The sequence below is a fragment of the Pyrus communis genome, chromosome 13 (assembly GCF_041283825.1).
Source record: "Pyrus communis isolate YQ-2024b chromosome 13, ASM4128382v1, whole genome shotgun sequence".
Taxonomy (NCBI): Eukaryota; Viridiplantae; Streptophyta; class Magnoliopsida; order Rosales; family Rosaceae; genus Pyrus; species Pyrus communis.
Genome location: NC_142577.1, coordinates 4,064,487 through 4,136,575, shown reverse-complemented (window position 1 = coordinate 4,136,575; position 72,089 = coordinate 4,064,487). Strand labels below are relative to the sequence as shown.

At 39.2% G+C, this 72,089-nt stretch overlaps 2 protein-coding genes, 2 non-coding genes and 1 pseudogene across 4 annotated transcripts; 2 read left to right on the top strand and 3 right to left on the bottom strand.

Annotated features, from left to right (window-relative positions):
• Positions 1-3,754: 3,754 nt before the first annotated feature.
• Positions 3,755-5,640, bottom strand: GAE1 (UDP-D-glucuronate 4-epimerase 1). Its single transcript, XM_068476492.2, has one exon. The coding sequence runs from the start codon at positions 5,310-5,312 to the stop codon at positions 4,014-4,016; it is 1,299 nt and encodes a 432-aa protein (XP_068332593.2). The 5' UTR covers positions 5,313-5,640; the 3' UTR covers positions 3,755-4,013.
• A 17,541-nt stretch (positions 5,641-23,181) lies between these two features.
• Positions 23,182-23,595, top strand: LOC148691628 (uncharacterized). Its single transcript, XM_088683364.1, has one exon. It carries the CDS (start codon positions 23,182-23,184, stop codon positions 23,593-23,595), a length of 414 nt encoding a protein of 137 aa, XP_088539490.1.
• Positions 23,596-51,795: 28,200 nt separating this feature from the next.
• LOC137738523 (small nucleolar RNA R71) lies at positions 51,796-51,902 on the bottom strand. The gene has a single exon (XR_011068967.2). It is a non-coding gene; the product is annotated as a small nucleolar RNA R71 (small nucleolar RNA).
• Positions 51,903-54,382: 2,480 nt separating this feature from the next.
• On the top strand, positions 54,383-57,138 carry LOC137720704 (uncharacterized). Its single transcript, XR_015954870.1, has 5 exons — positions 54,383-54,484; positions 54,938-55,079; positions 55,392-55,618; positions 56,214-56,467; positions 56,599-57,138. It is a non-coding gene; the product is annotated as an uncharacterized LOC137720704 (transcript).
• Positions 57,139-67,208: 10,070 nt separating this feature from the next.
• On the bottom strand, positions 67,209-70,531 carry LOC137721205 (receptor-like protein EIX2; annotated as a pseudogene).
• Positions 70,532-72,089: the final 1,558 nt, after the last annotated feature.

Here is a 72,089-nt window from a genome sequence, read left to right as displayed (position 1 = left end):
AAACAAAATTGCATACAATCCTATTCACAATCAAGGTAATAATGTCCTTCTCATTCAGTTCCCATTCCAATCATCTTCCCCGATCGTTGGTCCTGAAGCATGCAAAGTTTATCAAAGAATATGGCAAAGCAAGAAAAAGTTTTAGTAAGTTTGCTGAAAATATCAAATTTAATCTGAATGATAGATGGAATGCAAAGTACGTTATGTAGAACAAGATCATTTGAGAAGTGAATGGTTCCAATGTGAGTCACATCAGCAAGTGCATGATAGGGAAGATGCACTCAATTCGCAATCGGAATTCTTGTGGTCATCAAATGAAGCGAATGATGAGTCAATATTTTACTATATATTTTACCCTAATCTTAGTATTAATTTATTGATTATTTTGGCAAGATTATGATATTTTGAATTATATTTCTAATGTAGGACATTCGACTTCCTCTTGAGCATAAAGTAATCAAATGGACGAATTTTGGAGAATTGAGGATGTTCGTGAGTCTTTCAAGATGATTGTATCAAAGTTTCAAAATTTTCTACTAAGCCATTTGACTTTAGCAATGAAATAAGGCCCATCGCATAGCTTTCCAGATTGACGTGTCTAGACGTTTTGGATATTTTGGAGGTCAATACGACATATTTTGAGGAAGATTCCTTTTGAGGATTTGTTGGGGACAACTTAAGCTTTCAAAAGAGATCTTTTGGGACCAAATCGAAGTTGATTTGGTTGGTCAAAAGTCTGATTTTATGAGAAGTCCAAATTTCAGTTCAAATAGGAAACCTTTTATTTGTTGTTTTATTATTTTATTATGTTTCCTAGTTTTATTCTAAGATGTTTTAGAGTTTTAATTTGTAGTAGTATAAATAAGGATATTTAGCCATTAGGGTTAAAGAGGACAAGGAGGAAGACACTACTTTAGAGAGCTTTTGACTATTGAAGTTTATTTTTTAAGTGTTTTATATCTATGTTCTTAATAATATTTTGTTTTGTGATTGTTCGTAACTAGTTTCTTTTTTTAGAGCGAGACCACAAGCCTTAGCAAGAATATGTAGTTTCTTTTCAATTTACTTATGATATTATGTATGCATATGTTTTGAATTATTAATCACCGTTTTAAACTATCTAAGTGTCTTAATGATTCACGACCATTATGATAGTTAGAAAAGTAATTTGATGCAATTTTGGTTGAAAGGTTCCCTGAAATTGGCGCTGGCTTCTTGTGATTACTAATTGTAATTTCACTTAAGGACAAACACCACGCCTTAAGGGTTGCATGGTTTTTCAAAGGGTTTTTGCAAAACTTAATGAGTCTTTCATGTTCATATTTGATCCGAATGTCCGGACGGGTTGCATATTAAATATATGTTCTATGTTGGAGGTTCCCAGTAGGATATTTATTAGGAAAACCTAACCTTCAAAATATGCATGGGTAATTCATACGTAATTGAGAGAATTACGTAGGATTGTTAAGGTGACGGCGGAACCCTAGTCTTTAAATTGATTTTCTTTAAATTGTTTTCTAGTTGATTTATTTAATTTTTTTATTAAATTCATAAGTCACAAAATCAATATTTTCCAAACTTTGTTTTAAATAATTAATTAAGAGTTGATTTTAAATACAAATTATTCATTCAATCCCTGTGAAACGACCTTGCTTGCTGTTTATACTACAACTACCTTGTTCTCTTGCATTTATTTTTAAGTATTTTTATCCCTACTTTTGCAGGTGGTAAAAATCCTATCAGCAAAAAATGTGGTCTGTGGCCCCAGTGTCGAAGATCCAACTTGTTTCTTCACTGAAAACAGAAGCACATAAAGCTTTACCTGAGAGATCATTCATGCTCGACACAGCATTGATTGATTTGCCATGTGGTTTGACTTGTTCTTTGCAAGGAGAGCAAGAAGATTATGATATTGTTCTGTAGTGAGGCTATACGATGGATGGGGCACTGTTGGACTTATTGGATTTGTGTCAGCATGGTTCGCCTTCGAAGTGAACCCCTTTCAATCTTGGTAGTCAGCTTTGTCGTTGTAGGAACTCACCTTCTTTAGCTTGCTGAATTGGTCAACAAGATAGCCTTTCTACCCATAATAGTCGCATTTGAGATGTGCCCTATGGTGTTGCAGCAGTCACAATTTAGATGAGGAGATGAGGATTCTTAGGTGTGAAGTTCCTACGATAATTCCTTGAATTATCTTGCACTGCAAAGGTTGTTGCATCGGCTATTGAGGCATTGCCAAGTGCAAGAGTTGAAACTACTATTTCCTTCTCATCTTGAATAATAAGTGAGTAGGCTTTGTTAACGGCAGGAAGGGGATCCATAAGCAAGATTTGTCCCCTAACCCCTGCGTAAGCATCATTAAGACCCATGAGGAATTTCATGGCCTGTTGACTTTGCTGAAACTGCAACACTTCCTTCATAGTCCTACTTTTACAGTTGGAATATAGCATAGTGCATCACACTCATCCCAGAGACCTTTCAATTTGGTATAGTAAGCACCAATATTCATGTTGCCTTAAATGCAACCATGTATCTCTTGTTCGATATGATAGAGATGTACGCTATTCACATGTGAAAAGCGCTCCTTCAAATCATTCCAGCAATATCGTTGTAGATCACGCTCGCCCTGATATCATGGGAAATCGAGTTAAAAAGTCATGATTTGACAAGATCATTGCAGCGAGTCCACCGTTGAAGTTCTGCAGTGGAGTACCTCCCTACTTTTTAATGGTCCCGTCAATGAAACCTTCTTTATTTTTAGCAGTAAGAGCCATGAACATGGCACGACTCTTGGTGGGATAGTTTTCTTCATTTAGCTGGCTTTACTTTCCTCAACATGTAGTCTAACTTGCCAAATCTCATATGACAATAATCCGTTTTTATCAATATATCATCATTTAGCTCTGAAAAGGGTGTAGAATTCAAAAGATTGTATTAGGAAAATGAATTATAATGAAAAGGACACTAACACTACTAACACCCAAAGTACTAAAATACCCCTCCAGCTCCGCATCGGCGAACAAAGCTAAAACTTGGCATATTATTATGCTTCAAGGAAAGAGTGACATTTACACAACACGCTTTACAGCTGGATCTATGTGTGTGTTGAATCCAACGGCTGGATCTTCAAAGGTGGGACCCAACATAATCGTTTGTCACGTTGTACCAGTTGTCCCTTTCCTTCTTAGCTGTTTCCTTATCTATCTATTTATTTATTTATATCATATATTTTTTTTCTTCATTGATTCAAGGGATTGATTCGATAATATTGAATGCAAAAGAAATAAAAACAAACAGATAAACAACAAATTAAAATTAGCTTTGAAATTGATTCCTTTCCTCCATCACTTTGCCTGAATGTTCATACTCACGAATTTGGAAAGTAGATTAACCAATTGCCCACTACAGCATGATCATGTTGTACCCCATTCATTCATCATTTTATGCTTTGCTTTCTCCATAAAATATGAGATTCCACTCCGCGCAACTTGAACCTTTCTCTCCTACCCTCTCTTTTCTGCGGAAAATTTTCATGTATACGATACATCACGTTCCATAATATATATGAACATAAAAAAATTCCAAACGAGTCTTAAGATACGAACTCAACTAAGGCATACACGGTATCAATCGAATCGAGCAGCGTCCTTGTCAATTGAGCAGATTTGAGCGTAATCAAGTTAGCTCCCGTATATGTTCAACCTCTAGATTCGAGTTAGAAATAGATTGTCAAAGTGTTCAAGGGAAGCAAGTATTGGATCCTAACAATTACAATATCACTCCAATTAAAAATAAACTCTTGTCAATCAAAAGCGGGTACGAGGCCCAAAACAAACCTCAACCTTTCCTTTACAAACAAAAACACAAAAAGAAAGAGTTACCGAGGAGAAAATGTTAAAAAATGCGCCTTTTCATTTTCATGCCGCAGGATTTTTTTTCCCAAGGTTTATCCCTTTTGTGGTTGGGGAAAGAAAATCCTAGAAAATTAAAAAGGTCAAAAAAAGAAAGAAATATTAATTTACAGGCTTGCCGTGATTGTAGCCGTAATACGATAGGTACCACCTAACAAACTTCTTCAACCCGGTTTGCAAATCGGTTGTGGGCTTATACCCGAGTTCCCTTCGGGCCAAGCTTATATTCGCGTGCGTGAACGGAACGTCGCCGTTTCCAGGCATGTCCACCACATTTTTCTTCGCCTTCGTCCTCAAATGCCGCTCCAAGATGTTGACGAGTGTGGGCACTGTCACCGGTGATGTGTTCCCCAAATTAAAGATACGGTATGGCGCCGCTCCCCGCTTCTTCCCACCCGACCCGGTACTCTTCCCGGACGTATCCAATGACCCCAAACAACCCTTCACGATGTCGTCAATATACGTGAAATCCCTGGCCAAGTCCACCCGGTTCTTGCCCCTGTAAATGGTGATGGGCTTCCCCTGGAGGATGTTGCGGGTGAAAGAGAAATAGGCCATGTCGGGTCGGCCCCACGGTCCGTACACGGTGAAAAATCTCAACCCGGTAATTGACAGGCCATAAATATGGTTGTAAGTGTGGGTAATTTCTTCGCCGGCTTTCTTGGTGGCGGCGTAGAGGCTAGCCGGCTGGTCAGTCCGGTCTGATTCGGAGAATGGGACGTTGTCGTTCAGACCGTAGACAGAGCTGGACGAAGCCCAAACAATGGACGGCTGAGGATTGGCCGATTTGCAGACTTCGAGAATCGTCACGAGGCCGGCGATGTTGCTGTGGACGTAAGACTGCGGATTCTCCATGGCGTACCGGACGCCGGCCTGAGCCGCCAAGTGCATCACATGGGTGAACGCCACTGTATCGAATAGCTTGTCCAGAAGGCGATTGTCGTTTATGTCGCCCTCGACGATGAAAACGCCGTGGGTCTTGAGGAGCGACCGGCGAGCCTTCTTTAGCGACGGATCGTAGTAGCTGTTGAAGTTGTCAATTCCGACGACGCCGTCTCCGCGCTTTTTGAGGGCCAGGGAGACGTGGGTTCCGACGAAACCGGCTGCACCGGTGACGAGGACGGACATGCCGCCGGAGCGGTGGATCTGGGCGGAGTTGCGGACCTGCTTCTCCCACTGGATGCCGCCCCAGGAGGCGGAGAAGTAGCGGCTGCCGGAGTCGACGAAGCTCTGAAAACTCAAATAGGACGCCGTCAAGGCGATAAGAAATAAGACCCATAAGAACATGGTGCTTGTGGAGGCGAAACATCGGTGGAACTGGCGGTTCATGGCGTGGCTGCGTTCGATTTTGAACTTTCCGGGCGTCGACGGGAACAACTCATCCTCCAATGCAGACGGCATATCTTGTAAAATTTCTGACCTTTTTTCTTCTGGGTTCCTCTCTGATGTCTCTTTTTCTTTGTTTCTCCAAAACCCACAATTAACAAAATTTGGAACCCGTTTTTCAGTTGGATTGGATTTGAAAAATTGCGTTTTTGATTTTGATATGCAAAAAGAAAGAGATCGAAGAAGGAAGGTAAACAAGTGCAGATTTTATTTGATTTGGGATATTAAAATATCTGCACCTGCTATTAGTGGGAAGGTGATGGAGGGATATATATATAGTGGTCACCCACATTGATACACGACACCGACAGGCTTATACGCGTGAACGCGTTAATGGACCGGGGCGGCCAGTGAGGAAGTGATGAGGAAGCAGCAGCAAAAACCAACAAAAAAAAAAAAAATCAAAAACCAATAAACAAAAAAAAAAAAAAAAAAAAAACGAGAAGGGTATTTTCGTCATGAAAACATTTATATGTACGATGGAGTTGAAAACGTTGAATGGACTTATTATAATAGTGTATAAAGTAGATTTGGGGGATTTTGTTTGTTTGTTAGTTTCCTTAATTCACTGAGACCATTTCTAAACGAACTGGATCCTCTGCTCAGGATGAGAATCTTCGGGAGCAATTTATCCGGACCGTTGAAATTTGATCCAATGGATTCCAAACAAGAGGCTTCTAAAAGTGTAATAATTGCAGCTGTTAAATCAAGTTTGAACGGTTCAGATAGACTACGCAAGATGATTCCCATCTCGAGCTCAGGAAATAATCTAATTCCATTTCTAAAAGGTTTGTTTTATTAACACCCACATTTTGGGACTACACCCTATATTACTTTTTCAATTAAATTTTTCTTAACAAATCCTATTTAATTTCCAATACTACCCTCACATCTCATATCTTATACACCCCACATCTCATATCTTATACACCCCACAATCATCAACTAAGTAACCACATATCAAACTCTTCATCTCTTTCAAACAAAAGAATAATCAGCATTTTAAAACAAAAAAGATGAATTAAATTGTTGTATAAAATCTCCATCTTGCCGTTTGATTTGTAAACATTCGTCAAATTTTCTTGAATAATTACGTTGGATTCTAAGCCTGAAGGGTCAATGGTATGAATTGTTCTTATAAAGTCATGTCAGATCCAACTAGCCAAAAAACATTGGATTTCTTCATCATCAAATAGCCACAAGAATATTATATTTAATTACATCTTAAAATGTCAACATTCTCAAGTTTTCTTCTCATTTCTTGGATTCCAATTAGAGCATGACTTTGCAAAAAGTTAAATTTTTATTCCATTATTTAAATAATTTCTTGAATGTGAAAACCAACCAATGAACGAGGAACAAAACTTGATTTTTTATTCCGTTCATCAAAAGATTTTTTTTTATCAATGTGTTTGTGTTTTAAGGGGTTTTGTTTTACAATGGAGAGTAAAAGTAGCTATGAGTGTGACAGCCCGTCCCGAGAATGCTAAACGTACGCGTGAAAAGACAGATTTGCCCCTAGTGCGTTTTCTTTATGTTTTGTGGTTGTTTTTGGGCTCCTTGTTGGCATGTTTTGGGCCACACACCATAACCTGCACCCACACCCATTTCCTTGCCCTGTACTCCCCTGTCCCAAGCCCCATTCCTTTCTCATTTCCATTGAAACGTACGGACACACCCACAAACCTATCAAACCTCCACAGATCGAAGAAACCAAGCACATATTCAGACTCGTGAGGCTTGTAGGAGTCCAACCATGCCTATTTCAGGTAAGAACACCTTCGTTTTCACGTCGAATACACGATGTCCGATTTAAGGTACTGTTCATGCACACGTGATTTCTCACTTTTTAGGGAATTTCAAGCTTGTAGGTAGCTTGGTGAGGTCTCTGGGAGGCTCAGGGTAGCTCATTTGATGGTTTTGGACGTCTAGATCACTAGTTTCGAAGTTGGCCGGAGTTGGGTTGATTTTTCAGGTGAGATTTTGTGGATTTTAGCTCTTGAAAGTGGTATGATTGTGTTCCTCTAGTTCTAAACTTCATTTTGGTACCAATTTTGTGAAATTTGGATGAAAAACGAAGAAGATATCGAAGTTTGAAATTTTGTGGAGGCTCGCCGGAAAAGACGACGGAATATTCCGTCAAGTCTGACGGAATATTCCTGACGCCGTTGACAGAATCTGTTAAATCTGACGAAATATTTCCTACGGCGTCAGTTGATGCCGTCAGCGAGCCAGGCACGTGCCTGCGCGTGGCCGGCGCATGTGGCCGTGCCTTGGCTGGCGCGTGGGGGCGCGTGCGGCGGTGAAAAATTATTTTAAAAATATGGGGATGTTCCTGAGGTTGAGTAGATCACGTTGGTATATTCATACACCCCATTTGAGCATTGTATGAGAAGTTATTTCTAAAGTTTGGTTATGTGCTTTAAAATTAACGTTTTTATAGTTATTTCGCATATAGGTGAGACGTATCCCGAGGACAAGCGTGGTCACTCGAGGCAAGGGGGTTACGACCCTTCCACTTACTAGTGAGTGGGCTTTTGGTTTTCCGTATATACCTATATACTTATATTTTTCCCAGAAATTGTTTTGAATTGTCAATCGCCATATGCCATGCATTAGATTATCGTTATTTGTGCATCGTTAGTTGCATTATTAGTTGTATATATATACATATGCATATTGGGTGCTGCAAACGCACAGGTAAGTGCCAGGTAAGTGTTATTCATGTTTACTTTCAGTTGCGATTCGAGATGCTTAAAGAGCTCATAACCTGCACCCCCGGTGTTAGTGTTTCCGCCCAGAGTAGGGCACAGTCCTTCACGTGTTGTTCACCTCCTGCACGCTCAGCTTGGATCCAAGTTAGGTGCACAGTCCTGTCGTACAGACCACTTTAGGTGGTTTCGACTCGTAGGTGACCCGCGATTATTCGCACAGCCTTCACGTGATCGTAGCACTAGAGCGTTTACATGTATTACACCCAGGCCTGTCGTACAGACCACTTTAGGTGGTTCCGACTCATGGGCAGGTTTAGTTAGTTATTGTGATTGAGATTTAAGCTCTAGATGCAACCGCACAGGTCACGTTAGGTGACTCCGGCTGCCAGACTATATGTGATTGATATGAGCACTTGCATTTCATTGTGAGATTTGGCATGGCATATCCCAAAACATGATTGATATATTTATATATATATGAACATATGTTTATTTTCTGGAAAGTATACAGGTTTTACGGCGAGGGGTTAGAACTTATTTATTAAATGGTTTTCGAGAAGCTTTGTTTTTGCCCACTCACGCTTTTGTTTTGCGCCCCTCCAGGTGTTGGAAGTATGCCCACAAAGCCACTCATTTGATGTAATAGCTTTTTGGAATACTTATTGTGTTAAACTTTTATATGTTTAATAGAGGGCAAAGCTTATTGTTAATCACTATTTATAGTATCTTGTGTTTAAGCAATAAGGGAATCCAAGGAATGTATTTGATCTAAGAGACAAGTGATTTAAGTTAGTTAAATTAATGAGACCTTTCTCTTATGTTCATTCCTAAAACGTTCCTAGCCATAGGATTGCCAATTGGGCATTGACAATCCGCTAAGGTTAGTATGTGTTATGTCGACTCAAGCGTGAGTATGAACTAGTCTCAAGTCATTTGGTGTTGGACACTAAGGCAAACACATAGGTGCTCGAAAGAGTAATCGAGTACACTGAACAACGATCAAACAAGAGTTCGAACATACATGTCATGTGAGAACTCAATAGTTGCAATATGCAAAGTAGTCCTTTGACCTGAGGCATCATTGATGTCTAATGGTTAGGTCCTTGATCTTTGATTATGTCAACGGCATTCCATTGGAGTGTCCACAGCATTGTTGGGGTCAAGCTATCTAGTCATGTAGGCATATGAATGCACAACAAGGGATCTCTAACCTTCCATGGTGGAAGAAGAATACTCTAAGATATGATTCGAGAATCTTTGGCCAAAGCATATGAATATGACTAAGGAAGCTTGTTCCAAATCTTATTCAGTTGAATCATATAGAGAAGTATCACATTGGATAGTAGACATGAAACAAACTATCACTTAAACAATGTGATTAAGAGTATTGTATTAGAGAAGGACCGTATTGCATTGTAGTTGTAACTGGATAGGTTCTCCAACCACTTCTACTTAGCTTGGGTAACCATGACATGCTGCTAGGCGTCACCCATGGTTTGTGGAAGCCCTAAAGATTAGCAAACACTAATTTTAAGGGAGAATTGAAATGTGGTTTCAATTCACAATCGATCGTTAAGAGTAACATCGCCCACTACCTCGCTAATTGGAACCTAATGGATCGTACACCGAGTAAGGATATAAGTGAAGAAATTATATGAAATGGATAAGCAATTAAATGGTTTAATTGAAGAATGGTCAAGATTAATTAAATAGTTAATTAATTATACGAAACGTTCGTATTGGGCGTTTAAGTTAGTTTTGGGCTTCGGGGCACAAAAAACGTTTTGGTCCACAAGGCCCATTATGTTTAAGTTGTATGACAACTAAAACAAAATGGGCAATTAAGCCCAATAACAACATATGGCCGGCCATAAGGGTGAGGGGTAGCAAACTTGTATTAATTACAAGTTTGCCACTCACATGAAATGAAGTATAAAATCAACATTATAGCTTTGTTTCAAAGAAGGGTTTTCTAATTGAATTTGGGTGAAACATATTCTCTCATTTTCTACATAGAGGCCGGCCACTTAGGGGAGGAACATCTAGCAATCTATTCTTCCCTAAGTCATCCATTTCATCTTCACACTACATCTTTGGTGTGGAGACTTAGAGACATCAAACCTTTGGTGTTTTGGAGAACAAATCCTCAAAGAAGAAAAGGAGCACTAAAAGGGAGGAAATCACAAGGAAGATCGAAGGAGCAAGGAGGTGACTTGAAGGCCCTCCACTTGGGTGAATCCCTTGTGCAATCAAGGATGAGCTTCAAGGGTAAAGAATCTCTAAATTCTTATTCTCTTTAATATTGTTAAAGAGTCTTATGGTTCACCATATACTAGGCTTTGAAAGTCATGGGTTTTATGAATTGTTTTTGGATGCATGCCTACTTTAATTTGTTAATAGTTTGCCTATGTATTCAAATGTTCTTTACATGTTGTTAGCTAGGACATAAATTTTCCTTCACCAGGTTCTAGCTATCTAGCAGGTTTGTTGGTTTCCCAGAGGGCTTTCCCGGCATTTCTGACAGACAATCACCAGCGTAGGGCCACCTTCGGGTGTACTGTTGTTGCGTCATTTTCGTTTGGATTGCTTAGGCGTTATGCTCTGGCGTTATGCTCTGAACTTGTGTCTCACTTACGCTAGCACTTATTTCAATTACCTTATGTATGCTAGTTTTTAATTATTCGTACTTTTTCTATTATTGTTTTATTAGCTTCCGCATTGTGCACATGGTTACGTTACCTCTGCGTGATGGCCAGCACGCCCTGATCTCGGTCGGGGTGTGTCAATGAGGGCTCGAATAGTCATTTCATATTAGAGTTACAAGTTGTTTAGTATTACATTTTTAAAGAGTGCTACTAGACCCACCACAGTGTCCTATTTTCCCACTCACATGATAATCCCACCCATCATAAAAAATTAAAAAAGTAAAATGTTATTTCCCCACCCACCATTATTCCTAATATAACCATAATTATTTTTAAATAACTCTAATATATCTTTAAATAAATAAATAAAAATAGAAAAAATGAAAGAAAATGCAAGACCTAAGACTTAGACATTCATCATCTCCTTCACACCTATTACAGCCCTGGAGAGACCTCGGACTCCCAAACCACTATTCTTCCTCCTTTTTTGTCAAAACCGCAAATCTCACACTCAGTTTTCTTTTTTCTCCATTCAAGTTTCTTGCCTTCGTCTAGCACACGCCCATTCCTTCCTCCAACTTTTCTGTTAATTCTAACCCAAATCATTCCTAACCTCTTTCCACCAAAGATATCACACTGCACTCACCATGATTTATTTATTATTTTAAATTATTATTTTTTTTTTCAAAACTTTTGTAATGAATTAAATAGGGGTTTAAGAATCTTTTTATAAAAGAATAAATATGTTATGAACATTTTCATTAAATGGTGAGTGGAGAAATAAGACACGAGAGTGGGAACATCACCACTCTTTTTAAATGAGATGTATTTGACAACACGTTCGGTGTTAATAAAAAAACTCTTTCTAAAATAAATAAATAAAAATAACCGAGACCAAATACTTGAATAAGAAAAGAAGCGATACCCATGCCTCCGACGACCACTCAACCCCGACAACCAACCGACTGCCACCCGTTCCGTCCATCTCCTTGTCGCTTCTCAGATGATCAGACCACAATTCTGGAAGAATCTGGAAACCTGGAAGAATTTGGTTTGGAAGATTCAGATATATATGCAGCCACCCCACCCAAGCCCCTCCCGCGTTGATCTCGACTTCCATTTTTTCTGGCATGAAGATAAAAACAAATGCAGAGAAGACGGAGAAGATGACCCATTCTTTTTCTATTTTGTCTGACAAATGTTATTGAGAGGTAACAGAGTTAGACGGAGTTAAATATGGGGACAGATGTCAGGCACTGAAGTAAGACACAGAGGGCCAAAGAAAGTTGAAGGGAGTGGATTAATTATGGCATTGAGCAATTATGCGGTTTTTTTATTTTTTACTTTTTTTTATTTGGGTATTTTTGAAATTGGAGTAGGTTTGTGAATTAATTGGTGTGATTACTTACTGTGATACGAAGCAATACGATTAAATGAGAAGTAAATATGACAGCATTGTTTAGCAAAGTTGAATGAGGGTCCTCCGCATCTTATTAGTCAGGATTTTGGAAATTCTCTAATTGTATCCGTTTAAATTATATTGTGTGGTTAGTTTTTGTTAGATATTGTTTATATTTAATTTTAAAAAAAAATTACAATTATTTCTAACTGCACGATATATGATGAACATATACGGTTAGAAGATCTCCGGGATCCTTATTCAGCAAAGTTCACATTGGAGTGCACTTTATTCAGGTCGAAATGATTCATGACATTTTTTTTCTTTCCAAAGTGGAAAACAACTGGTAGTAAGCCACAATTACCATCTTTTCCCGATCCAGAGAGGTTATGAGAAATTTCACCCTACCCGTAGTCATAGTCAAACAGACTCATCAACTCGGAACATCGAATTCGAGACCTTCTACCTATTTTTATTTATTAGGGAGTCGTAGTTCGCACCCTTACCCTTACAAGGCACAGTTGGTATATAGAATTTCCTTGGCTTGAAGTCTTGGAATAAGTTCAGGAATTGGCTTTGATTGGTTTGACTTGGATTTGATTGATTCTATTAAGGGTTCCCAATTTAAATGACATAAACTAAACCATAAAGAAATGTATAATTTCAGCTTATTTAGTTTTCAATTAATTTTATGCTCGATAAAGATTAAAATTAGTGTTAAATCTAGTGCTAATCCGATCTATCAAATGCCTCTTCATAGTGAGAGAGAGAGAGAGAGAGAGAGAAAGAGTAGAGCTGGCTTTACAACCCGACTAAAAACAATGTGAACTGAGATGGACAAAGAGAGTGTGGGGTGTTTTGTAAGGAATTGGATCTCATCCGGATTCACTCACATCTTAATCATTCATTTTGTATCGTGCAGTCAGAAATTATTTGATTTTTTTATTTAAAATTAAATATAAAGAGTTTCTAATGAAAACTAAAATGACTGTACGATATACGATGAACAGTTAAGATATAAGGATCTTTAAGATTCCCACAAAATAAATTCGAAGAGGATCCTGTTTCGTTTTGTAATGCGGTGGACAGAGTGGCATTGATGAATGAAACAATCAAATCAACTGGGTGTTTTGAACATGGGCGCCACGCAATATTGGCTGTTTGGGGAAAGGCGAAAATCTGGGTGCAATATTACTCAAACTCCCAAAACTAATATATATTTTTTTTTCCTAAATTATTTTAAAAAATGTAATATAGTTTCTCTTGAAATAATAAAATAAAATAAAAATTTTGTAAGGAATTGTTTGGGCCCAAAATATTGGTGTGGGTCGAGTTAGGAGTTGTTCTCAGCCCGGCAATATGTTTCTAGAATCATCATGGGCTGTGGCTAAGATTAGCCGAGTTCTAGTATGAGGCAGATTGATTGGGTGAGTCGAATCCTAGTATAATAAGGAGTCTCAATGAAATGAGGATGCTGAGATTTGAGAAGTGAATGTGGTTGGATAAAGAGATTGGTTCAAAGTCCTAATGGAGGAAGGATTGGCCGAGATCTAGTTAGATTAGGATGAAGAATCTTAATCTGAGTGTAGTTTTGGTTCAGTCATATCGAGATTGGTTGCTATAAATAAGAAGGGGGTGCATCATTCTAGCCCCTCTAATTCAACACACAAACTGCCCTGCGCAAACACTCACTCTACGCGAAACCTCTCAACAACCTTGATATTTTCATTTTCTTTTTTCGCCAACACATCTTCAGTTTGGATAAACAGCACTGTGAAGGCAACCGGTGACATCTTCAGTTTGGATAAACAACATTGTTGTTGTAGAATCAGCCGATCGTGGAGCACCTTCAGCTTGGATAAACAGCATTGCGTCAAGGCCGACTAGTTATCTATCTGAGTCTCTGTCGAGAGGGATTTTTCGAATCCTTATTGCAGAGGTCATCTCATTAGCCTTCTCGACGAAGTGAGATGTTATAGATTACTAGGCTCGGCACATTGAATGTCGAGTTGTTTTATGATTGGATACTCATAAGTAAGTTTTAGAGTTTGGCATTCTGATGGCCAAACCACGTTTACCATCAAGACATACATTTCTTTTCAGTACTTGTGTCCATATAGTTTGGTACCGGTTTGGCGTGCTTATACTCTTACGAATATAATCAACATGACCGAACTCGGTGCCAACGATCCGTGAACTTCGCAAGACTAGCAGCCTTGTCTTCAGGCTCTAGAATCCGAAGGCCAAGACGTGTTCCTTCCTCGGCCGTAGTTGCAAGATCAAGAAGTTAGCAACACACTCAATGTGACATCAACACATTTTACTCCCTGGCTGAGCTAAACCAATGAGTTGGCACGCCCTGCATCAACCGAAGGACGTAGTTAGCTTATTAATTACTCAGCCTGTGCGCCACGTAGGCTTGGTAGTTTTTAGGGTCAACATTTTGGCACGCCCAGTGGGACCCATTACTAAAGCTACGAAGTTCATGACCATTGAGACACGGTCAGTAAAAAAGAAAATAGGGATGGGTAAATCAGTGACTAACCTTCCACCTATGGTCCAAAACCCAGATCATGATGGCCTGTCACAAGCACAGAATCCTTCTGCTGCCATCACACCCGAAGCCACAAGTGTGACATGCTGAGAAAAGGAAGTTAGTCTCGGCGGACAAGCTCGTGATGCAGATATCACCACCAGAGTGACAAAAGCAATTTTTGTCGAAGGAATAATCGAAGATTGCGATGAGGATGATGGTAAAGGTTCTGATCCACCGACTAGATCTTTTCTTCGGTCGAAGAACAATGTCAAATTTTCAGTTGAGAAGTAAGAAGCATACTTGAAGTAATACGGAGTAATGGTGAGGCACACAATAAAATGCTCGAATTGTTGGTTAGTAAAGTTTACAACGGCGGAACCATCGATCGTTCCCAGCAACTTCCACCTAAGGGTAATCCGGTATCAACGCTACAGGCTGAAACAAGATCTGCTCAGCTCAAAATGATCTATTTGGAAAAAAGAGGAGGATTGAGCAGCAGATCAGACGAGTCCGACCAGAGAGAAGAAACAGCATCCGTTGATGTGATCGAGGTCCAAAGAATGATCGATTCGGCCTTGAAAAAAGGGCCGAAGTTCCCAAAGTTCATTCATCCATACCCAGCTTATGTAGAGAAGTTTAAATATCCTAAAGGTTTTAAAATCCCAGACTTTAGCCTTTTCGTTGGGGAATCGTCCCTGTCTTTGTTAGAACATGTCGCTCGGTTCACTGCACAATGCGGAGATGTTAATAGCGACTTCCATAAACTGCGACTATTCAAATTCTCGCTAACATGTTAGGCATTTGCTTGGTACATCAACCTCCCGCCCAATTCTATCCAAAGTTGGGAGGAATTGGTCGAAAAGTTCCATGAACAATTCTACCGACCGGGGATGGAAATGTTAGTTTCATCACTGGCAAGGATGGCTCAAACATTTGACAAGTCGCCAATGGAATACTTAATGAGGTTTAAGTCGGCTAGAAATTGGTGTTGAGTACTTCTCCCTCAAGTTGAATTCGTCAAAATCGCTTTGAACGGCCTGAATATGGAATATAAAAAGAAATTCTTGGGTGCAAACTTCCGAGATATATATGAACTGGCCCAGCATGTCAAGCAATATGATTATTTGCTCCGAGAGGAAAAGATCTCAAAGTTCCTATCCCGGGGAACGATTTACAAGAATCCCATGATTAGCTACGCATTAGCCGAAGGCAAGGATTCCTGATATGCCAGTGTGGACACGACCGAGATAGTGATAGATAAACCGTACGTATGCAAGGCATTGGCTCAAATTAATTCCAAGGATACTGAAACCCACTCGGCCTCTGAAGAGACAATTAAAACATCAAAAGTTTACACATTTGATATCACTAAGGCCGATGCAATTTTTGACCAGTTGTTGCTAGCAAGATCATCAAACTTCGGCCAGGACATAACATTCCCAAGGTCTAAAAGTTGAAAGGCAAAACGTGTTGTAAGTACCATAACTCGAATAAGCATACCACAAACAACTGCGTCGTGTTCCGTGATGCTATTCAAAGCTGGATTGATAAAGGCAAGCTAAAATTTCCTGAAAAACAGATGATTATCGACGTTGATCCCTTCCCTTTAGTGACAGTTGGCATGGTAAATGCTCATTTACCCAAGAGCAAAGGGAAGGGGAAGGCCGAGTTCATTCTAATACAGCATGTCCCAAAGTAGAACTCTGGCCGCGACTCAAGATTGATCTATTTTCAAACGAACCACCTACAGAGTTTTCAAGACCCACCATAGTCGAATCTATGTCAGACTCCAGTGCAGAAGAAACTGAAGGATCGATGGTTTTGTGTAGCTGTTGTAAAACCCGCCTCGTCCTAGCTGAACCAAAGGAGAAACCACCTCAGGCTCCAACACCACGGCAATCATCCACGGCCACGACAACACCTCTAAAAGTACTCGGTGTAGGCCAACACCAGAAGGTCTTCGATAGGCTTGGCCCTCAAATACGAGCAGACGGCCCAACTTCAGCCGGACAATGTCTTGATTTCGACACGCTGTTTTATAATGAGGATTATTACTCGCATAACTCTAGCAGCTTGAGTTCATCGACCAATCAAAAAACCTTTAAGCCACCTGAGCCACGAGACCAACGTTGGTATAGTTACAATTCTCCTACCGGCATGTATACTGCATTATCTAAATCTTAGAAACATCGACGCCAACAGATAGACTACATGGCTCGAGGACAGGCAACACAGGCTACTTCGAATACCAAATGGCAGCCGAAAGAAGCTGCAGGAAGTGGAGATGACCGACAAACCCCATCAATCATGGCCGAATTACTTCAAGGGAAAAAGGCAATTGATCGCGACTTTGAAACCACCATTGAAGAGTCCGAGAAATGCATCAAACTCTTCCTTTGACTTGGGGAGATGAAAGCTCGTTTTGAGCATTTAAAAAAAGAAGCCGAAAGCAAGCTTCCCTCATTACCCCCACAAAAGTCGTAAAAAAGAGTTCGACAGAATCTACATCCTCAATTTCTCGGAGAATCCTTGGAGTACATGCGAGAATTTCATAAGAAACATTCTACCAATGACTTGTACGACCTACCTAAGGCATGTCAAGAAACCCTTGACCTGGCACTAAGTTGCCCTGATGCTAAACAGATTATCTAGAAAACCACTAATCCAGTAATGAAGGCCAAGGTTCCAGCATATACATGAAGCTCGGGTCCTTGGCTTCAAGGTCGACCCATACACAAGCATAGACACTACCGAGTTCTTTTTTTTTCTTTTGAAGACCTTTAGTATTTACGACATCATTTCGAAGTCTTTTCAGCCGTATCTCTCTTCAGTCTTACTGCAGATGAAAAAGGATCATGTGGCGCGTTTGGATGCCTACTTAGACACAAGGAACACCCAAATTGCCTATGAAGAATGAGCCCGTAAAGCACTACAGGGACAAAATCAAACCCTAGCAACGAACAAGCTCAAGGACGACAACCAGAATGAAACAGGTTCAGTAGGCATACCACAAGAGTAGGTACCCGATGAGGTGAAAGATGATCAGGTCGAGGATTCCCCAAAGCATGATACCACACTCAATAACCCGGAAGACGACGACCAAGACCCGATGGGCCCTTCAATCCTCCAAAATATGGAAATCAGCATCGTCTATATCATACCTGCTGAATTTCAACCAACCATACACCAACCAAATTTCTTGGACGGGGATGTGGTTGCCTAGGAAGCAACACAAGTCGATTTCATCGCCACTGAAGAAGATGGGCAACTAAGTAAAGATGACAAACTTAAAGTAGCTCTAGGCGTACTATTTCTGCGCTCTTCTTCGGTTAATCTTCAACATTTGAAGTCGTTGTATGTCACACCTCATATTGAAGGTTATCCAATCTCCAAATTCTTCGTCGATTGTGGGGCTACGGTTAATATCATGCCTGTATCCATTATGAAGGCACTACTGAAGGAAGATTTGTGAAAACAAGTTCATTTGAGCAACATCAACAACATGCAATTAACAATTAAAAGGCGGAATCATGTTTATATGCACTCAAAAACAAAACTTAACCCATGAACTTCAAAGCCTAGTAGATAGGTGAACCAAGACTCAACTCAAAACAAAGTGAGTTGAGAAATCAATACCTTTGTAGATTCCTCTTTGCATAAGCAAAGGCTAATCACCCAAAGAGAGGGCCTTCATTCCTTGCATCTTAGATCCATGGATTTGGATGGATGAAAAGGTTTCTCCAAGTTCCCAAAATTGAGAACCTCTAAGTCTCCACACCAAGGCATATTGTAGAAGAAATGAGTGACCTTGAGGAAGTAAGATTGCTAGATGTTTTCCTCAAGGGTGGCCGGCCTCTTTGAGAGCAAAGGGAGGTTTGTGTTCTCATCTTTACTCCTAAGAAAACCCTTAGGATGAAATGGCTATAAAGATGTCTTTATACCACCTCACAATGGAGTGGCAAACTTGCAATTAAGCCAAGTTCACTACCCTCCTCTAAATGGCCGGCCATATGGGATTTATTGGGCTATTTGGGCCTTTGTGAATCATTATTCATTAAGTTGTCATACAACTTAAGTCAATGGACTTGACGTTCGAAGCCCATTGGGCCTTAAGGTCCAAAACTATCCCGAGGTCTTTTAACGAACTTATTCGTTTGATTAATAATCATATTAATTAATCCTTGCCATAAACAATTAAACCATTTAATTATTCTTACTCATCTCCGTTGAATCTTCAATCTCTACCTTACACGGTGTACGATCCATTAGGTTCCTTTTAGCGAGGCAGTGGGCGATTCAAACTCTTTCAAATCGATTGTGAATTGAAACTTACTTTCAATTCTCCCGTTAGTGATAATACACTTTTAGGGCTTCCACAAACCATGGTTGACGCCTAGCAGCATGTCATGGTTACCCAAGCTAATCAGAAGAGGTGGAGAACCTATTCAGTTTTAGGATTACAAATGCAATACGGTCTTTCTCTAATACAATACTCTTGACCACATTGTTTGGTTTGATAGTTTATTTATGTCTACTATCCAATGTGAGTCTTGTGCTTATATGATTACCTTGAATGTGATTTGGAACACATTCCTAAATCTCATTCATACTTTGGCCAAAGATTCTTAATCATATCATAGAGTATTCTCCCTCAAACAGTTTGAAGGTTAGAGATCCCTTGTTGCGCATTCACTTGCCTCCATGGCTAAGTGGCTTAACCCCAACGATGCCGTGGACACCCTCCTGATGGAGTGACTTTGAAATAATCAAAGATTAAGGACCTAACCACAAGACAACTGTGATGCCTCAGGTCAAAAGACTAATTTGCATTATCCCAACCATGAGTTCTCATGTGACATGAATATAAGAACTCTTCGTTGATCGTGTTCAGTGAACTCATTCTCTATTGAGCACCTACGTACTTGTCTTGATGTCACACACACCAATGACTCGAGACTAGTCACTCTCCCTGAGAGAAGACATAGCACGTACTGATCTTAACGGACTGCCAATGCCAAATTGACAATCCTATGATCAGGAACGTTTAGGATGTGTCAACGAAAGATTGGTCTCATGAATCTAACTTCTTTAGATCACATTCTTCCAATCACATATTCCTTGGACTTATCGTTTAAGCATATTTATATGAGACGGCTCAAACAATAATCTTTGCCCTTTACATTTAAACTACATTAATTTGAAATGTCCGTAAAGTATCATCATATGATTGGTTTTAGGGCACATTTCCAACAACTACAACGATCTAACGACGAACTCATTCCATCAGGAATAACCATGAGCAGCTTTGTCGGCGACAAGTCCCAGACCAAATGAGTGCTTCTTTTGGAGGTAAGCGTTGCAGGTCACAATCACATAATTGCATTCTTTACTGTCGACTCCAAGACCGAGTATAATGCATTGCTCGGTCGGGATTGGATCCATCAAACAAATTGCATTCCTTCTTCATTATACTATGTTCTTATCTTTTGGGATGGCAAATCAATTGTGGCTCATCCGTCCGACAATCATCCATTAAAAGCCAATATGATTTAGGCACGGTCTTACGATGATCACGTCGGCTATATTATTCTGCAGGGTTTGAACAAGGAAGGAAGGCTAACTCGAATTTCAGTACAGAAAGCAATCGAGGTAGGCGACGAGACTATCCATCAGGATTCGGCGAGACTTGGGTTGGCCGATATGATCGCAGACACTGATGCTGAAGACAGCCAGGACGGATGCTGGGTCACGGTTTCATCTAGCATGGAAGGACTGCTGGCCCATTAGTATGCTATTTCCAAGCAACCAAATTCGGGCATAAACTTGATCGAATTTTTGGCCGAAGGAGACAACCACCCAATACTTTCACTGGACAAAGTTCAGGCTGCACCAACCGAGCTCAAGGATAGTCAACCTCAAGTCAAAGATCCTTTATAGGAAATAAATGTTGGAACGACCGAAGATCCACGACCTTTGTTCATTAGTGCTTTGTTACCCCAACATGTAAAAACCAAGCTTTATAATTTGTTCAGAGAATTTAAGGATTGTTTTGCTCGGAGCTACCATGAGATGCCTGGTTTAGATCGAATGCTAGTTGAACATGGATTACGCATCAAACCTGGGTGTAAACCATTCCACCAACCACCTTGACGATCCTTAACCGAAGTACACCTCGACATAAAAGATGAACTCATTCGACTTTTAAAAGGTGCGTTTATTCGGACAGCTCAATACGTCGAATGGTTGGCAAACATCATCCCAGTTTTAAAGTAAAGTGGTGCCTTGCGTATCTGCATTGATTTTTGAAATTTGAACCTGGCAACTCCTAAAGATGAATATCCAATGCCAATTTCAGATTTGTTAATCGACATGGCAACAAATCACAATGGAAGATTGTTGCTGGTTATAACCAAATCACGATGGATAGACATGCTGATTATAACCAAAATTTCATCGCCGAGGCTGATGTTCATAAGATCGTTTTTCGTTGTCCGAGGGCACTCGACATATACGAATGGGTCGTCAAGCCATTCAGCCTCAAGAGTGCTGGTGCTACATACCAACGAGTCATGAATACTATTTTCAATGATTTGATTAGTACCACGGTCGAAGTCTACATTGACAATGTTGTAATCAAATCACAATGTCGGCAAATGTGCTTTCGGCGTATCATCGTGGTATTGAGGTAAACGAAAATAAGGCTCGAGCAATCATCAACACTCCACCCCCGACGACTAAGAAACAATTACAGTCGTTGCTTGGTAAGATTAACTTTCTCCGTTGGTTCATTGCCAATTCGGCGGGAAAAATGAAAGCCTTCTCCACGCTCTTGAAACTTAAGGATTCTAACATCTTCGAATGGCGTGCAGAACGCCAAGAGGCGTTTACACAGATCAAGGTTTCCCTCATGACTTCACCCATCCTAGTCCCACCACGACATGGCAGACCTCTCAAGCTGTACATCTCAGCGGCCGAAGAATCCATCGAATGCCTTCTTGTACAAGACAATGATGCTGGGGTGAGAACATGCCATTTTTTATCTCAGCCGAAACCTCAACCCACCAGAGATTAATTATTCCGCCGTTGAGAAGCTCAACCACTGACTGAATTCAGTTTGCAATATGTGCCCCAGAAAGCTATCAAAGGCCAAGCGTTGGCCGATTTCTTGGCCCAACATCCCTCACCATATGATTTTTGGGGGCAATGACATTGAAATCGGCATGGTGGAAACACGTGATAATTACTGGACGATGTACTTTGATGGCTCTAGTACTTCAGTCTCGGCTAGCATTGGGATCGATTGTACGAATAATCAGGCCGAATATAAAGCCCTTATCATCGGCCTTGGTGTCCTACACAATTTACAGGCAACTCGTGTCCTTATTCTCGATGATTCCGAACTTGTAATTAACCAACTTAATGGGACTTTTTGTTACATGAGTTGTACTCTGGCGCCTTATCACATGGTTGCCAGCTATTTGGCTGAGTCTTTTGATAATGTTATTTTCAAACACATTTCACGAGTTCAAGACACTGACGCCAACAAATTAGCTCAAATAACCTCCGAAGCACAACTCCTGGGGGACAAACTAGGCCAAGAAATACCTATGGTATGACGAGCATACCCAACCTTGGTTAATTAGCAAGTTCTCCAACATGATCTCGTGATCTGTACACAAGTCATGTCCTTACCTTCGTTGTTGGAGTAGAAGGACCCTATAGAGGTATGCATAGTTGAGGCAATGCCAGACAATTGGAGAAGGTCAATCATGCAATATCTTGATAACCACAGTTATAAACATGACCGCAGGACAAGGGTCTATGCCATAAATTATGTGAAGTATCAGAGCGAGTTGTACCAGAAAGGTGAGGATGGTTTATTGTTATTATGCCTCGGCCCGCGAAAGGCTGCCCAAACAATTGCAAAAGTACATGAAGGAATTTGCGAGGCTTATCAATCTGGGCACAAGATGCATTGACTGCTTCGACGACACGGCTATTTCTGGCCGAGTATATTGAAAGATTGTATCGAGTACGCACAATGATGTGTAGAATGTCAAATTCATGGGCTTATACAACGAGCCTCAACCAAATTACTTCACTCGATCACCAAACCTTGGCCGTTCAGAGGATGGGCCATGGATGTAATGGGTATGCTGTCTTCTATATCAACTAAGCATGCATGGATACTTGTCGCGATAGACTACTTCACCAAATAGGTCGAAGCAAAGTTATACGCTGAGTTAACTTCTAAAAAGGTTTGTAATTTTGTGGAAGAAAATATCGTAACCAAATTCGGCGTAGCAGAAACAATCATAACAGATAATGGTACGATCTTTACATCCGACAAGCTTAAGGAATATACAACAAATCTAAAAATTCGACTTGAGCAATCTACACCGTATTACCCAAGGCGAATGAACAAGCCGAAGCAAGTAATAAAGTTTTGATCGGTATTCTTGAAAAAATGGTAAAAGAAAGGCCCGGTATGTGGCATTTAAAATTAAACGAAGCATTATGGTCTTATCGAACTTCATTTCAATCAGACACTGGAACGACTCCATACATGTCAACTTATGGACATGACGCGATGTTACCGATTGAGCTAAGTATAAACTCATTGCGAGTGATTGAACAAAGTAGTTTGTTCAGTGCCGAGTACAGTCAGGCCATGAGACAAGAGTTAGAAGACTTGGAAGAAATTCGGCTTGACACTTATAATTTATTGGTGGCACAGAAGAAGATTGCCAAACGAGCCTATAATCAACAAGTCAGACAAAAAACATTCAAAGAGGGAGAGTTGGTTTGGCAAACTGTGCTGCCCATGGGGATTAAAGACCCCAGTTTCGCCAAATGGTCACCAAATTGGGAAGAACCGTTCGTCGTTCACAAAGTTCTTGGCAAAGGGGCATACCACCTCAAGGATCGGACTGGTTTAGTTCACAAATTGCCGATCAATAGGAAATTTTTAAACAAATACTACCCAGTCACTTGGGAGACATGAGAATAAAAGATTATTTCATTAATTTTGCAAAAGGGCGTACAAGTGAAGATACAAAAGATTCCAAAGGCCAAAATCCTAAGGGGTCGAATAAAGGAAGGCTTCAAGAGTGGCCTTCAGTTCCAACCACCGTACTTCGCCTATGGTGACTTCGGCTTGCCCCTTTTATTAAGCTGAAGTTGCTGGATTTGCTTTACGCTAGCTGATAGGAGCATATTTATGCGACTTAATTGGCTTGTTCTCGTGCATTTACGTTGTGTTTCTTTAGTTATTTTAGTCCTTTATGCCATTTTCGTGTGTTTCTAGGTTAATATGGCTAAGGAGGCAAAAAGGTGCATGTCGGAGCATTTTGGAGCAAAATTGGGCTTAGAATGGAAAGCTTATGCTTGGAGCCAAAGTGTTGGATGAATTTGAAGGCCTTGTATGCACTTTGGACATAAAACAAAGGGCCTAGCCCAATCAAACAATCCATCAAAGCCATGCAAAACCACCATTCACACACACATGCACCCAAAACACATCTTTGCCGTGAGTTTCCCCTTGCCTTTCCAGCCTTCCCTTTCATTTCCAACAACAATCACTTCAAATGCCATGCATTCACATGCATTTCCAGCAAGAAAACACCCTTGCTGTGGCCTTCACATGCAATTCCAGCATCTTCACATGCATTTCCAGCTCATCCACACTCAATGCCGTGGCTACCCATCCCATTTCTAGCTTTCACATGCTTTCACATGCATTTTCAGCACCATTAACATCTTTGCCGTGCATTTCATACCCTTTCCAGCTCTCACTCTTCATCATTGCAGCCACCTACATGCATTATTTATTAACTCTTCATCATGCAGCCAGAAAATCATCAAAAACTTCCCAAACCCGTGCATACACACACCTTGCCACATGCAATTCCAGCTTTCACATGCTTTCCTAGCTGTTTTTCCATCATTAACTAGCCACATGCATCCTAAACAAACAGCCATATACACCTCCATTCCTCCTATAAAAACCCTTGCATTCCCATTACCACAACACACCTTATTTCATACACAACACACCACAAACACACCATCACACAAGTCTTGCCGTGCATCCCTTCCAATTCCAGCTTCTATTCTTCCATTTCCACCACTCCCCAACCCTCCAAAACACTATCCAACCATTCCTCCATACAAACACCAATCCAAACCTATCCTTAGACCTTATGCCACAACAAAGAGGAGGAGAGAGTGCCTAAACATTCATATAATTCAAGTTTGAGTTGTTGGAATTTTTAGGTGTTACTTTTCCTCGATTCCAATGTTTAATTTCAATTCTCTTTGTCTTGTACGTATGAGGAACTAAACCCCCCCTTGGCTAGGGGGGATTCGAAATACATGTTTATGCTTGCAATATGATTTGATTACTTCTAATTGCGTTTCATAAGCTGTGGATTCAATTTGTTTAACTATTTGATTGATAACCTATTTATGTATGTTTATTGAGAGTGCACGCTTAATTTTCATGCATGAATATGACGCTAGAATATAAGTGAGTTTCACCTAATAGTTATGAACTTATATTCACAAGTAGTGGAGGTTGCTTATAAACAATCGCGTTAAATAAATTCTTGGCATAAGTTTCATGCAATCATAGTAACGAATGCCTCGTCAACACTTATAGTTTTCAAAGAACTTAATGATTCTTGCTTGTATCTCTATTATGCAATTCATGTAGGGAACTTGTGGGGAATGCTTTGGGTTGTCGTGTGCAATCATCCAATTCATTAACTTAAGGAAAACTTGACGGTTAATTTAAGCGGACCTAATTAACCCGGGGTGTTGAGAATTCATGGTTTATTGAAAAGCAATTAGAAATCATTTTGTATGCAAGTATAACATGTGTGGAGATGAACCCCTTAGCTAGCTTCCCATCCATTCATTTCCGTCAAATTCGTTTTACAATTTGTTTTCTTTACAATCTATCCATTTTAGTTAAATTCGTCCAAACCTCAATCCCCCCCCCCCCATATTTTGTTTAGTCTTAGTCTTAATCTATCTTATTCTGAGTTTTGCATTCTTTGAGTCTAGTATAGTGTTTTAAACTTGTTTTTACGTTTTTGAGTCAAATCCAAGTGATTAACAATCCCTCCTAATCCCCGGTCCAGAACGATCCCTACTTACATACTTACTACAATTGATAAAAAGAGGGTTTAATTTGTGTGCTTATTTAGTTCGCATCACTAGCCGCGAAGTCCGTCAGCCGAGCCTTATTAACTTCAAAATCCTTTTCAAGTTCTTAAGCAACAACCAACCTTTATCGTTAAAGCTTGACAATTTGACGTTGAAGTTCAGCAATTTGACGATCAAGGCCGGCCAACCACATTTTCTTTGCTTTTATGGCCTCAACCTCCGGCCGACTAGCTTCATGAGCAATCTTTACAACCTTTAGGTCGTCCTTGGCCTAGAGGGCCCGTTCAAAAATAGTAAAGTACTGCTAGGTCCGCTCCACAAGATTGGATAGATGGACGACATTTTCGGTGCTCAGCAAACCACCAATTGCAAGATCGTTCAGGCACTCTCCTATTAAGTCGAGGCTTTTACATTGAAGGGCTTGTGAGGCAGAAAGGGATAAGAGTTCTTGCAACTTGGCAAAGGCATTGGATTCGGCTGCGGTCGCCGAAGGCTCGGCCGATGCGGCGGATGACCCGGTTACTCCAGAAGTATTCGAGAGGAGAGCGTCGAGCTCGACTTCCCATGAAGGCTGCACACGAAAATATTTTAGGCAAAAGGAAAATTGTAAAGAATATAGCAGAGATAATTTGTTTTAGCGCACCAAGAGGAGACTTCGGCCATGTCCCCTAGTTCATTGCTAGAACTTAAAGAGCTTGATGGTTGAGCCCAATGTTTAAGTCTGTTTCTCAATTCACGTGGCAGATGAAGGTTATCTACGTTCGATGGTGACTAAGGTGGCCAGGAAATATAGATAACACCCTTCGGTGCATAGAATTTTCAGTGAAATGAATAATCGGACACCTGACATTTAATATTTTTCTCGTTTTAGACTTGTTATAGTAAAATTAATGAAAGAAAGGGATCGAGCCTTACAAAAGCCGAAGTAACTTCTTGAGGAGGAATGCTGATAGGAGCATATTTATGCGACTTAATTGGCTTGTTCTCGTGCATTTACGTTGTGTTTCTTTAGTTATTTTAGTCCTTTATGCCATTTTCGTGTGTTTCTAGGTTAATATGGCTAAGGAGGCAAAAAGGTGCATGTCGGAGCATTTTGGAGCAAGATTGGGCTTAGAATGGAAAGCTTATGCTTGGAGCCAAAGTGTTGGACGAATTTGGAGGCCTTGTATGCACTTTGAACATAAAACAAAGGGCCTAGCCCAATCAAACAATCCTTTGAGCCATGCAAAACCTCTAGCCCAATCAAACAATCCATCAAAGCCATGCAAAACCACCATTCACACACACATGCATCCTGAAATCCTCCTTTGCCGTGCACTCCTATCCTTTTGCATTTCCCTTTCATTTCAGCCACATGTATTCATCATTGCAGCCACCATTCACTCTTTAATCCACATGCATTCACACACACTTCACACAAACAACATTCACATGCAAACACATGCATTTCCAACACCAAACACAATCATTGCCGTGCCTTCCACACCAATTCCAGCTTTTCTTCATCATTGCAGCCACTTTGCCCTTTTATTTACGCATTAAACCTATTTCCTTTCCCTAAATTGCAGCCACAATCCACACCTTTCCAACCTAGCTGCACCCTACATACATTAATTAGTCATTCTTTTCATATTGCACTCACATGCATTCACATGCATTTCAAGAACCAAAACAACCTTGTGCCGTGCATCCCTTATGCCATTTTCAGATTTCCTCCTTGCAATTTCACATGCATTTCCAACCTAGCAACACCCCTTTAATCATTCCTAGCTGCAATTCACATGTTCTCCCATCCATTCTTTCCCTATAAAAACCACACACACTTCATTCATTTGTCATTCAATTCATCCCACACCTCATTTCATACACAACACACCACAAACACACCATTTCATCCCTTTGCCGTGGCCTTCTTTGCATTTCCAGCATCATTCTCTTCATTTCCATCACTCCCCATTCCTCTAAAACACTACCCAATCCATTCAACACACCAACAACATCCCTTAGACCTTATACTACAACGAAGAGGAGGAGAAGAATGCCTAAACGTTCATACAATTCAAGTTTGAGTTGTTGGAATTTTTAGGTGTTTCTTTTCTTCGATTCCAATGTTTAATTTCAATTCTCTTTGTCTTGTACGTATGAGGAACTAAACCCCCCCCCCTTGGCTAGGGGGGGATTCAAAATACATGTTTATGCTTGCAATATGATTTGATTACTTCTAATTACGTTTCATAAGTTGTGAATTCAATTTGTTTAACTGTTTGATTGATAACCTATTTATGTATGTTTATTGAGAGTGCACGCTTAATTTTCATGCATGAATATGACGCTAGAATATAAGTGAGTTTCACCTAATAGTTATGAACTTATATTCACAAGTAGTGGAGGTTGCTTATAAACAATCGCGTTAAATAAATTCTTGGCATAAGTTTCATGCAATCATAGTAACGAATGCCTCGTCAACACTTATAGTTTTCAAAGAACTTAATGATTCTTGCTTGTATCTCTATTATGCAATTCATGTAGGGAACTTGTGGGGAATGCTTTGGGTTGTCGTGTGCAATCATCCAATTCATTAACTTAAGGAAAACTTGACGGTTAATTTAAGCGGACCTAATTAACCCGGGGTGTTGAGAATTCATGGGTTATTGAAAAGCAATTAGAAATCATTTTGTATACAAGTATAACATGTGTGGAGATGAACCCCTTAGCTAGCTTCCCATCCATTCAATTCCATCAACTTCGTATTTACAATTTGTTTTCTTTACAATCTATCCATTTTAGTTTAAATTCGTCCAAACCTCAATCCCCCCCCCCATATGTTGTTTAGTCTTAGTCTTAATCTATCTTATTTTGAGTTTAGCATTCTTTGAGTCTAGTATAGTGTTTTAAACTTGTTTTTACGTTTTTGAGTCAAATCCAAGTGATTAACAATCCCTCCTAATCCCCGGTCCAGAACGATCCCTGCTTATATCTATACTACAATTGTCAAAAAGAGGGTTTAATTTGTGTGCGTATAATTCTCGCACCAAATTTTGGCGCCGTTGCCGGGGATTAGCAACTTTGCTAATCTCTTGGATTGTTTTATTTTCTTTTCTTTTTATTTTATTCCAGATTCTTAATCTTGTTTTATTTCTTGTTTTAGGTACTAGTTTATGACTCGGAGTTCTCATCCGATTCGTGAACCCATCTCGGTCTTTGACGCCGATTTCGAGCGAGAATTGAGACGAAAGAGAAAGAACCCAGAACCTACCGAATCAAGTGAAAGCTCCGAGTCCGTTTCTGAATCTGAAGAAGAAGAACCCAAGACAACAGTGGGTGAAGAAGACATGGCAGCAGACAACCGAACAATCAAGAAGCTTTCCGCTTCGGGATTGGACAATGCCGCACCCCTATGTATTCAATATCCTAGGGCGGCTCTAGGCAAGACCGATGAGTTCGAATTGAAGTCAAGCTTGCTGCATCATATTCCTAAGTACCATGGGTTGTCCATGGAAGATCCAAACAAGCATTTGAAGGAGTTTGAAGTTGTATGCTCAAGCATGACACCCATTAATGTTGATGGGAATATTTTGAAGATGAAAGCTTTTCCGTTCTCTCTTGTGGAAAAAGCTAAGGATTGGCTTTATGAATTGGCACCCGGGACAGTGACTTCTTGGGAAAGCATGAAGAGAGCGTTCTTGGAGAAGTTCTTCCCTACTTCAAGAGTCATTCTCTTGAGGAAGAAAATTAGCGGAATCCAACAAAGTCAAGGAGAATCTTTTCCGGCATACTATGAGCGTTTTAAAGCCCTTGTTGCATCATGTCCTCAACATCAAATGAAGGAGGAGCTTCTCCTTCAATACTTCTATGAGGGCCTTCTTCCCATTGAAAGGCAAATGCTCGATGCTTCGGCGGGAGGTGCATTGGTGGACAAAACTCCTATGGCAGCCAAGACCCTAATTGCAAACCGTGCTCTATAGGAGTTTTGTCCACCAATGCACCTCCCGCCGAAGCATCGAGCATTTGCCTTTCAATGGGAAGAAGGCCCTCATAGAAGTATTGAAGGAGAAGCTCCTCCTTCATTTGATGTTGAGGACATGATGCAACAAGGGCTTTAAAACGCTCATAGTATGCCGGAAAAGATTCTCCTTGACTTTGTTGGATTCCGCTAATTTTCTTCCTCAAGAGAATGACTCTTGAAGTAGGGAAGAACTTCTCCAAGAACGCTCTCTTCATGCTTTCCCAAGAAGTCACTGTCCCGAGTGCCAATTCATAAAGCCAATCCTTAGCTTTTTCCACAAGAGAGAACGGAAAAGCTTTCATCTTCAAAATATTCCCATCAACATTAATGGGTGTCATGCTTGAGCATACAACTTCAAACTCCTTCAAATGCTTGTTTGGATCTTTCATGGACAGCCCATGGTACTTAGGAATATGATGCAGCAAGCCTGACTTCAATTCGAACTCATCGGTCTTGCCTAGAGCCGCCCTAGGATATTGAATACACAGGGGTGCGGCATTGTCCAATCCCGAAGCGGAAAGCTCCTTGATTGTTCGGTTGTCTGCTGCCATGTCTTCTTCACCCACTGTTGTCTTGGGTTCTTCTTCTTCAGATTCAGAAATGGACTCGGAGCTTTCACTTAATTCGCTAGGTTCTGGGTTCTTTCTCTTTTGTCTCAATTCTCGCTCGAAATCGGCGTCAAAGACCGAGATGGGTTCACGAATCGGATGAGAACTCCGAGTCATAAACTAGTACCTAAAATAAGAAATAAAACAAGATTAAGAACCTGGAATAAAATAAAAAGAAAAGAAAATAAAACAATCCAAGAGATTAGCAAAGTTGCTAATCCCCGGCAACGGCGCCAAAATTTGGTGCGAGAATTATACGCACACAAATTAAACCCTCTTTTTGACAATTGTAGTATAGATATAAGTAGGGATCGTTCTGGACCGGGGATTAGGAGGGATTGTTAATCACTTGGATTTGACTCAAAAACGTAAAAACAAGTTTAAAACACTATACTAGACTCAAAGAATGCTAAACTCAAAATAAGATAGATTAAGACTAAGACTAAACAAAATATGGGGGGGGGGGATTGAGATTTGGACGAATTTAAACTAAAATGGATAGATTGTAAAGAAAACAAATTGTAACTACGAATTTGATGGAATTGAATGGATGGGAAGCTAGCTAAGGGGTTTATCTCCACACGTGTTATACTTGCATACAAAATGATTTCTAATTGGTTTTCAATAACCCATGAATTCTCAACACCCCGGGTTAATTAGGTCCGCTTAAATTAACCGTCAAGTTTTCCTTAAGTTAATGAATTGGATGATTGCATACGACAACCCAAAGCATTCCCCACAAGTTCCCTACATGAATTGCATAATAGAGATACAAGCAAGAATCATTAAGTTCTTTGAAAACTATAAGTGTTGACGAGGCATTCGTTACTATGATTGCATGAAACTTATGCCAAGAATTTATTTAACGCGATTGTTTATAAGCAACCTCCACTACTTGTGAATATAAGTTCATAACTATTAGGTGAAACTCACTTATATTTTAGCGTCATATTCATGCATGAAAATTAAGCGTGCACTCTTAATAAACATACATAAATAGGTTATCAATCAAACAGTTAAACAAATTGAATTCACAACTTATGAAACGTAATTAGAAGTAATCAAATCATATTGCAAGCATAAACATGTATTTCAAATCCCCCCCCAGCCAAGGGGGGGTTTAGTTCCTCATACGTACAAGACAAAGAGAATTGAAATTAAACATTGGAATCGAAGAAAAGAAACACCTAAAAATTCCAACAACTCAAACTTGAATTGTATGAACATTTAGGCACTCTTCTCCTCCTCTTCGTTGTAGCATAAGGTCTAAGGGATGTTGTTGGTGTGTTGAATGGATTGGGTAGTGTTTTAGAGGAATAAGGAGTGATGGAAATGAAGAGAATGATGCTGGAAATGCAAAGAAGGCCACGGCAAAGGGATGAAATGGTGTGTTTGTGGTGTGTTGTGTATGAAATGAGGTGTGGGATGAATTGAATGACAAATGAATGAAGTGTGTGTGGTTTTTATAGGGAGAGAATGGATGGGAGAACATGTGAATTGCAGCTAGGAATGATTAAAGGGGTGTTGCTAGGTTGGAAATGCATGTGAAATTGCAAGGAGGAAATCTGAAAATGGCATAAGGGATGCACGGCACAAGGTTGTTTTGGTTCTTGAATTGCATGTGAATGCATGTGAGTGCAATATGAAAAGAATGACTAATTAATGTATGTAGGGTGCAGCTAGGTTGGAAAGGTATGGATTGTGGCTGCAATTTAGGGAAAGGAAATAGGTTTAATGCATAAATAAAAGGGCAAAGTGGCTGCAATGATGAAGAAAAGCTGGAATTGGTGTGGAAGGCACGGCAATGGTTCTGTTTGGTGTTGGAAATGCATGTGTTTGCATGTGAATGCTGTTTGTGTGAAGTGTGTGTGAATGCATGTGGATTAAAGAGTGAATGGTGGCTGCAATGATGAATACATGTGGCTGAAATGAAAGGGAAATGCAAAGGGATAAGAGTGCACGGCAAAGGAGGATTTCAGGATGCATGTGTGTGTGAATGGTGGTTTTGCATGGCTTTGATGGATTGTTTGATTGGGCTAGAGGTTTTGCATGGCTCAAATGATTGTTTAATTGGGCTAGGCCCTTTGTTTTATGTTCAAAGTGCATACAAGGCCTTCAAATTCGTCCAACACTTTGGCTCCAAGCATAAGCTTTCCATTCTAAGCCCAATCTTGCTCCAAAATGCTCCGACATGCACCTTTTTGCCTCCTTAGCCATATTAACCTAGAAACACACGAAAATGGCATAAAGGACTAAAATAACTAAAGAAACACAACGTAACTGCACGAGAACAAGCCAATTAAGTCGTATAAATATGCTCTTATCAAATGCCAAGGTCTTGATCCTGTGGATGGATTTGTGTCTCCGTCATTGTTTCAGGCTCAACAGTGGCCTCTTTCCACAATCGGATGTAAAAGGATTGACCTGGTCAGTTGCCTTAACCACATCTGGAGGGTTAGTAATAAGGGGTTTAGTTGGTCGAAGGTAACTCGTTAGTGGGATTTCTTTGCTATCGTCATCCAGTAATAAGGGTTGTTAGTATTCGGAATCTAGTCGAAAAAAAAGTTGCCAACAACATAATTATACCTCTTCCTCTAGAACGACCACTGGTTTTGTTTTAGGCTTTGGGAGGAGATTTTTCTCGGCCAAGGTGGTGGCTTCCTCCAAGACAAGAGCAACAGTCGGCCCTGGAGCTAGAGGTTCCTTGACCATTGGATTTATTGTTGGTTTGACCACGACTTGCAGAACAGGACGAACCTCAGCTGCTTGACTGGTGGGAGGTTTTGTTTGAATATCTGTTGAGGTTCGAATGGCAGGAGGGCGAGGAGACTCAGCAGTTGTTCTTGAGGTTTGGTTAGAGATGACATGAATTTCTTGCTCCCCATATGTCGCCAACCTCTTGACACGTTTTTAAGAATGGGGAGCACTCGCCAACCTCTTGGCGCGTTTTTTAGAATGAGGAACATCGCCAGCCTTTCGACTTTTGGACGAGGTCGTTTGCTTGGCAAGGTCAGCAGAGCGGCAGTGGTTTTCTTTAGCGAGAGGGCAAGTTTTTTCTTGGCCACGACCGCAGCTGCCGCGTCCGTATGACTGCCTGAAAAAGCTAAAATCAAATCAGACAAATAGCTTGAGTCGTCTCTTTTGTTTTTGGGGTGGGAGTCTTCTGTGGATGATCGTCAAAAATCTTCTTGATAGCATCTTCGACCGGCGTGTCAAAAAAGTCTTGGGTATATACAGCCTACCAGTCAACAAAAGTGGCAGTATTGAGAGTTTCAGGGAAGTTTGGCCGGAGGCGGAATTTCTTCCACCTTTCTTGAAATTCTTACTTAGCCTCCCTGCATTCTTTCTCTGAAGAACTAGAGAGGCATCCTCAGCTTAAGAGAGAACGGGAGGTGGGTAGAGGCATTGGGCAGCCTTAGAGGTAGTCGAGTTGCCGTGTGGTGAAGTGGGGTTGGTAGATTTCCCAATTTGCCCGCTTAGCATCACAGCCATGCCGAGGATGGAAGCTTGATGGAAGGGGGATATTCTCAATGACGACATATTAGAAACTCGTGGTCGGAAAGGTCTTCTAAGCTGAAAAATTATTTAAAAACTTTTTCGGTCGAGTGAGGATGAGCGGGTCTAAAGCCCAATTGAAGACCTAGTGCTTCAGAGGACTTGAAGTTGGGGACTTCTGGCATGAGGATGGCGAAATAGACTTGCAGCTAGTGTTGAAAAACTTGGAGTGGCCTATTCTGGTGTGGGTCAATCTTGTTAATTGTCGTCTCAGCTAGGCAACGTGTGAGGTTGGTGAGGATGACTAAGCTAAAAGCTAGGATATAACCACTAGCTAGGGCTTCAGCAACCAGCATGTTCTCGACCAAGCATTTATTCAACCAGTCATATCCTTGAAACAAGGTTCTAAGCAGTGAGCTTTGAAGAGGTTGGTAGTAGACGTTGGGACATTGTCTTTGAAGAGTGGTTCCAAGATCTGGTGAGAAGCACTTAAATCACCTTCGAATCGTAGGTATTTGATGGCACTTCGGCCAATGAAGTCCTGACACTTAGTGTATTCGTTGGAAAGTTTGGAGATGAAGGTGTTGGAAGTCATCGTTGAGAACTCGAAGAAATTTTTGGACTTAAAGGTTTTTCTAGTTAGAGAAGGAGCTTTGAAGTTTGTTCTGGGAAGGAAAGGTTTGAGATTTTTGAAAACGTAAAGCAAAAAAAATGAAGGAATTTGGGTATTTATAAGGGTTTTTGGAAGGAGGCCAATTGTTTGATTTTTTGAAAAAGGGTAAGACCAGTCGGACAATTTTGCAATCATTATGGATATTTAAGGAATCCATATGAAGGGACCGAAGAACTCATGGATTGAGGGGACGTGGTGACATGTGGCGGTAGGTTTTTATGATGAATGGACGATTCGATGACCTAGTAGTTCGTGATTCAAGGTAGCACAGTTATATGTAACGGCAGGATTAATGATGAAGAAATGTTCTCGGCCCGGCAGTATGTTTCTAAAATCATCATGGGTTGCTTAGTTAAGATCGGCCGAGTTCTAGTATAAGGCGGATTGATGGGGTGAGTCGAATCCTAGTATAATAAGGAGTCTCAATGGAATAAGGATGCTGAGATTTGAGAAGTGAATGTGGCCGGATCATGAGGTTGGTTCAAAGTCCTAATGGAGGAAGGATTGGCTGAGATCTGGTTAGATTAGGATGAAGAATCCTAATCTGAGTGTAGTTCTGGTTCAGGCATATCGAGATTGGTTGCCATAAATCAGAAGATGGTGCATCATTCTAGCCCCTCTAATTCAACACACAAACTGCCCTGCGCAAACTCTCGCTCTATATGAAACCTCTCAACAACCTTGAGATTTTCATTTTCTTTTTCCACAAACACATCTACAGTTTAGATTAACAGAAGAAGGAAGAAGTTGTTATACTGGGCTTGGCACATTGAATGTCGAGTTGTTTTATGATTAGATACTCACAAGTAAGTTTTAGAGTTCGGCATTCTAACGGCCAAACCACGTTTACCATTAAGATATACATTTCTGTTGGTACCGGTTCGGCGTGCTTATAGTCTTACAAATATAATCACCGTGACAGAACCCGGCGCCAACGATCCGTGAACTTCACAAGACTAGCAGCCTTGTCTTCAGGCTCTAGAATCGGAAAGCCGAGATGTGTTCCTTTATCTGTTGCAGTTGCAAGATCAAGAAGTCAGCAACGCGCTCAGCGTGACATCAACACATTTTACTCCTTTGCTGAGCTCGGCCAATGAGTTGGCATGCCCTGCCTCAGCCGAAGGACATAGTTAGCTTATTAATTAGTCGGCCTAAGCGCCACGTAGGCTTGGTAGTTTTTAGGGGCAACAAGAATAAAAGAAAATCGTTAAGAGAGTAGAGGTGATAGAAATTTAGTACTTATTGACAAAAAAGGTTGAGTATGTTAGAGTCATGACTGTGAAAGAAGATAAAGTGGCTAGATCAAGATAAATGGGTAGAAGCTGAGTGGCCGGTGGAAGAACGGATTAAACTAGTTTGAATCCCAAGACATTATTACTATTAGTTTACCAATTGGGCAGTGCTCCAATTTGTTTTCTGTTTTCAATTTTTTTTTTTTTTTTTTTTTTTGGCAATTAGAAACTTTTTTCAATCTTTTTTTCGCATTTGTTACACTTTTGATCTACTTTAAAAACTACCTCAAATATGGGTCGAATCACAATTTCATACTTTATGTTTAAACATTGCAATGTCATACCTCAACTTATGAATTCGTTTCAATGTCAAACATCCGTTAAATTTTCTATTAACCTAGCTGTTAAATATTGACGTGGCAGGAACGAGGCCCACTCCTTTGCCAATTGAAATAAAAAATTAATTAATTATTAATTTTTTTAACAATTAAAATTGATTAAAAAAAATTCCCTCCCTAGTTGCCCTGCTGCAATTGCCCATTTCTGCAAAGAAAAAGGTCAAAAAATTCAGAATCTGCTCAGCACTTAAATCTCCACCAAAACATACAAAATTTATATCAAAATACAGATTAGTGAAAAAGGAGGCCCATAACCTTCCCTCGTGCTTGCACAGATCCTCCTCGCTGGTGCCCTCTTGGCTCCCTCCCCGAGCTCCTCAACCTTAAATACCTCAACCTCACCAGAGATTAATCAACCCTCTTCATCCTTATCTTCTCTTTCGAATTATTAGAATATTAGCATAAGTTCCATTCAACCAAAAGAAAATTAGTAACAAGATTAATGATTCAACAAAGTGGAGCTGAAAAAGCACTACCTACTTAGTGATTCACTTAATTAAACATAATTAAGCAGTGAAAACCAAAATTCAAGAACAAATCAACAAGCTGGACCAGTCACGACTTGACCCTTGCAGAGATCAGCTGGACTAGCAGCTCCATAGCAAGGCCATCGTGGAATTGTCGTCAACGATCAGGATTTTCTCCCGTGCCTCGTCGTCAGTTGGCTTCTTTGCCTAAATGCCATGACCACAAAGACAGAGACTATGACTGCAGCAGCTTCAACAACTCGTTGTCATGTTCGCACAATCAGGAGACTCGTGGAAAGGCCTTAATTTGACAGAAAATCCAAGCTTTTAATCTTCTTCACGTATCCATAATGGGGGGTTGAGGGAAAGCTTTTTTTATATATCAATTTTAATTTTGTTGAGTAAGGTTAGATCGGAGTTTAAAGTGGGGAAGTGGGGGAAAGTAGAAGCAGGCTGCAAGTCAGAGTAGGATTGGGTTTCCCACATAACCCTTTGTTTGTAGTAATAGTCCTTGCAAGGAGGTTATGTCCAAGAAAGTTGGAGCTAAGGAGACTGTGTGTGTTTGCATTTAAAACCTAGGGTTTTGGATGATGGCGCGGTTAGGAGTTTGTGACAGAGGATTGTTTTATGCGTGACAGGGAATATAGTCTCATCAGGTGTTACGAGGTGGATAGGTATCAATGGGTGACTTGGAAATAGAAGGGGTCGTGGAGGAATTAGGGCAGTCGTTGGGAACCAAATTACAACTTACCGATAAGGAGAATGATGGAGAGGTAATAGGAAGGAAAGATGTGGAAGAGGTGCTACTAGGGTTCCATTATGTTCTTTTGGCAGAAGTGTTAACTAAGAAAACTGTGAACGTGGAGGCTTTCATCGACCGGTTCACATCATTACGGCGGGGGAAGGAAGGAGTTTCCATTCGGGATTTGGGCGACCGTAGGTTTTTGATCAGATTTGTGGCTAAGCAGGGAATGCAGCGTGTGATAGAATCAGATTTTCCTTGGACTTTCCGAGAGGATTTTGTAATGGTGGGTGATAGTATGAGCAGGTGTGATGCACGTTGGAAAGAGCTGTTAATGGGGGAAATGTGGGTGTAGATCCATAAGGTCCCGCCATTGAGTATGACGGCGGCGAATGCTATGACAATAGCGGAAAAATAGGCATGGTGATTACTATGGACAAATCAGCGAGTTGAGAGTGTATTGAGGTTCTTAAGGGTTCATATCCAGCTAAATTTATGGGAACCATTGATGCGAGGGATGATGGTTACTTTTCCAGATGAAGGTCGGGTTGGGTTCAATTTCGATATGAAGGATTGTTGAATTATTGTTTTTATTGTGGGAAGTTAGGGCATGTGAATAGGGTTTGTAAGACTCAGTTGTTGTGTGAAGGGCACAGAATGGAGGAGGGGGAGGGATCTTTGGGACAAGGTGGGTCATTGCCATATGATGGCTTGGAGGCTCATATGGATTTATGGGGGAATGTTCTGAGATCACCATCACGGAGAACTAATAGTTCAAGTTTGGGGGAAGGGAGTGGGAGAACAATGGATGGAGACATGCATAATGAGGAGATGCACTGGGCTAGGGGTGGGAAAGTGGCACCTGAGAGTGAAACGCGGTAGGAATAATCCACCGGGGAAACAAGGAATAGTTGATTGCCCAGTTAGGGAGTAGAGTGGAAGTAGGTGGGAAATACGGATTCAGCGTCGGGTAGCGGAGGAGGAGGCTCGGAAGGCACGAGAAAGGGCATTTGATGTAGGATTAATTGGTCGAGCAGGGATTGTTACGCTGGGTGCTGAGAATGTGGTTTTAGTAGAGTTTGTTGAACCAAAAGGGATAATAGTAGGGATGTGGAAGGGAATATATGGAGTATTCAGGTAGATTTGAATGATCCAGTGAACATGGATGATGAAGGTTTTTCCATTATGAACCAGCAAATCAATGACATGGAAAGGGGGCAGCATGAACGGGAGGAAGTGCAGGATGTGGAGCTGGGAGGAAGAGGATCCAATGAGGCTCAGGACTCGGATCCCTTTCAGCTGGGTCCTATTATTGCTGCCATTAGTCGAGCAAGTAGGCGACGAAAGAGGATAATTGAGGAAGTGGAGGAAGAGGTTGATGGGACAGATAGGGAAGTTAATAGTAATGGTAACAAGCGAGCTCTTATTTTCACTGAGGCGGAGGAAACCAGCCATGAGGGGTCTCCAAGGTCGTTATGAAAAATTATGCTAGAACTGTCAAGGAATTAGGGGTTCCTTGATAGTTGATGCCTTGGTGGAGTAGGTGAGGCTTTACAACCCCGAGATAGTGATTTTACGTGAGACTAAAAATAAGAGTGATCGCTATAGTTATTTACTTAAGTTGTTACAGATGGATTTTATGCAATCGGTGGAACCAAAAGGTATTATGGAGGTTTGTGTGTGTTTTGGAAAGATGTGGTGGATATTTCTAGTGTTGTTTGGAGTAATTTCTATATTGAATTGGGTGTGGGCAGTGATCCGATTCAGTCAGATTGGAAGTTGATAGCGGTTTACGAAAGTATGGATGATAAACGAAGGAAGCAATAGTGGGACGAGCTTAGTAACCGAATTCAGAGTTCATGTGGGAACTACTTGGTGATTGGGGATTTTAATGATATTGTGGATGATGAAGAAAATGAAGGAGGTAATTATCGCTCTATGTCGAGTACGAGAGACTTTACACTACTACAATATTAGCTTTAGGTGTCGGATGATGGTGGTGGTTTAATAAGCCATTATGTTGGATAAAAGATATCCCACACATCATTCAGTTAGTGTCGGATAACAATGAAACCCTGTCGGTTATATCTGACATAAATTCCTGGCGGATATTTAGTGTTGGATGCAATCGCCATAAAATTATTATAATCGCCAATATTTTTGAATTCTATTTTTTGAATATTTTTAACATATTTCGACGGTTTTTAAGTTAATGGTGGCGGTTATAACTGACAGAAATTGACTATTTTATTATTTTAGTTTCTGGTAGTTATTATTTTAGTATTTTAGCGGTTATAACCGACATAAATTGACTATTTTATTATTTTAAATGTTATTTTGATTAAAAATAAATAAATAAATAAATAAACACATGGTCATGTCGAATACAACCGATGGGAACAAAGCAAAACCCTCACCCATTCTCATTTAAGTTTTTGATGGCCTCGAGCCCAAAGCCCACACGGCTCTCTCCTTCTGCGAATATCCACAGTGTCCTCGGTAAGCCTAGAAGCTTAGGATCCACACAAGTGTCATGCATCAAGAAAAGGATCTCCCTAGGATTCCAAATGAAAAGCCATAGGTTTCTCTCATTACTTTCATTTCTGAGTGTAATTAGAAACCCTAGGTCATTCTCTCTCTAGAAACCGAAATAGGTCTTCTCATTTCTCTCAGCCCTTTCTCAAATCACCACAAACCCTAGGTAGAAGCCATAGCCACTTCTCCATCAACCATGAGAAATGTCTTCATAACTTTTGACCTACACATAATCTAGTCTTCATTGTTGTTCAACACAAACCCTTCGCCTCCATTTCTCTCGATTTGAAATTGTAATCCATGATGCCATGGCTCTTGGTCCCGTTTATAGAAGCCATCATCTGCACTGGATCTCGATAGTGAAACCCCTAAGTCAAAGGTAAAAATCTCATTTTGCTGCCATGGAGTTCCATTGAGTTTATTCTCATGGAAAAATCAAAGAACTAACACATCCATACAACATTTTTTTTTTTTTTGCGAGAGTACACGGATCTACAACAAGGGAGGTGCACCAACACCCAAAAGTTCCAGATCCATGGCAGATCGTCCAAGACTCCCCCATCTTTAGGTAAAAACACAATCACCCCCAAACTTTGATTCTGATGTTACTTTCAAAGTTTTTTTGTGCTGTGATTTTTACACCCATTCGTGTTCTGATGTATGCATAAGAGCGGACTCCAAAGCTTGGATACGACATTATGTAAGAGAGACAAAACACGGATCAAAATCCAAATTAAAGATTCATGCCCTCAGTTGACTGTGTTGGTTTTGCATGTCGAAGATCTGTTGATTTGCAAGAATAATAAAGTTTGGGGGTAGTTTGTGTAGGGTGCTCAAGGATCCGTTCCCTGGTTGTTTTGTTGTAGGAATACTCGAGATCTGTTCGCTAGAAAATGTAGTGCATGCAGAGGAGGCCAACTTGAAAGCGAAAGAAATGATTCAGAAAGTGGTTTATATTTTCTTTGATTATTAATATATTTCTGTCGGTTTTATCTGACAAATAATGCTTTTATTTATTCATTATTAATAAGTTCTTTGTCGATTATATCTGACACAATTTATGTCGGTTTTAAAGTATTTTCTGTTAGAAAATTCATTTCCTAATTCTGGCAATTATGTTGCTTATTATATCCGCCACTGCATCCATTTTTTGCCAGATTTTGTTTAAAATCCGATAGTAATATACGTTTCTTGTCAGTTATCATAGCAATACTAATAAATGGTTTCTGTTAGGGAGTTCCTGGCAAACAATGAGCTTCTTGATTTGGGCTTTGAGGGTTATCCCTTTACATGGAGGAATAAGCGGGATGATGGGTTGATTCAACAAAGGCTTGATCGTTGGGTGGCAACTACGAGGTGGATGAACTTATTTCCAAATGCAAAAATTAAGCATGTGGTGTTGGAGGGTTCAGATCATTCCATGCTAATTTTGTCTCCTAAGGAACCTCCCTGAAATGCCCACGACGATTTGTCTATGATTCTCGGTGGAGGGGTCATTGGCATTTCAAGTTTGTGAAAAATTGAAGGAGACTCAACACCAATTGGGTATGTGGAAGAAGGCTACGAAGCGAAATTCTAAGCGGTGTATTGAGGAACTAAAGGAAGACATTAGGAAGGGTATGGTCAATGGGAGGGTTCGGCATGATTACCTTAGGGGGAAGGAGAAAGAATTAGTGGTGGCATTAAAGGAGGAGGAAATATATTGGAAAATGAAATCCCTAAATACATGGCTTCGTGAAGAGGATAAAAACACGAAGTTTTTTCATGCTCAAATGATTCAACGACAGAGGAATAACCGATTGCAGGGATTGGAAGATAATAATGGGGTATGGCAAAAGGAGTCCGGGAGCATGTAGGACATTGCGATAATTATTTTACCACCCTATTTCAGTCTGGGGGATCATGGAATGGAGGGGAAGTGGCGGCATGTGTCGGGGGAAAGGTGGATGGAAGACAGAATAATGAGCTTATTTGACCATTTTCGGTGAAGGAAATTCGAGAGGCTGTGTTATAAATTCCGAGTACTAAATCACCTGGGCCTGATGGGTTTACAGCTTCATTTTTTTAGGATCATTGGGAGGTGGTGGATGATGGTATGACTCGAATGGTACATGCCTTTCATCACTCAGGCCGATTGTTGTAGAAGGTTAATCATACCCATATCGTCTTAATTCCAAAGGTGAAGGCTCCACGGTGAATGACTTAGCCTAGGCCTATATCTTTATGTAATGTTGTATACAAGGTAATTGCTAAACTACTGACGACAAGATTGAAGGTTGTGAAGGATCGGCTTATAAGCTATAATTAGTCGGCTTTTGTTCCGAGGAGGTAGATTCATGACAACATTCTAGTTGTTCATGAGATTTTGTACTCTTTGAAACAAGGGGTGGAGGAGGAGGAAGGTAGGATGGAGGTTAAACTGGATATGGCAAAAGCGTACGATAGAGTGGAATGGGGTTTTTGGGTTTTTATCCTACATTTTGTGCTTGGATTTGTGAATGCATTTCTATGGTGTCGTATAGTGTGATGGTGAATGGTGTTCTGTCGGGTTATTTCTGGCCTGAAAGAGGGTTAAGACAGGGCGATCCTTTGTCACTTTTTCTTTTCTTTCTATTTGCAGAAGCTCTTTCGGCATATATTCGGAAAAAGGAAATGGAGGGGATGATCAGTGGGGTGCGACTGGCGCCGGGAGCCATGACCATTACTCACTTATTTTTTGCGGATGATTAAGTGGTATTCTGTAAAGCAGATGAGACGGAAGCAGGGAATATAATTAAAATTTTGGAGGATTATGGTAAGGTCTTTGGTCAAATTATTAATTTAGAGAAAAGTTCTATTTTTTTTTCCGAGAAGGGTTGTTTGAAGAAGCATAAAAAACGAATTGTCTCAAGGATGAATATTCAGGCTAGATACGGTTTTGGTAAGTATTTGGGAATCCAGGCCGATTTTGGACATTTGAAGAATGTGGTGTTTGAATCTGTACCCTGTGGTATTCAATGTCGTATTGATGGGTGGGCGGAGCAATTTTTCTCTCATGTAAGGAAGGAGATTTTGATCAAATCGGTTGCGATGGCGATGCCTAACCATGCTATGGCGTGTTTCAAGTTGCCGGTGACCACATGTAAAGAAATGGAGCAAGTCATTGCTCAATTTTGGTGGAGGAGCCAATCTAAGACTAGGGGATGTCATTGGGTAGCTTGGGATAAGTTGATAGAGAGTAAGAAGGTTTGAGGGTTGGGTTTTCGAGATTTTATGGGGTTTAATGTGGCTATGCTTGCTAAAATTAGTTGGAGGGTGCTACGGAACCCAGAGTCGATGCTTAGTAGGGTGCTAAAGGATAAATATTTTCCCAACACATCTTTTTTGGAGGCAAGTAAGCAAAATAAGTTGTCCTGGGGGTGGAAAGGTATTATGTGGGGGAGACAAATCTTGAACAGAGGCCTACGTTGGAGGGTGGGAAATGGGAAATTGCTTGGCTTCCCAAGCCTTATTCATTTAGACCGGTATTGAGGAATGAGACCCCAAATGTCAAAGTGTCTGAGTTGATGAAGGCGGATAGGCAGGGGTGGAGTTTCAAGGCGGTTGCGGTTGTGGTGTCTCCGGACGATTTGGATTTGATTCGAACTATTCCAATTAGTAGACATGGGTGTTAGGATAAACGTGTTTCGCATTATACAAAGAATGGTTCGTATTCGGTATGGCCGGGCTATTATGTTGTGATGGAAATGATGAAAAATGGTGAGCTTGGAAGGAAAAGCAGTGGGATGTCGAGCTCTTCTGGTCCATTGGGAGGGGTTTGGATGAGGATATGGTCTCTTACTATGCCAAATAAACTCTGTTTCTTTATTTGGAAGACATGTAGGAAGGCTTTTGCAGTTAGGCACAATTTGGAACGTCGACTGATTAGAGTGGTCAATAAATGTGATTTGTTCAGAGCTGATGATGAAATGGAGGCTCATCTTTTTGGTTTGGGACGTCACTACAAATTAATATGGCAGCAATGGGGGTCAATAAGTTTTTAGAGAGATGGCAATGGATTGTGCAATGAATGGAGAAGGAGGTGGATGCCAAGGTGATGTTGCAGCAGGTGGTGTTTGGTTTTTGGCGTATCTAGAAATGCAGAAATGAGGCGATCTTCAAAGGGGTGCAAATCTTACCACATGTGGCTGTTGACTTATGGCAGTGGCAAATTGGTGAGTTTAGGGATGCTATGGGGGACACGGTGGGGTAGGGAGCGGACTATGGAAGGTTACGACGTCTGGGGTGTGGAGGGGTGTAAAGGAGGATCTTGGGGAGGGCACAGGAAGGGGGGAGAGGCAGCAACTAGGGATGAAAATTGGGGCGGGGAAATAGCAGAAACTGATATTTGGGGTGTTGAAATTAAACTATGATGCGGCATAGAGGAAGGATACGACGGTGGGATGGGTTAGGTAGGTGCTTCATGATTTTACTGGGCTTCCCATGCTTGCGGGAAAGGAATAAGGGGGGGTGTTTTGGGGCTGCAATTATGGCAGAGGGGGAAGCAGTTTGTCAAGGGTTGAAGGCGGTTGTGGGGAGTGATGTGGGTGCTACTGTTAGGCTGGTGGTGGAATCGGATTCTAAGGGATTGATTCAGATGATCAATAAGGATATTGCGGTTGATGTTACTCTTGAGATTTACCTGCAAGATATTTGGAGAATGGCAAGCTTATTTCAGTTGGTGAGGTTTTGCTTTATCCCTCGCCATTGTAATCGTGCAGCCCATTCAATAGCGGCGTACGTTGTTAAGCATGTCGGGAGATTTGGCTAGGATGAGTTATGATTAGAGTTTCTTTTTAATATTTTAGCAGAAGATGCACATGTAACGATTCGTATTTAAGTTCAATAAAATTTCTATCTTTTGACAAAAAATAAAAATAAATAATGAAAATGAAAAACATAATTTGACCCAAAAAAATGTAAAACATAATACTAAATTAGTATATGCATACTACCTTGTCACATAAATGTTACTTCAACACATTAATTTTTTTTTTGTCTTTCAAGTTTAAATTCCTCAGAATATGAGCCTAATGAAAAAACATTAGTGCCTACTACAAAATACAAATGTTCAAAGATATGCTAAATGAAGAGAGTTGCATTTCAAGGTTGAGGAACCTTGCATGTTTTTGACAATAAAACCCTTCAATTTTCATCAATCACCAAGGGAAATGGCATTGGAACTTTGGCTTAATATATTATCTTCAAGGGTTATATTGACGATGCTTTCACTAAGGTTTTCCATACTCCATAAACTGTAGATCTAAATTTAACCATTGATTGTAGTTTATATTTACGCTCCATTCTTCTCACCAAATACTTTTTTTTTTTCTTTTTTGAAAACGTGATCTCTTAGAGAATGCAGGAAGATGAACGGTTCAGATCATTGATATTACGTTCAGAGTTTTACTATTAGTGAAAATATAGCTTGAAGTTTATTAAAATCTCTAGAAACTAAATAACATCAACTCATATTTTAGTTAACCTTAAATATCAGAATGTCATATCAACGATCCAAACCGTTCATTTTTCTACATCCGCTAAAAGATCACTTTTCAAAAAAGAAAATCTAAAAAATGAAATTCGGTGAGTAGAATCAAGTGTAAACGACAATGGACGGTTAAATTTAAATCTAAGGTTTATGACTATGGTGTCAGATTTTGGAGTTGACCCCTTTATGAAAGTTGTAAAGCATGTCATTCGACTGATTTTATATTTTCTTTTTACATTTTTCACACTTTTACAATAATTATTATTAATTTGCACTCAAATAAAAAACACTATTCATGAGATTTGGAGGGTTTTAAAATCTAAACAACCATGTAACCATCGTTCAAGCGTAGAGGATGCAATCACGAGCGTTTATAAATCCTTTCACATTTTTCAGACTTATACATTAATGATTATGAATTTTATTTATTTTGAACCCCCTTAAAAACACTATTTATGAGGGTTTGTATGGTTTTAAAAATTCAAACGATAATGTACACATCCCAAAGCGTAGAGGATGCGCTTACGAGCATTTGCATATTTTGTTTCACATTTTTTGCACTTATAAATTAATTATTATAATTTTTTTAATGTGTTTGTTATTTTTAAATTACTTGATATTTTTATTTTTAATGTGTTTTATAATTTTTTAATCTCACTTTTTCCCTATAGTATACTATAAAAACAAATAAATAAATAAAACTTAAATTTTTAAAATTTATATAAAATAATAATTAATAGACAATATATACATATCCACTATATGACACACCCCAACCTGGGATGTCCACTAAGACTCCGAATCGAGATGTGTTGGCCGACGCCTGGAAAGTGACGAAGCTATAAAGTGTATTGATGTGGAATATGTGAATAAATTTAAACCTAAAAGTGCCTATGTACAAGAGTGCGCGGTGAGTGGGTATGAACCCATTTCACACGTAATGACAAAGCATAAGTACAGTACAGTAAAATAGGATGAGAATTATACCATCGGTGGTCATCATCTACCCCAAGTTTTGCTTATAATCCTCGTCGGTTCGAAAAATCTGGTACTAGAACCTGGAGGGGTGAAAAACAAGGGTGAGTGGGCCTGAAAATAAAGTTTTAATAAAAACCTTTTGAATGCATTACAACCCCTTGCCGTAAAACCCATATAGTTTCCAGAAAATAATATTATGTAGGTACGAAAAATTAATGCACAGGTGCAGTAAAAACAGAAGCATGGCATGCCATAATATCTCAGCAATAATAAATGTAAGCCAGGTGTGAGATCAGTTTAAGCTAACATGCCAGTCAGGGTCACCTGATGTGACTTGTACGACTAGACCTATTGCTTATCAGTCTATGCTAGCACATGAGTTGAAGTCACTTATTATGAGCTGTACGACAGGCTCGCCTAATGCGACTTGTATGGCAGGTTAGCACCTAACTTGGATCCAAGGCGAGCATGCAGTGCGGGAGGTGAACAATCACGTGAAGGCTATACCCTGGCTCAGGGCGGAAGCACTAACATCGGGGTGCAGCAATGATGAGCTCTAAATGAATATATCAATCCTCATATAATTCAACCATTTCAATCACATAATAACTCACATGAACATACATGCGCCTCCGTAGTATCATTTGGCATAACCACAAATCTCATCACAATGCAATATTTAAATATAACACATTTAAATCATGGCATGCTATGCATAATCAATTTAAAACATTTCTGGAAAACTGTAAGGTGTGCGTATATATATACACACACACACATATACATATACACTATAAAAACGGAAAAGACCCACACACCTAAGGTTCGCGCTACAACTCCTTAACACGAATATCGAGGCGTCACGAACGATCGGCACCTAGATCAATTATCAAATTATGTCTCAAAATTCTTATCAATAGAGCACGTAACTTACATATCCTATTATGGAAGTTCTGTAAGTCGGATTCCCGATCCATAAGTTTCTAATATCCTTAAATATTATGTACTATAACATATCAAAGTTTGATGACCATCTAATGGTCGGGTTGTCGATTACTATAATAATCAAGTGGCGGACCTTAATGGAACTAGGTTCCAACGACGAAAATTCGTCAATCAGACTTAACGTACAGAATTGGAGAATCAAATTTAGCCTAGGAAGGTCAAGGGATGCCTCCGCCCACCTGCCGCCCTACACGGCGGTCAGCCGCCCCGATTCGCTGTAAATATCAACTATTTCTAAAATTCTCAAACTTCACATAAATGAAGATCTCAATGAGTATAGCAAGTTTTATACTTGTGGCCAAGTCCAATTTGGCCGGGAAAAGCTTCAATTCGCCACGAACCCACCAGAACCCTAGAATTTGGGTGTTCTTGATTCGTCCTCAAATCAACTCTGACGCTCCAACCAATGATTGGACATTGTTCCTAAGCTCAAGGGAGGGCTATTGGTGGTGACAGTTGAAAGAAATCATTGCAAGAATGGTGGATTCGCCGCCGTGCACCTATCACAGCCGACGTGGGTGTTCTTGTGAAACTAGGGTAAAAAACCCATCAATCATGAGTGGAAATTGATGAAGAAGAGCCGGTGAGAAGTTCCCAGGTGGTGAATGGCTGCAATTTGGCGGAAAAACCGTCGGAATGGCTGCGGAACATGTCAGGTCGACGGAGAGGAACCGGGTCAAGGGTGATTTAGTGTTCCCTCACTCTCTTATTTTTCTTGCTTTCTTCTCTTTCCCATTGGTCACTCACTTCTCTCCCTTCTCCTGATTGGGCAGCGTTCATCCTCCTTCCTCTCCTTTATCTTTCATCTCCACCACCTAACTTTTCTTCCTTTTAATATGGGCCACACACGTGGCTTTCTAGATTTTGCTCCAAAAATATGGAGCATTCCATAAAATAATAAATTTACAATTTTATCCTCGACTTCATTTGTTAATAACTCCTCTGTTATAACTCCAAATTTCGTTCTGTTTGTGCCCACACATTTGTAGTGAAGAGTACTGCGAGGATACGCCAAGAAAATGAACCTTATGTGACATGACAAGACGGTCAACAAAAGTCAACATCTTTGCATAAAAGAGCATTTCCGTAAATTCACATTTAAAAATTATAAAGATTAAAATTTTTGGGGACAGGTCGTTACACTATATCTATTGTATTTTATAGTAAGTTTTTTTAGTAGTTTAAAAAATTAAAATCATCAAAATAACTTTTTTCTTATCGTGTCAAAATAGGTTTTCCGCTTGTCACTCTCATGTAAACCTGTTAAGGACCCATTATTAATGGGTTTTTATCATGTGACGCGATAACAACCCGATTAGTTATCGTGTTGACCCAAAATTCGTTATTTTCGTGTCATGTTAACGGGTCGTGTAAGAAATTGTCAGGTCTAAAGGAGACGATCAACATCTGTGGAGAAATGAGAGAGAAAGAGGTTTCTTAAAATTAATTTTAATTATTAAAAAAAATTAATCATTTTTATTTCAGTTGGCAAAGAAGTGGGCCTTACTCCTACCATGTTGTCATTTAACAGGTAGTTCTGTGTAATTTACTCTTAAAAAAATTGTCAAAATGCCTTATGGGAACAATTTCAAAGAAACAAAATAGGTAATGTTGGAACCAAATTTGTGTACTGTTGTGGATGGTGGAGGCACAAATCCAAGTAACCTGTAAAACAACCGTGAGTAAGCCTGAGACTGGAGGGGGAGGGTGTGTGTGCCAGCTAAAGTCTCTCCGATGGTCAAGTTAGTCAGCAAGTATAAGACTCAAGCAGTGGGCAAGAGAATTAGAGTGCGATGATACGCTACCAAAGACGAACCTTAGAAGAGTGTATTTGTAACAGTTGGGATAGAGACCTTTTTAGGATAGAATCCTTGTTCTAAGTCAAGAAAATCCTAGAGGATATATAGAAGTAGACATTGCATCCTCTTGAGGAGTGTGATTACTTACAGCACACACCAATTCCTTCGTTGTAGAAACTCCACAATATATAGAGGATCTATCTGATTCAATGCCGAATCAGATCCCCGCGTCTTGCAAAACAAGCATGGTTAATCTTAGCGAAGTCGCTTGGACTTTGTGCACTGCTCTAGAACAAGATAATGGTGACACCACTGCTCCTTTAATCCAACTCCGCTAGAAGCTATTGAGTCCATGACCGAACTTCTGAAGGAAAATGTTCATGCTGGTCTCTCCACTCAATCTAGGCAAAATGGTCATGTTGATCTCTCCACTCACTTTGTTCCCCAACTTCTTAGCACCAGAATCTATCCATGGTTCTTGGAATTAGGTCTAAGATTTCCTCCATTTAATTTCTTGAAAGGCATCATGTTCATCTACAATATGGCTATTTGAGACTTAGCCCCAGCCTCATTCAGACTCATTACATGTTTTGAGCTTCTTAATCAGTGTAAGGGATTGACCCTGATCTCCAGGAGTTTAGGATGAAGTTCAACGTGCGGAAAACTTTGATGGCTGTTAGGTTGATATTGTATACATGTTTTATCCCTCTTTTACTTATTATTTAGTCATGATTTTATATTAAATTGATGAGTTTAATGTGTCATGTGTGAGTTTTTGTAGAAAAGATAATTTGTGAACGAAGCATAGAATTTGAGTCTTGATTTGGAAAAGCACAAAGAATCACCAAGTGGATTGTGAATTGTGATGGGCTGGAGTAATCCAAGATGGATTTTGTACCTCTAAAGTCAGCCTAATTAGAGATGGTGGTGTTGTTGATGTTTCCCAAAATGAAATGTTTTTGGGATTCCAATTAGCATGTGGATTAGTAAAGAAAAGAAGGGGGATTTAAAGAAAAAAACACGGCACATATAAAAGAGGGAATCGAGCGCCGCAAGAGGACTCTAGCATCTTCACAACACATACAGATCACATTTCAGAACTCCATAGAAAATTACGATTAGGAAGGAGGCTGCAGACTTCCCAGCGAATACACACACTCAAATACAAAGTTGTCTTCCATGTCATCGAATTCGTCTATGTTTGTTCTTTAGTTCGATCATGAACTAAATCCTTTTGCAAGGGTTAGAGTGTACTCTTATCATGAACATCTAATTCTCGTTATTTTATATTAATCTCAGTTATTTTTCATGTTGAGTAATTGTTATTTTGCATTATTGTTATCAAATAACTGGCCATTATTTGTGCAAAGAATTAAATTGTGACTAACAGGTTGAGTTTAGTAGATTACTTCTCATAACAATTACCTTGAATTTCATAGTTGAGTAGACATACTAGTTATGGTTTGTGTAGTTTGGTGTAGTTATCCATTGAGTGTAAAGGGTTATGAGTATCTATATCTTATGGCTAGACATAACATAGGTGGATAGTTAGAAACATGATTAGTATATTCTAACAGAAAATATTGACAAAATCAAGGGATAATTGCTAGCAACATGGGAATAATTTGATGTTAATATGAATAATGGGATTAGATAGGATTGAGAATAAGGAACCTGATGTCCTAGTGCTTCCACACATTAATCTTTTATAATTCATTCACGTTTACTTCGTGTTCGATCGATTGTTATTTTTACTTGCATTTCGTTTCTTTGCATATTTGAATTTGTGATCATAATCCTTCTTTTATTTAATTTTAGTTTGATGTTAATCGCAATAATAAATTTAGGTTAATCCGATCGTTGTTAGAAAGACACTCTACTTATCACCATATTACTTGGACAATATTGCACACTTGCCATTATCACAACAAGTTTTTGGCGCTGCGTCCTCGGATTGAGTTTAATTTAATTTTCTTTTGTTTCTTTCTTATTATTCTGTTTTATTAACTTTTCAATTTTAGTTAGTTTAATATTTATTTTTTTTTTTTTTGGGTTCATTCTCACTGTTTTCATTGTTTCTTGTAGGTGAATGCTTGGTAAGCGTTTGTCAGATTGCATAATATTTGAGTTTGAACATGAAATTGAGAAAAGACTTCGTGAAATCTGCAAGGAATAAAAGAAAGGTAGTGAGAAAGAAAATGGGCAAGAGAATAAGATGGCATTAGTTCAGAATGAAACGATGGGAGACCATGATATTCCAACCATTCCAGGATCACCATCAAGCATAGTTCTTCTTGTAGTTGTAAAAAATTATGAATTGAAGAATATCCACTTTAATATGATGCCTTCTTTTCATGGCATGAGCACTAAAGATCCGTTGGCACATATTAGAGATATCTTCAACATGGTGTCAAACATGGCATTAACAGAAGGGGTCACCGAGGAACATCTTAAGATGAAGGTCTTCCAGACACTATGAAAGACAAAGCAAAGACATGGTTGAATTCTTTGAAGCCTGGAACCTTGACAAGTTGAACAATATTCAAAATAAATTTTTGGAGAAATTCTTTTCGACTTAGATGACCGATACACTTAGAGATAATATCATGTAGTTCACTCAATAGGCTGATGAGACTATTTCTGAGGCATAGGAGAGATTCAATAATTTGTTAATTTAGTGTCTACACCATGGTTTGCCTACTCTAGTTCTCTTGCAAATATTTTATAAGGGATTAACAGCTTCAAGCAAAGTTGCGGTAAACAACCTTGGAGGGGAATCAATTAAGAACAAGACGCCAGCTGAATATCAAGCACTTTTTGATACTTTGGCACTTGAAACACAACATTCTGAAGCAAGAGGAAAACGTGCAAGAGTTTTTGAGATTAACAATTCTAATGATTTTGCTTCAGGGGCACAAGTCGAAGCAATTGTGAGTAAACTAGACACTTTGCTTGCTATGAATGGGAGAACACCAGTTCAAGAGACTTGTTCTATATGTGCAGTTCCTGGTCATTCTAGAATTGCTTGTCCGTATGGAGTTGATTTTCTTGAATTATTCAAGAACAAGTGAGCATGGTGAAGACTGCAGCGGAATGGAAAACAAGTTCAGGCATCCCGGTAATGATCCATACTCTAGTACTTAGAATCAAGGATGGAGGAATTATCCAAGAGCAAGCAAAAGCAATGACTCTTCGTAATGGAAAACAAGTGAAGATTGCAGCGGATTTGGGACCAAATATTGAGGAGGAAGAGGTCCAAGAAACTGCACAAGAGCAGCAACCATTGTCAACTATCCTACAACCATCAGCCATCACAGGACCCATCGCAGACACTTCTTCGAAATCTGCCATTGCCGTCGTGCCACTACCTATGCCTTTTGTCCACACCGTGAAGCTATATGTGCCCCTTATTCCTTTTGCTCAATGGCTTAAGAAGAATAAGTTAGATGAGAAGTATTTCAAATTTTTAGAGATGTTTAAGAAATTGGAGATTAATATTCCATTTGCCGTTACTCAGGAGCAGATGCCGAACTATGCCAAATTCATGATGGACATCATCTCAAAGAAAAGAAAATTTAATGATCATGAGATGATTCAGTTGACAAAAGAATACAGTGTAATCTTTCAAAGAAAGCTTTCGCTCAAGCAAAAAGATAGAGGGGGTTCAAAATTCCATGCATTATTGGTGCTATTTTATTTGAAAAAGCATTATGTGATTTGGGTTCTAGTATTAATTTATTACCTTTATCTGTTGCTAAGAATATTCGAATAGGTGAAATTGAACCCACTATTGTTTCTTTGAAGATGGCGGATAGATCAATTGCATATCCAGAGGGAATAATCACGATGCAAGCCGATTGGCAGGGTCCTTCAGATCTTGCTTGAACATCAGAAGTGCTTGTCTTTCGCTTTCTTTGCAAAGTGGAGGCCAACCGGGATTTCCATTGCATAAACCAATACTGAAAGTAATGGTTGCAATGGCTAGAAACCTGATTAGCAGTGTAACAACTCTCATGGTTCTCTCCATAAAGTTCAAGTGTATGAAGCAGGTGATGTGTATGAGCAATGAAGGATCCAGAGTAGTGCTACCTACATATACTAGGGAGCCTCACCTTTTCTAAACCATCCTCTACGGCATGAGACCGCATTTTCAAATCGGTGCACACCAATGAGAGTAGCAGTCGTCGGACGGACTCTTGGAATCTTGGACAAAAGTTTCATAGATGATAAGATGGATTAAACTAAGCGGCTATTTAGGACTAGCTAGTCCACATCTATAGAGACACAAGTTAATTTAAGACCCCACTTGGAATTGGGAATCGTTTGTGTAGTTGGTAAAACCATAAACGATGGTGAATGCATGAAAAGTCACGCAGAATAAAAGGGTTGAACTACACATACTGCCATTTAAGAAGCTAGTCCATCTGTAGAGACAGAACTTTAAGACCAGTCATATTCACAACCCCACCAGGAACGGGGAACAGTCCTTCATACAAGTCGTAGCTAAGACTAAGTACCAGGAGTATTTCGTTAAAACCGCTCTTTTAAGCAACGTTATTTTAAATGTTTATATTTGGCTACTGCTACATAATTTGATGACCGAAGAAAATGTTTATACTTGATAATCATATTCATGGTGAACCCCTGAGTCATAAGACTATATATTTCTAGTTTCATTTCACCTGTAATTTATAACCTGCCCCCTTCCGGTTTAAACTTTAAAGGATGCTTTTCTTTAATCCTGGTTCTTGACAATCAGTGAAGAGTAATAACACATACAGACATTAAACTTGAAACCTTTTTTCTTTAACCTAAACTAATTACACTCGGATTACAATGTTATCATTTAACAATAGGAATTCCCATACCTTAGCAGAAGTTCCTGCATCTGCAAAGGATCCTTTAAAACCTTTTTTCTTGAACAACCCTGCGCTGCAACACATCCAAGCAAGGTAAACCAACAGCACCCTCATGCTGAGCATAAGTAAAGTAGCAGACGAAAGTTTTTTTTAGAGTTGATGTCTTAACATGTTTAAGTAGCGAAAAGATTACAACACATTGGATGTGTTAACAGATCCATAAGCTGATGACTCCCTCTCTGGTTTACCGGATCATTCTTAATGTATTCAACAATGCAGCAACAATTATAGGTACATAATGATTTGATAAGATAACACTTAAACTGTGCAAGATCTTGCCATTGCACCAGCATGGTAGCAAAGCGTAAATTATTTTTGTGTATACCCTAAGCTCTGATAGTAGCATGGTGGCCCTGAGGTCTCTCTCTTTCTCTCTCTCTCTCTCTCTCTCTCTCTACATATATTGTTTACGAATTGGAATTCTGGGTTGTGCTTTGATTTGTATGAGAAAAACAGAATCAGCCCAATTTAATTAAGAAGCCTCTGAGTTGTTTTTATTGTTTGTAATTTTGACTCGTTGAATTTGAGAATTGCTTCTAATCTGTGCTATGATAATTTATTTGGAAGTGTGCATGCTTGTTGATAGATGATAAGCTTCAATTTATACTGTCTGGTAGAGAGTTTATAGTGCCATATCAAGTGCTTTTCTTATATAATCGTTCACATTAGCCGGCAATTGGACCCGAAAACGATTTATACTCCTTTGATGCTGATCATTCGATATCCATTTCATTAAAGTTTTGCTTTGGTTATTAGTTTATGCCAATAATTCCCAATCGTTTTTCTCACTTTGGCCATGTGATCATGTTAGGTGTTGAAATGGGAAGATGTGGAAGTAGGGGAGCCAAAGGATGGCGAGATTCGTGTCAAGAATGAGGCCATCGGGATTAATTTCATTGATGTGTACTACCGCAAAGGCCTTTATAAGGCTGCTACGCTTCCCTACACCCCAGGTTTTGTTTCATTTCATTAAGTTCACTAGTTGAATAAAATTCATTTTTGAGATTATGGAGATGCATTTCAACCAAGATTATCTTGTATCCAAATTTTATTAAAAATTTTGGGTACTTCTCTGGTGAGTATAAATTTCGACAAATGGTTAGGAATGATTGGGATGAACTTAAAAACAAGAATGCAGAGCATGAAATCAGATAACAGTTCCCACCGATATTTTGATTGTGTATATATACATCTGAAACTTTATCGGGCACTGCAGATGTAGTTACTAGTTACCCTATTTATGTATAAACCAAAACTGATTTCAGGTGTCGAGGCTTGTGGAGTCGTGACAGCTGTGGGACCAGGTCTAACGGGCAGGCAAGTTGGAGATCTTGTAGCCTATGCTGGTCAGCAAATGGGCTCATATGCGGAAGAGCAGATCCTTCCTGCAAACAGAGCTGTGCCTGTTCCTCCTTCCATTGATCCTAAAGTTGCAGCCTCCCTCATGCTTAAGGGTACGACAGCTCAGTTTCTACTACGCCGCTGTTTCAAGGTAGTTTTACACATGTACCCACATCTGCTTTTTTTTAATCTCTCTTGAAAATAAATGTGGAATTGCAGAATGTTTTTGTAGAGCTCTTTGTTTCATGCACACATTGTTCCTGTCAAGGTGAATATTTGTTACTAATAATACTGGTCACTGCCAGCAAATGTAAATCAGTAAATGAAATTCAGTGTACCGCTAAACCAACTTTAGCTATTGTCCCTGTTTCGGCAACGTAAGCTGAGTTGTTTGTAACCCTTTCATGTGCGAATCATGAGCACTCATAGAAGTTGAGAAGCTTTCTCTCTCTATTAATCTGTTCCTTTAAATATCTGATACAAGGGAAAACTGCCATTCCTTTTCTCTTTCACTTTTTCATTTGTGGTACACTACTTGTTTCCGTTACGATGGACAGTCTACAGAAATAAGAAAAGCATCACAGCTAAGTGTGAAAAGTGAAGTGCTTTGTTAATCTCAACATATCTTCATTCTACAATTGCATGCCTAATGATGGCCATCGTTTTTCCTAATTTTATGAATGTTTTGAAAAATTGAAACCTTTGTTGCTTCTGTTATTAGATCTGACTCGACGTTTGTTATACAGGTCGAACCTGGACATGCAGTCCTTGTTCATGCAGCAGCTGGTGGAGTTGGATCCCTTTCCAGTGGGCTAATGCCCTTGGTGCGACTGTCATTGGGACTGTGTCAACTAAAGAAAAGGCAGCACAGGCCAAGGAGGATGGATGCCACCACGTCATAATATACAAGGAAGAGGACTTTGTCACTCGTGTGAAAGAAATAACATCCAACAATGGGGTTGAAGTTGTCTACGATTCTGTAGGGAAGGATACGTTTGAGGTAAGTTATACTTGTCTTATATTCATAAGCTGTCATGATTTATCCAAACTACTCAACTCCAACATTGACATCATCTAATAGATAAGTAATGTTTTCGACTATGAATTCTTATCGGGAGGTATTGTTTTCAGGGATCATTGGAAGTCTTAAAACTTCGGGGATACATGGTGAGTTTTGGGCAGTCATCAGGTGCGCCTGATCCAGTTCCGTTATCAGCTATTGCCGCGAAATCACTTTTCTTGACTCGGCCTAGCCTCTTTCGTTACGCTGTAACTCGAGAGGAATTGTTAGAGGCTGCAGGAGAGGTATTTGCTAATGTTGCATCGGGTATATTGCGGGTTCGAGTGAATCACACCTACTCATTATCTGAAGCAGCACAGGCACACGCAGACCTTGAGAACAGGAAAACATCTGGATCTATTGTTCTTATACCCTAGGTCGGAAGCGAACATATACGAGTTGGTTTATTCATTTCAAAAGCTTTGCGGTATGTGTGAAGAAAATTATGAATAAGGAACGGAACATCGCCTTCCAGTTCTGAAACTTCTTGTACCTGTTGTGCTCAAGAGACATGCGATGTAATGAACCTCTATTAATTTCCATCGACATAAAAAGGGGTGATTTGTATGAACAAAACTTAGAACTTTACGAATTGAGAACAATATTTTTTTTCCCTTATGGTTCTTAGATTATTTTCCTTTATTGTCAAGTCAAATTTAAACGTTTCATCTCTCTTATCACGTGAATGGACATGTTTTTCTCGAGATTGGTAGCATTACGAGAGTGACATGGAGTTCATGAATTATGAATCTGTGTGCCCCTGAGTTTCTATAAATTAAGGCCATGTAACCACAACATACATTCTTAGAACTTGCTAAGTTGAAATGAGAGATAATCTCTCAGAGGTCAGTAAAGATGAGTGGTAGGGAGGGCGATCTCACAATCTATGTCCAGCTTCTCTTCTTCATAAAATTAAGAAGATGACATAACATGAATTCTCTCCCATGCTACTCATTTTTATTGTTGCTGAGGGTCTCTCCCTTTTCCCTTTCATGCCACCCAATTAGAGATTTTGATTTTGATTTCAAACAATTTTCATTTTCTTTTCCAATTTTTGTTTTTTGATGTCTTCGTTAAGATTGATACAATTTTGGTAATGTTTATAACTTCTTTTCTTTCTCTTTTAACAGGTGATGGTTTAGCAAATTCAACTAGATTTGAAGAACTTGACCACATTTCTTAATTTTGATTCTCAGATAATTGCTACTGACACTTCAAAATTATTATCTTGTTCTTTTTTTTCGTCTTAATTTTTTAATAAATAGAAGTACCAGATGACCAGAGTTTGCACACAACACCCTTTGACTGCTGCATGGCGCTATTCACCAACACCGTCCGATGAGGAGGCCTCCTTTTTAAATCAACACCACCAAGATCTCCATCTCACTCTTCAAATTAATTGCGACCAAAATCGTAGACTACTGTTTTACCCCATATTAATTAAGTTAATTTTTCCAATTGTTATATGTATGGAGGGTTTGATAAAAATAAATATGTATGGAGGGGGAAATTTTGAAATTACAAATGCTTCACCAATTTCAGATTCGCATTCCACACACCTTGTCATAGGTTCGATTTTTAGCGATAGTGAATCATACGATGGTAGTCAGATGATGACTGAACTGTCTCTACAAGTCTTCTCGACCTCCGAAGAGGTGGCTTACTGTAGCTTACCCACGAGCTAATCCCCTTAAAAAAAAAAATCAAATTATGTAATCTATTTGAGTTTTTCACTTATTGAAATTAATTTATTTATCACCAAATTTGCGATTGGAAAATTTGGTTTATGTCGCGCAATTCAAACATGGCCGCATCGCATAACTAGTTTTTTCTTGCTTGCCAGAAGAAGATGAACAAATCATTAATTAGATGTTCAATCTTGTTTGTTTGAAATACATACCACATTGTTTATTCAATTGAAAGTGGAGAATTAAAAAGTTTGTGAATCCAACACTACAATGCGTAATTCAAAATTAACAGGAATTAAACCAATTAATGAAAATATTTGGGCTGAAACATTAGCAAAGTGAGTCCATCAAGCCTGAGTCGTTATATATAGAATGAGTTTATTGTTACATAAGATTTATGCGCTTAATTAGATACGTTATCATGTGTAAGTTTTTCTTTATATAACAATTTATTAATGAATAAAATGTCACGAAAACAGTGAATCCGTTATATAATCCTTTGCCAAGAGACCAGTATCCACACGTTGGAGGTAACCAAGAAACCAGTATAATCCTTTGCCAACAATGTTCACCATTGCACAAATGTTATGCCCAGAAAGCTGAACTTGCCACCGCTCATTTTCAAATTCCCTACATTGTCTTGTATTTATTGCTTTTTTATTTATTTTCTAATTGGCATATGAATAAAGTAATAGAAATTGAATGAATCATATCCAGTTATTTCCTACCAAAAGAAATGAAGATCATTACAAATCTGTGTAGATTAATTATTTTCGTTTTTTTAAAGTTTAATTTCCCCATATTTAAATTAGTCAATTTGTAATGGAGAGAGAATAATTATAGCATACAAAAAGAACTCCGATCAATATTGGATCAATTTGAAAAGAAAAGGGTGGATCTTCCATTCGGTGTAGGAAAGAAAGATCATAAACTTTGGAGATTTACTATGTATATAAAGTTGGAGAATTAACGAAATAATTGGCACAATAATAATAATATGAAGCATGTGGTTTAATATTCTAGTGTTAGGTTTTTAATCCTGCGTGTCGGGTTCGAAATTCCCCCTCCCTTTAATTATTGTAATAATTTCGAATCCTTTTCATCCTCATAATAATAATAAAATAAAATAAAAAAAATCAAATGAAGAGAGGAATGGTTGCAATAGTGCCAGCCAACGTTTTTTACTAGAATTTTAATTCAATTAATAAATGGATTTGAAAGGAAAGGAAAAGTTATCATGAATTTGAACAAGCATTCTTTGTATTTTGAAATACTCATTTTAGCTAGAATTTTAATTCAATTAATAAATGGTTTTGAAGGGAAAGGAAAAGTTACCATGAATTTCAACAAGCATTATTTGTATTTTGAAAATACTCTTTAAAATATATTGAGTCTCATGAAGTTCCCATATGAGGCTCATATATGATTGCAAGTTTAGTGGTGGAACGAGAAATTTATAAATTGATCATACTTTTACTTATAATGACTATTTTTTTTATTTATAAAAAGAGTGTGATATGCATTAAGATGAGAAAGATACGTACACAAAAGAGGATAGGGTCCATCAATGGGCCTTGATAAAAACCTTGATGGGGCTTTCAATTCGGTTGAAGGAAAAAAGAATGTTCTGCCAATTTTTAAATTTTTTCTGCAAAAAACTCATTCCCAATCAATCAATCAATACAAAAACCTTAAAAATCCTAATAAATCCAAGATGAGAGAAATACTGATATGATTGGGATTTTGTGATACAACCAAATGCGATAAATAGTGACTGAATGAACTTAAACACCAGAGAAGCTTTGAATTAGGATATATATATATATATATATTGGTGGAGAAGGCGTTTGCGTGTTTGATAAGTCCTTAGCTTGTTTGAGAATTAACGTGCTAATTTTTTTAAGTGAAACAAAACACAAACAATTAATGTAGTTTTGGTTTATGTCAATTTAAAAAATATTGATTAAAGATCTCCTTGCTTCATTTGTCGTAGTTAATATAGAGGTCAAATGAAATTTCAAAAACAAGAATTTTATGCCCCAGACTCCCCCCGGAACATTCAAAGCTCTTGACCATCCTTTTTCTAAACCATCCTCAACGGCTGGAGAACGTGCGCGTTTTTGAATCCGTGCCTATGAATGAGTCAGTCCGACTCTCGTTGAATGTTTGACAATGTTAAGAAGTTGAGAAGATCAAATTTTATGTGGAAAATTTGGCCAAAAACTCTTATATATTCCATACGATGAATGCATGAAAATTCATGCAGAATAATTAAAGCTTTGATTTTTCTTGCTCAAAGATGACAAGGAGCTAGTCCATCTGTAAAGACAGAACATGAGGACCAGTCATATTCACAACCCCACCTGGAACTGTGAACAGTCCTTCATATGGGTCGTAGGCTCCTGGCTAGGCATATCAAGTAAGTAAATGATTTAATCCACAACTCTAATATGATGGATTTATCCAACATAAATCAACCTTTATATATATATATATATATATATATATATATATGTAATTAGAATGTATAATTAGAGAATAATATTGATTGTGATTTGATTTCTAGAGATATCAATGGGGTGTTTTATATTGGAAGTAGGATTGTTGGAAACCTAAATTGGAAATGATTATGATACTTAACTTGGAAGCTAAGAAAGTAAGTTTAGGCTTCTTTTATGGACGGAAGCCCTAGCTTTTAGCCTATATCAATACCAAGGTTCAAAAATATGCTAGATGCTAGTCGAGCGGCGGGCTGGGGCCTAGCGCCTAGGTGCTTAGGTGGGGGCCTAGGTAGATTAGGCGGATTTAAGTAATTTTGTTATCCATCATATAAATTAATTCAACTTACTACCTAATATGTAAATAAACATTGAATAATTTTTTTTTTAAAGAAAAATATATGTGTAAGAAAATATGTAAAATTTTAGCCCTTTTGTATCATTTTCTAAGCCTATAAATTTTTTTGGGCCTTTTTCATTAATAAAATGTAAGGTTGGGCCTTGTATTCCTTGTTTCACCCTTGAATAGAATTGTCCAGTCCATTATAGATGGGCGCAATGGACCCTAACAAAAAACCCAAAGCTATCTAATCCATTTATTATTCTATATTTCCTATTAGAATGAAAGAATACACCAAGATACTTGTACCAGCCTCCCGATTCCCAATCATTAACTCACATTTTTTCCAAAAAAAACCCTAAGCTGCTTACTGCAAAAACCATTGCCGCCGTCAGCCATATCACCACATCTGTAATTGCAGATCCATACTCTCTTCCGTCAGCCATATCACCACATCTGTAATTGCAGATCCATACTCTCTTTGTCATATCGTATACAATCGTCACGCCGAGAGGGAGACGACAAGACTCGGGGAGAGAAGACTGTGAGGTGCAGAGCACCCAAATTGGCCAGTGTCTGCTTGCTTCTGGGTAGACGGTCATATTTTCCCAGACCATCCAACTTCCGTCTAGCCTGCCCAGCATCCGTTTAGGCCGCCTAGGCATTCGCCTTTCGCTGTCTAATAGCTTTCCCGATTTAGTAAACGATTTTGGGTTAATCGTGGCGGAGCACCACTGTCTAGCGCCTAGAGCATTTTTTAGAACACTAATAAATATCGGTCCCTATAAACCCTAGAACACATGACACAAAAGCTTCCCATAGAGCATTGTCATACGGCTAGGAGTTAATAGAAGACTTAGTGTGTTTCTTCTCAGTGCAATACTTTCTATGGCTGCTGCTAAAGCTTCATTAGGTTAAGGTTTGATTTCTTTACGTGCATTAATTACATGCATGAGTTGTCGATGCAAATTTCAACATCTTCAATCTTGATGAAAATGTTCCTGCAAAACAATCAACCATTTTGATCAAAGACCAAAAACCTCATGAGTCCACAAAGAGTGGGAGGAGGTGGTTTTGGCCAATGGATCTCCAATGCCTAAGTTAGTCTCTCTGATAAGAGTGAGTGCTTAAGGTTTTCTGTGCATAGAAAATGCGTACCATTTTTTTGTGGAGAAATTGGGTATTTATAGGAGAATTGGCCAGCAATTAGGGTTTATTTTGGTGAGAATGTTCCCAAGAGATTGTGTAAATAATATCTTGAAATTCAAGGTAATTATCCCTAATTAAATATAATTGGGATAATTACTTGATAGGGTTTATCTTCAATTGGGAATGCATTTATGATAGGATTTAGGGATAATCCTATCACTAAGTACCTTCGACTTTTTCCACGTGCAGTGGAGCTCTGAGTAGTCCTAGGATATTGAGCTGCGCTTAGGATGCCTAGCTCATTTAATAAGGGCAGTCTTGTTTTTTTGGGCTAAAAGTACATGTGTCACCTTCATGATTTTTGAGATTATTTTTGGCTCCACATAAGTGTTTTAATTGTACACCCTCAAAGCATAACATAGCAATCATATGCTTTTTTAGTATCTACATAATTCATATCAACCGAGGTGCACAACACGTGGACTTGAGAGACTTCCAAGTTCACAATGAAGTATTCACTCAAACTGATCAGGAAGTAAAACAATAAGTCACCAAAACAATTCTTCTTGGATGAGGGTTGGTTTACCCGGGTGATTGATCTGCCATAATGTACTCCTACCTATAGCACTGGTAACCGAAGTCAAGCATATATATGACGATCTTCATGCATGAATAGCCGAGATGAAAGAAACGGCGGTAGATGATAATGATAATGGGTGTCACGTCTGGAAGGGTAGGAAGAATGAATGCGCGAGAGGTGCCATGGAGTGAGGAATATCCCTAGTCTCATGTAAGACAACTAAATGTACCTCGAGGTGCTGTCGAGGAACTAGGGTTGAGCATAGAACAGGCAATTGAGCCACTCGATCAACCAACTTGTCTATATGTATCCATTCGACCAACCGAAATTTTGGCGCTAGTTCTACTGCCTTGACTTTTCAAAGTATTCAAGAAAGACAAACCTCAAAGTACACCGCGCACGGGGACCCTATAGCTTTCTCCAAAGATTGTGCTTGTACGGGTCTCTTACTCGTCCATTCATTTGGAGCATATGGACATTCCAAGAAACACATTTCCCTTACAAGCCGTTCTTGTGCTTAAAAGCTGGCATGGAAGGAGTTTTATGTACTCCCATATCCCTTGTAGGTCTCATTGATATGTTAATAACAAGGAATATGCAAGTTTTGGATATCTCCGTATATAGGATCCGTGCCGTTGTGAGATATTTAAAAATTTTCCACCAATACGCTTTTTTCTCTTCAGTTGTTCCTTGAAAGAGTGCACCGTCTGTCTCTAAAGCGAATTTAGAAAACAAGATAACATAGTAGTTCCTACCCACATGGTCCACTCCCTTAACAGGTCCACATGAATCATAGTTAGCAGCTACAGTTAAACCAACTGCCTCCTTCGATTGGAGACCAATAGTTGTGTGAAGTATGAGCAATAAGCCTTGTTTGATGATGTGAAGGTAAAAATGTCATTTTATGTTTTCTGAGAGTAAATTCAAATCCCGGAGTCAAAACATTTATTAATATAAAAAATATTTCACGATCTCAAACAAATTACCCCTCAGTCAAATGCGTTTTGCTTTTTGGGAGTGATTTCCAATCACCTTCCTTTTCACCATTTTTTTTTTTACCCAGAAAAAAATAAATGAGAAGTTCAATTCTGGTGGTAGCTGCCTACTCAAATTATACAATGGCGTTTGTGTGAAAGAAAGAGGACTTTGTCGCTCGTGTGACAGAAATAATTTTCGACAATGGCGTTGATGTTGTCTATGATAGAGTAGGGAAGGATACGTTTGAGGTTTAAGTTTTACTTTTCTTATGATCTCCATAAGTGTGTCATGATTTACTCATATGTTGCTGCATATATATGCCTAACCAACTCCAAAATTGACGCAAGTGACTTCTAACTCAGTTGGTCAAGAGCATTCGACATTATCTGATATATAACATTTATTTTGGACTACGAATTCTTACAAATAGATATTGTTTTCAAGGATCGCTAGCAGCGATGAAGACTCGTGGGCACATGGTGAGTTTTGGGCAGTCATCAGGTGAGCCAGATCCAGTTCCCTTTCAAGTGAATTCAATGCACCATTTCTAATAATTCGCTTGATTAAGATTCCAATACTTTACTTGAAAGAATTTAAGCTAGGGTTGTAAAGACTGATTGCATAAGCTCAACTCAATTGAAGATGAGTGAGGTTTTGCCTTTATTATATAGAGATTACAAGATAAGTATGTTACAATATAAACGTATAGTAGATTACAAGTGAATTCAAATTACAAATATAAACTGATAGAGTCTAAGAAGAGATAGGACTGCGTTGGGTTCTCTATTTGGTGAAGAGTCCTTGAGTTATCCAAACTAACTTTGACTTGGTGAGCGGGACTTAGGTGATTCAAAATGCAGGGATGTGGATTGCTGACCTGGAGTACATGTAGGAATAATAGATTTATCACGCCCTCGCAAGCTAAGTGGGCGTTTACAAACAGGAAGCTTGGAGAGGAGATAACTGAAACAAGCAGAGGACAACCTTTTGTGAGAAGATCTGCAATCTAATCAGTAGTTACGACATAGCCAACTTGAATTTCTTTGCGAACAACCTTTTCTCACACATAGTGATAGTCAACTTCAACGTGTCTCATCTTTGTCTGATAAACAGGATTAGAAGCTACTACAAGTGCACTGATATTGTCGCACCATAACTTTGGTGGAGAAAGAGAAAGGTGCAGGTCATGAAAGATATGGCAAAACCAAGATAAAGTGGCTGCCATATAGGTCTGTTGTCTATACTCGGCCTCAGTGCTTGAGCAAGACGCCCTCGCTGTTTCTTGGAGCTCCAAGAGACAAGATTATCTCCAAGGAAAATGCAATAGCCCCTAGTGGAGCGCCGATCATCAGGATCTCCAGCGTAGTCCACATCGGCAAATGTAGTGAGTGTGAGAGGACTAGGTTTATAGACAATGCCCTGATCATGAATGGCCTTCAAGTATCAGAATATGTGTTTAACAGCAGCCCAATGAGTAGTAGTGGGTGAATGCATATATTGGCAGACCTAATTGACGGTGAAAGTAATATTAGGTCTTGTGAAAAGAAGATATTGGAGAGCACCGGCTATACTTCAAAAATTAGTGCCATCTGACAAAGGTTCTCTGTCATATATACTCAACTTACGGCCAGTTGCAGCGGGAGTGGTGAGAGGCTTTGCATCAGACATTTTTGTCTTCTTTAGAAGGTCCAGGATTGACTTGGATTGAGAAAGATACATGGCAATGGATGCCTGTGTAATTTCCATTCCCAAAAAATAATGCAAATGACCTAGATCCTTCATAGAAAACTTTTGACCAAGCTGTTGAATGAACCGAGATATATGTGATGGATTATTGCCCATAACAAGGATGTCGTCAACATATGTCAACAAGTAGATAACTGTGGATCCATTAAATAAGGTGAATAGCGAAGAATCTACTACTGAGGCCTGAAACCCAAGTTCTTCAAGATGTTGGGAGAAACATTGAAACCAGGCACGAGGTACTTGTTTCAAACCATATAATGATTTTTGCAGTTTACAAATATGTGATGGAAACTGAGGATCCACAAAACCTGAAGGTTTGTTGCATATAAACTTCTTTTGCCAAAGAACCATGTAAGAAAGCATTCTGAACATCAAGTTGTCAGATAGGCCAATTGTAGTGAAGTACAATGAAGAGAATGAGTCTGATTGTTGCATGAGTGACAACCGGACTGAACGCCTCGCTGCAATCTATACTTTCTTGCTGGTGAAAGCCATTTGCGACGAATCGAGCCTTATACCGCTGTATAGAACCATCAGAATGTCGTTTGATCCGATATACCCATTTATTTGGATGAACATTCATGGATGGAAGAAATGGAACCAAGGACCATGTGCCAGTACACAAAAGAGCATTAAACTCTTCTGCCATTGCATGTCACCATTTGGGATATTTGTTAGCCTATGTAAAACAAGTAGGCTCAACCACAGCATTAGGGGCAACAAACCAAATGAGATGAAGTTTCACTAATGCTGGAGACTCATGTAGAGTACAGGATTCGGATTTTGTACATGCAATATATGCCCTTATTATTTTCTTTTTGGAGATTTAAACAGACCCCTGTTCTTAACCCTTATGCTTAGGATGTCAAGCAACTACAGATCGATACATGTTGAGTCGAGTCGAGTCGATTTTATTTATTCTAGGAACAAAGTTGCTTCATGTTTCAAGTTTGTAAACTTTGCGTATATTGGCATCAATACGAATGCTTTGTGACAGAGAGTGCCTCTAAATAACATAGGAACATGCTAACTCTATCATCACCATTTTGCTTGCTCCACAATCATTTCAAAGCTGCATAGCAATTGGGTATTCTCGTAAAAGAGCGAGATGTGTCATGTGAATTAGTACGAAGAAGAGAGAGAGAGAGAGAGATAAGTACTACAAAGAAGAAGGGGAGACAGAAGAGAGAGAACAAAAGAAAGATCCAGAGGTAAAATTGTAAATGAAAAATAATTAAAAATACAACCACGAAATAATGTGAATAATGTGAGTTTGCTGATATTTAATTAATGGGGTATGTTATCCACACACCCTATTTTACTTCTCACACACCCTATTTTACTTCTCACACACCTCTTAATACTTTTTGTCTGTTGATCTTCTTCAATTCATCCGATCCGACGGTCGAAAATTAAAAAGGTGTGTGAGAAGTAAAATGGGATGTGTGGATATCACACCCCTTAATTAATAGGTAACTAATCCCTAAACCATTTTCACACATTTCTCTTGTCATTCAATTTGCTTCTGCTGAATTAAGAGTTACATGTTCAGAAAACAAGTGTTTTAATTTTATATGGAATTTTTTTTTTATATTTTTATTATTTTTTAAGAAAACCTCGACGGTACGAGGGATATTTTATTAATAACGAAACAAATAAGTTACATTTAGTCACGGGAGAATATAAACCTTACCCCTCATAATGCCAAGAAAATGAGAAAAACAACATTGAGTAAGAAGGGGGGACATAAACCTTACCCCTCTAGAAACGAAAACAAAAATTATACAAGGGAGGGGGGACATGAAACCTAACCCCTCTAAAGCCAAACCTGAAAGAAAATACAATGAAACAAGACGACGAAATTTGACAAAATCATACAACACAACCATACTGGCATATTCGTCACAGCAAGGAAAATGCCAACAAACTTACGCATAGTACAAAACAAAGCTAAACATATTCAACTATTACATGATACATTTTAAGCACTATCCTATTCAGCAACTGTGAAAGAAGAATGCTCCATGGCATGTTTACCAGCAAAGAACCAAGCACAATCCAAAACCCCGTGAAGAATCCAACTCCTAAGCTCACGTAGAACCACCCATCTTCTAGTAAACGGTATCCACCTCCTCCGTCTTGCTTAACTGGTGGTGGCGGCGGGCTGCAATTCTTGTTGAGTGGAGCTCCGCATAGTTCGTTGCCGACGAAGCTCGACTGATCAAGGCTCTGCAGTTGAGTGCTTTCCGGAATTCGTCCCGTCAAATTGTTGTAGGCCAAGTTCAAGTGACTCAGAAATGTCAAATGCGTCATGCTTGGAGGAATTTCACCATCAAGTTGGTTCACGGAAAAATCGAGAGATTCTAACTGTGCCATATTACCAATCTTTGAAGGAATTCTTCCAGTGAAGCGATTATTCGATAAATTGAGTGACTGCAATGCGAGGAGGCCGGTAAGTTCTTCAGGGATCTCTCCATACATAAAGTTGCATGAAAGGTCCATGCCTTTTACGAATCCCAAAATGTTGCTATATTCCATTTCTATCCCTTTCGTTACCAAGATTGCATTCTCAGAAATAATAAACCTAGCCCCATCATATATACTAAACCCAGACCATCTTGACAAAAAGAATTATGACACACTTTTCAAATTGTGGAAGCATCTCGGTATCATTCCTGAGAGTTTGTTATGTGCAAGGTCCAATATCTGGAGACTTTTCAAATAACAAACTTCATTAGGAATATCTCCTTCAAACTTATTCGAACGAAGGTTAAGAACATGCAACCCTGAAAGGCTTTTCCCTATCCATATTGGTATGCTTCCGGAAAACCCATTTTCACTAAGGTCAACAACTGACAACGAGGTACAGTTCTGCAGGGAATGTGGCAATTCTCCGTACAGGTGATTATTGCGCAAGTGCAGTGAGTTCAGCCGTTGTAAGTATCCCATGGACATTGGGACATTCCCAGTTAGGTGGTTGTTTTCTAAATGCAGGAAGCTCAAGGATTGCCAACTCATCCAACAATCGGGTACTTTTCCAGTGAGAAGATTGTTCCCGAGATGAAGAACATCAAGTTGCTTTGTTTCATCCGGCCTATCAAAGAAGAAGTGGAAAACAGATCCAGAAAATGATGAATTGGAAAGATCTAGCCAATATAATGAGGTGGGAACAATAGGCAATGCACCAGTGAAATGGTTAGAACTAAGATCAACCACTGAATATTTACCTCCAACAGATATATTTGGAATCTGCCCATACAACTGATTGTGAGAGAGATTCAGAGATTGTACTTGGGAAGTCAAGTTCCAAAACCAAGTTGGAATAGTACTTGAAATTTGTGTACCAGACAAGCTTAGTTTTTTTAATTGCGTTTGTGTCCGCAACCACATCGGCCATTCAGGCCCCAAATGCCAGGAATCCAGCTGCAAAATTTCAAGTTGAAAAGGAGGAACCCAATCTCGACTAGTTTTCAGAGTAAATGAGTTTCCTTTTGCAATGAAATGCTTCAACTTTGTAAGGTTGCTAAAACAAACTTCCGACACTGCACCTTCTAACGAACTATTAGATATATCCAATTCCGTTAGCATTTTGAGTTGAACAATAACTTCAGTGAAAGTTCCATTAAACTGATTTCCAGATATGTACAATTTTTCCAAGCTTGACAGATTTCCTAGTGACATTGGAATGGGACCTGATATATTAGTATTCCCCAACGACAACGACTTTATTCCATCTGGACCACATCTAGACAAACTTTCAAAGATTTCGAATGGTCTTTGAACCGTGAAATGGTTCTCTGACAGATCAAGAACTTTCAACTTACAAAGATGCCCCAAAGAATTTGGGATTTTCCCCTCCAACAGATTATTATCCAAGTAAAGATTGACAAGGGATGTCATGTTTCCAATGGAACTCGATATTTCACCGCGTAATAAATTGTTAGAAAGAAGTAAGGACTCGAGATTGTTCAAGCTATACAACCATTCAGGTATGGTAGAATTGAAGTTGTTCTCGTCAAGATTAAGGACTTTAAGACCGGTCATATTCTGAATAGAATTGGGAATCGGATCAAGACTAATAGAATTGTGTGACAAATCAATTTCCCTCAAAGATGTGATATTCTGTGAAATGCTAGGAATTGGACCTTGGAAACCACAAGCACTGAGATCAAGAGAAACTAGATTTTTAAGACTGAAAACCCACCTCGGCATCAAAGGATTAAAATAGTTTTCAGAAAGATCAAGGAGGACCAAGGAAGTAAAATTTGTGGTGGGTAGATGGGGAATTTGATCAAGTCCACAACTAGACATATCTAACTCTACCAAAGAAGGGAGCATGTTTGTAACTTGCAACTAGTCAGATTCTTTGCTAAGATCTACAAAACTCAAGTCCAAGTGTTTCAGCAGAGAAAGACCAGAAATCCACCGAAGGTTTTCAACCATCAGATTGTAATTACTGAGATTGAGATAGCGTAGACTGGAGAGATTTCCTAGTTTATGAGGAATTACTCCATGAAACGATGAGGATGCAAGATTAAGGTGTGTTAAACTTGTCATAGAACCAAAGAAACTGGGAATTTGTGTTGTACTGAAATCATTGTTACTCAAGTCCAAGTAGTTGAGATGCTTTAAACTGAGCAAAGAAGGATTTATCTTACCACCGAAACAAGAGTTGCAATCCCAATCAGAGCCGAAATTATTAAGGTGTAGCTCGTGGATATGGCCGGTTATGTGATCACAGACAACTCCTGTCCAACTGCAACAGTCTGAATCTTCTTCTGCAACCCACGATGCAAGCCGATTGGCAGGGTCCTTGAGATCTTGCTTGAACATCAGAAGTGCTTGTCTTTCGCTTTCTTTGCAAAGTGGAGGCCAACCGGGATTTCCATTGCATAAACCAATACTGAAAGTAATGGTTGCAATGGCTAGAAACCTGATTAGCAGTGTAACAACTCTCATGGTTCTCTCCATAAAGTTCAAGTGTATGAAGCAGGTGATGTGTATGAGCAATGACGTATACTCGAATCAGAGTAGTGCTACCTATATATACTAGGGAGCCTCACCTTTCCTAAACCATCCTCTACGGCATGAGACCGCATTTTCAATCAGAGTAGTGCTACCTATATATAGTAGGGAGCCTCACCTTTTCTAAACCATCCTTTACGGCATGAGACCGCATTTTCAAATCGGTGCACATCAATGAGAGTAGCAGTCGTCGGACGGACTCTTGGAATCTTGGACAAAAGTTTCATAGATGATAAGATGGATTAAACTAAGCGGCTATTTAGGACTAGCTAGTCCACATCTATAGAGACACAAGTTAATTTAAGACCCCACTTGGAATTGGGAATCGTCGCTCCTTCAAATACATTGTATTAATATAGATGAATAATTAATTTTTTTGATGGATGTGATATTTTTACTGGGATATAATACGCCCACCTAAGCTGGGTGTCAAATAGGTAAATGTGCAAGTGAAAGTAAAATGGGTAAATTACAATTTACTTCTTTAAATTTTGGTACAATTGTAACGAAATTTTTTTCATCCCATGTTCTATCATTTATATAGTGACACGTGATGTATCATCCCATGTTCCGGTCACATTGAAAAATCTCTCTAATTGTAACCTCGTACAACATTTCTATAGCATTTCAATTTCATACATTTGGTTATAACTAGCAACAATTGCCCATGCGATGTTGCGGGTTTTAAAAGCATTTAAATGATACTGTTGCTTGTATACACACAAAAGATCAGACTTCTATTTACATGCAAAAAAGATTAGACCAACAAAGTTCTCGTGGCTTTGGATCAACAATAGTACCAACATACAAAAGATTATGAAACATTGTTCGATTTACATGCAATTTTTCTATTTACCGTCAGAAAATTAGAATGCTAATATTCAAGGATCATATGCCAGCTTGAAATTGAAAGACTAAACTCTGAATTCAAAACTATTTACATGTGGAATAATTTGAAATGCCTCAAAACATTATCATGATCCAATTGTATATGAAAGACTATCCAGCTACTGCTAAGAAGTAGAGAGTCAATGATCCTTCACTATTCATGGCAAGGCACACCAGATACAACTCATAAAACTCCCACAGATAAGAGCAAAAACGACTCAGTTTGTGTAGTTGGTAAAACCATAAACGATGGTGAATGCATGAAAAGTCACACAGAATAATTAAAGCTTTGATTTTTCTTGCTCAAAGATGATAAGAAGGGTTGAACTGTACATACGGCCATGTAAGTAGCTAGTCCATCTGTAGGGACAGAACTTTAAGACCAGTCATATTGACAACCCCAACAGGAACTGGGAACAGTCCTTCATACAAGTCGTAGCTAAGACTGAGTACCAGGAGTATTTCGTTAAAACTCTCTAAATTTTATGTGGAAAATTTGGCCAAAAACTCTGATGTATTCACACGATGGTGAATGCATGAAAAGTCATGCAGAATAATTAAAGCTTTGATTTTTCTTACTCAAAGATGATAAGAAGGGTTGAACTATACATACTGCCATTTAAGAAGCTAGTCCATCTGTAGAGACAGAACTTTAAGACCAGTCATATTC

Coding starts and splice junctions, on each gene's coding strand:
- GAE1 (XM_068476492.2), bottom strand. CDS start 5,312: ATGCCGTCTGCATTGGAGGATGAGTTGTTCCCGTCGACGCCCGGAAAG.
- LOC148691628 (XM_088683364.1), top strand. CDS start 23,182: ATGTTACCGATTGAGCTAAGTATAAACTCATTGCGAGTGATTGAACAA.